We start from the raw sequence: 72,089 nt of genomic DNA, 5'->3' as shown, positions 1-72,089 counted from the left end.
TTGTTGGCATGATGAGCCTTATCTATGCCTATCTATCTTCATCAGAGATCTGGTTGCTTCTTGGTATCTCTGATCTCCAGCGGAGTTGTTGTTGTGGCGTGTATGCCTGTATTTTGGAACTCTTTCATCCGGTTGTGATTGATGATCCCTCCGGAAGCTTCAGGTGGCCGTTTCCCCAAGCAAGTGTGGAAGCTATCAGAGCTATGTTCCCCTGCAGAGGCGTCTGTGGATATTGCCTTTTATTCCCCAGCAGGCATATATTTGCCGTTTTCCCCAGTTGAGTTCTCAGCTGAGTTTGAAGATGGGTTATACCCACTGAGTTGGAAGGATGTTGTATCCCCCAGCGGAGGTATCAGTGGAGTAGTTTATCCCCCAGCAGTCTGGTTTGAAGTACTGCTATCCCCAGCGTGGTCTGATGTTATCCCCACCAGAGTTATGCTTTCCTCAGTAGAGTGGTGGATGCCTGTCCGCGTCGGGATTGTGAAGTTGTTCCCTAGCAGATCTCCTGAGCAGAGATTGGTGTTGATAATTTTCCTCAGCAAGTCCCCGAGTGGAGCGGGTTCAATGAAATTTATCTCCAGCAGAGTTTATCCTACATGTGGATTGGTTGGGTCTTCCCCAGTGAAGTCGTCCTGTTGATTCCCCAGCGGAGTCGTATTGATTGTTTCCCCAAGTGGAGTCCCCGAGTGGATTGGGTCCTATGAAGGATGTCCCCAGTGGAGTCTATCCTTTCCCCAGCAACAGTGTTATTTCTCCAGCACGAGTGAGAAGTCGGTGCTCTCCCCGCAGAGTATTCCCCAGCGGAGTCTATCCTTTCCCCAGCAACAGTGTTATTTCTCTAGCACGAGTGAGAAGTCGGTGCTCTCCCCGCAAAGTATTCCTCAGCAGAGTCTCCCCGTGGAATTGGAGTATTTGATCAGTTGGCTCGCCAGCCAGTTTTCATCATTTTGCATTTGGCATATAGTAACCATTGCATCCTCAAAATCGCGTAGCATTTCCATTTCATAATGGAGCATTACGCCATAGAAAAATTCAAACATATGCATTCATGTGTTGGAAACCAATCAGACCATATCCCCGGCAGAGGCGGATCTTTGTTCAAATAGCTGTACAACACGTTTGCTACAGTTGCTCCTGACAGCATTCAGGATTGATTTCCCCCCGGAGAGGTTTATTTCCTCATCCGTTGGTGAAAGGAAAGCCTGATGCTCCCCAGTGAGATCCCCAGCAAGTGTTCAGCCTTGCCCTGACATATGTAGATGTCATCTTGTGATACCGGTCAGTGTCATGTCAGCACCCGCGTGTGTTCTTTCTTTGGTGTCGGTCAACACCATCTTTCGGTGTAAACATCGAGTCTTTCCCAGTCATTCGTTGATGTCTGGTCTTCTTTTGATGTCGGTCAACATCATCTTTCGATGTTCGTAATACCCTTATTCTTCCCCTCAGAGTTACCTCTCTGTTGGTGTCGATAAACGTTGAGTTTTTCCTAGTTGTCCGTTGACATCTAGATGTATTTCTTTCTCCCTTTCGTCCGTTGGCGTCTGGTCGAGCTTCTCCTCTCCGTTGGTGTCGATAAACGTCGAGTTTTTCCTAGTTGTCCGTTGGCATCTAGTTGTATTTTTCCCACAGGTCATCCGTTGATGTCTGTTCACCTCTCCGTTGGTTTCGATAAACGTTGAGTTTTTCCCAATCGTCCGTTGACGTTTGGTTGTGGTTAGTTGTTCCCCAGTAGCTTCTCCTTCTTCGTTGGTGTCAATAAACGTCGAGCTTCTCCTTCTCCGTTGGTGTCGATAAACTTCGAGCTTCTCCTTCTCCGTTGGTGTCGATAAACGTCGAGCTTCTCCTTCTCCGTTGGTGTCGATAAACGTCAAGCTTCTCCTTCTCCGTTGGTGTCGATAAACGTCGAGCTTCTCCTTCTCCGTTGGTGTCGATAAACGTCAAGCTTCTCCTTCTCCGTTGGTGTCGATAAACCTCGAGCTTCTCCCGTTCGTCCGTTGACGTCTGGTCGAGTCCTTCCCATTCATTCATTAATGTCTGGTTACCTCTCCGTTGGTTTCGATAAACGTCGAGTTTTTCCTATGCGTCCGTTGATGTCTAGTGGTATTCCCTTTTCCCAGTTCATTCATTAATGTCTGGTTACCTCTCCGTTGGTTTCGATAAACGTCGAGTTTTTCCTAGTTGTCCGTTGACATCTAGATGTATTTTTCCCCAGTCATCCGTTGATGTTTGTTACCTCTCCGTTGGTTTCGATAAACGCTGAGTTTTTCCTAGTTGTCCGTTGGCATCTAGATGTATCTTCCGCTGTCATCCGTTGATGTCTGGTTACCTCTCCGTTGGTTTCGGTAAACGTCGAGTTTTTCCTGGTCGTCCGTTGGCGTCTAGTTGTGATTTCTGCTCCCATTCATCGTCTTTTGATGTCTGGATGTGGCTGTACCTTTGAGAGAGAAAATCAAAATCCCCAGTAATAAATATCAGATCCTAGTTGAAGTTACTGTTGGATCCCCGCAGTGTGCAAATTTCTACGGTTCTTTGGTATTCAATCCCTATTTACCCTGAAAGTCTGACAGCCGTTGCTCTCATCCGTTCGGGTTCCCAGTTGATTGAATAGGGGCAGCTGTAGCACCTCAAATTTGAACCTTCCATTTTGTATATACATTTTCATGTTTAGGTCATTAACATTACATTGTCCACTGCATAGCATTGCATTGTCCATTGCCTAGTGCAAGTCATCAGTCAAGACTGGTCAGGAGATCCAGTTGTGCAAGCAAGCAAGTGCAATTCATATTGAGGCAAAGCCCAAGGGTTGGTTCAATGAGTTCATGTGACCTAAGGATCATTTTGAAGTGGTTTGGCCAAAGGTTGGATGTTCAGAGATCATCAGTCAAGATGCAATTCATCTGAAACCCTAGAAAGTCAACCAAAGTCAACTGTGCATTCAATCATGGATTTGAAGGTGAGAGATGGTTAGAGAGGCCTTATTCATGTCCATACAAGTCTCATTTGACATTTAAAACATCAACAATGAAGAATTTGAGGTCGGATGAAAAGTTTCCAAAAATAGTAAGTGACCTATAATTTGAAATTGCCAAAAATGGAAAGGTTTTCTCCTCAAGTTTACATCATCAAGAAAGCTTCAAATGAAATTTTGTCCAACATGAAAGTTGAAGATCTTGCTCTCACCTTTCCAAAAAGTCACGGAACATGAATTTCTCATGTGTGGTTGAGAAGTTATGGATCAATCTTTGCCAAGAAAATTTGAAGTTCAAAAGGGGATAACTTTAACACCACAAGGCCAAATGAAGTGGGATTTTTTGCAACATTCTTGTTTTGATATGCTCTATCCAAATCATGCATTACATTTCATCAATTCTCATCACAAAAATATTGGCATTTTCCTTTGAATTTCATTTGAATTTTGGAGGGAAAAGTCTAATTTGAAAACTATGCATTGTCCACACATTCCATCATGTGCATTTGGCTCCAAATGGATTTTTCAAGTGAATTAAGCACAAACTCGTGCACTGTTACATTGATTTCATGCACATGAGGGTGAACTTCCAATTTGCACTTACACTTGCATTTCCACTAATCCTTGCATTTTGGTTAATTGTGATTAGGAGCATCATTAGCAGCTCATATATATATATCATAATCATAACAGAAACACAATTAACATTTTCATTTTTGGTTCAGATCTAGATCAAATTGCATAATCTTCATATCTTGCTCTCTCCATTTTTCTGCAAATTTCTCTAAAAACCTTGCATTGTTCTTGCTCGATACTTGATCTACCAGCATAATTGAAGACTTTGGAAGCTAGATCCATGAACTGTCGAGCTACTTTTGGAACTGTTGAAGGTTGCATCATTAATGGCAAGTGAAGATTCCAGCAAAATCGTGCAAGATTAACATCAAATCCTTCTTCCATTCACTCATTCAAGAGCATAGGATCATCTGTTGCTACCTTGCAAGGCTTGAAAACACTGATTTCAGTTCTGCATCTCTTTGAAGGTTAGGATTCGAATCTTGTAATTCTTGAAATCATGATATGCATTTTGTAGATCTTTGATCCCTGAGTATGCTGAGCTTTGTCTCGTTGATTTTCATCCAGAAATGAATAAGTTATGTTGAATATAAGTTTGATGTGTGAATCTTATTTTGTTCGATCCGTTCATGCTAGTGAGAATTAGGATAAATTGAGTTTAGATTGTTGATGTACGTGCAAAGACGAGTGCAATGGTGTATTGTTTGTGAATTTCTGTGACAAATGTTCTTGACCTGGAAATTTTGTGATGAATGTGTATGAACATGAAGAACATTTAGGGTTTTGAGTCCAGGAACGTGTTAGATCTTTGCCTCGCCCGTTTGCATGTGTTTTAGTGTTTCCGCTCATGTATTGGTACGCGTGGACATTACATGGCGTGATGATTGGTTCAGACTGATTGGCGCTGCCACATCAGCTTTAATGAAACGGTGAGTTTCATTGGAAGCGCGCCTTGGTTCAAATTGTTGGCCAGTTCGATACTTGGCTGAAGCAATTTCACATAAGCGCTTTGCATTTTATTCTTTGACCACCATGCCATTTCATGTACATGCTCTCATGTTTTTTTATTTTTTCCATTCATTCAAAAATCCATATCTCCATGAATAATTGTCCAATCGACCTGAGATTTTTTGCCTGATGTTCCTCATGATGTCTACTATTTTTTGATGATTTTTCCAGAAATTGTGCACGTATGGATTTTAATTTTGGCTAGGGATCGTGTGTACATGTGTTTTCTTGACATGCCTTGCCATTTTGCTTGTGAAATGATGGATTTTAATCCAATGACTTTGAGATTTTGTGTGCTTAAACTAGACATATTCATGGTCATTTTGGTATAGAGTTTGTATTTTTAGCATTTCTGGATGTTGAGATATGATCTGTTTAATGGAGGTGTGACAATGTGTGTCACACCATTGCTTGCTGGACTTGTGGATTTTATTTGCCATGCCAATTCAATACCAATTAATGAGATTTGTTGCATGATATTTCTTCTGGATGTTAGGATTGATCATGATTTTTTGTGGAATTTTTAGATTCATTTCTGTTTCGTTTGGGACTTTCTTTGCTGGTTAGTCATTTGTGGACTTTTTGATAGTCATGAACTTAGATGATTTGTGAAATGCTGGTTGTGTACCCTATGAACTTGAAACTTTGCACATTGATTCTAGACACTTTGAAGTTAATTGTGGCTTTGATTGGATGCATTTATCATGCATGGATTCTGTTTTATGCTTGTGTGAAGTTGATACATCTATTTGTGCCCTAATTGAGCTTGTTTGTGCATACCTTGCCTTATGGAATTTATTTGCCATGCTTCCAATTGTCCAAATGCCTTGAATTTTGATGTGATGATCATTTGATGTGTGCTGTTTAGCCATGATTTTTCTTGAGATTTATTGAATCATTTTTGAGTTGATGTGAATTGGTTCATTCTGTTTGCTTCTATGAGCTTTGAACTTGCATGCCTTGCCATGATTGCTTTGTGAAATGATTTTGGTGAATGTTATGGATATGAGACCACTTGGATTTTGTTCTTAATTGGTTTAATTTGATTCATGCCAATTTTCATGTTCTGTTTTGAATTATTTCTCCCTCTTTGACCCTAGGCCATGTCCTAGTGGTTAGTGCTTATGTTTGAGTTGTGTTTTCAGGACAAGAAGCATATGGCCTTGAGGAGTGTGATTCATTTGCTCATTTGGATTGATATTTGATTGATTTTGATTAACATTAAGTTGTTTTGTAGGTGGATTAGCTCCTTTGAGTTGAGCTTATGCTTTGCTTGATGCATTGCTTGTTGTCTGTTTGTACAGTTAACTGTTGACTTTTAGTATGTCTGTTTGACTTTTTGAGTTGAGTATTGACTGAGTTAGATTGTTTTCAGGTACATTAGTTGCTATAGTTCATTGTGAACTTGCTTTTGCTGTTGCTTGGTTGCTTAACCAATTTGAGGTATAATGTCTCTCACTCCATGTAGTCTGGAAGACCTGGCCTGTTATTTGGTCAGGCACCTGTCTGAAGTCCTCCTTAAGAGGCAATGCTTGTGTTTGTTTATGTTTGTGCCAAGCAGGAAAAGACCTTTGATAAGGCAATTGGCAGATAAAAGAGATGTGCAATCCATCTCATGCTATTCAGTATGTCATCCCTCTGCTCACACACCTTGTGTTGATGCATTGTGGATATTAACCCAAGATCTATGTTGAGTCAGTCATAAGTGTAGAAGGGTTCCAACTTTTTGAACCCACACTTTCATCTGTCTAAAGCTCTCCCAGGCCAGGGATAAGAGCTGTGAGGCACACCCCTCACTTCCTATTTCATCTGCTTCACCCTAACTCTCAATGTTAGGGTTAAGAGCTAACATCACCCGATTCCAGTTGGCTTGTGTTTCACAGCCTAACCCTTGTGTGAGCCCACTTTGTGTATATAGTGTGTGCTATTTGTGTGATTGCTTTGCTTGTACTGTATAGGATAGCTTGCTCCCTGTGCAAGTTAGATAGCAACCTTTACTTAGGGATGATATGCATGATAACATCTAGGCTCGAGTCGTAGTCTCCCTAGTTGTGTCTCCCTTTGTATCTGGTTAGGCTAGTCCTTTGTCCCTGCGTAGGGGAACTACGTCGCCCTGATCTTCATACCAGATGAGGTACGTAGGCAAGAGATGAGCTGATCTCTCAGGGCGCCCTTTTTGTTTTGTCTTGTGTGTGTTAGGAGATGGATGTAAGCCCAGCGATTGGCATTCCGTATCCTCTTGTTGTGTGTTTGGAGTCCGATGTAAGTCCAGCGATTGACATTTGGTTTCCTGTGTGTGTTTGTTGGTTCGGAGTCTGATGTAAGTCCAGCGATTGCCCTTCGGTTTCCATGTTTTCCTGTTTGTGTGGAGTCTGACATAAGTCCAGCGATTGGCAGTCGGTTTCCTGTGTGGTTTTGTTTGGCGTGCGTTAGCCGAGCTACGAGTGCTCTGATTCTTCTTTAGTCCGAGAAGATACGTATGCATAGGATGCGATATCCTAGCGAGCATGTTTCCCCCTGTCTCGAACTACGTCGACTCTGATGTCTGTGCCTGACAAACTACGTAGGCCCAGGATGCGATATCCTGCCGAGTTAGTTTCTTCTGTCTTTCCTGTGTCTCTTTCAGCCAGTGTTTGATGTTTGAGCAGCGTTTAGCAACCTTTATCCTTCCTTTTGTGCATGGATCCCGTCGAGTACGACGGATGCGTAGGGGTGCTAATACCTTCCCTTCGCATAACCGACTCCCGATCCCATCTCTCTCTGGTCGCGAGACCATGTCTTTTCCAGGTTTACTTCGAGCGTTTCCTTTCCCTCTTTTGGGATAAATAATGCACGGTGGCGGCTCTGTTGTTTTGTTTTCCCGCCGGTTTTTCGCGTAATGCGACAGTATTCTATCCAGTAACTGATAGATGTAATTCCTATCTTTTCCTCGCAGAGTCAATCCTTGATATGTTCACCCTAACCGGTGATGGATTTTCTCTCTGATAGTATTCTATCCAGCATTCGATAGATGTAATTCCTACTTTTTGTTCAGTTGGTTTATCCTTGATATGTTCATCTTAACCGATGACGGATATCCTCCTTAACATTCCCAAGCAAGTCTATCCTTGATATCTTTATCCTAACCGATGACGTATTTTCTTTCCTTTGAGTCTATCCTTGATATGTTCACCCTAATCGGTGATGGATATTCTCATATGTGGTCTTCTGCCCAGTAACTGGTAGTTGTAGATCTTATTTCTGTAGTTTTACTTCCAGCAAGGCTATTCTTACCCAGTAACCGGTAATGAATACACCCTCATGGAGATTCCCAGCGAGCCATCCTTGATATGTTCATCTTAACCGATGACGAATGTTCTCCTTGTCAGATCTTGATTATCTCCTTATCCAGTAACAGGTAGTGGATGAAGGATTTCTGCTCCTCCTGTGTTGAAGTTTATTTCTTCTCCAATTGAGTTAAGTGTGTATTTCCTTAGTGAAATCACTTTTCCTGCATGATCCAAGTACGTCAATTTTATCCTAATCTACTCGTTTCCTCTGCAGATGTTTTTGTTTCCCCGACTGAGTCTTTCCATTTTTTATGGAATTCCTCAAGTCCCCCAGCAGTTTAAGCTATAGCATGGCCTATGCATAACCCTTTTATCCCCTCAGAGTGTCTGTCTCACCAGTGAGCTTTCCTTACGGAATACATTATGCTCCTGCGGATAGTCGGTCCCCCTGATTTCTTTTCCTTTGTGGCAACATTTCCCCATAGAGAATTCGCTTTTACATTCATCTCATATGCATCATGAGGTCTATTAGGGACAAAGATTTGTTTCTATATGTTGTTATTTAAGCCCATTCTACTGAGTCGATACGAAGATTTTAACCTTCACCTCCTCAGTTAGAATGTCCTTAAATAGGGGCAGCTGTAAGACCCCAATTTTGACCCTAAGATCCCTCGTGCAATTTCATCATATGCATTAGCATTGGGATCATACCTTGGCATCCTCCTTACCCCTCTTTCATTGGGTTTTTTTTGGGAGAGATCACCAAGCACTATGTGATTGTATCATACTTGTATATTATCATTTTACTAACCAAAATACCAAAAATATGTCTTTGCATTTGCCTAACTCTTTTGTAGGAAGGGCATGATCACCATTGATCTATCAAGTTCATATTTAGGGTTTAAGACCCTCATGGCTAAGAGCACCACAACCAAGGATTGATCCACAATGGCTCTAAGCATCATATATGAGTCCCAATGAGCTCTACATGTTATTTTGATCAAGTATTCTTCAAGAGTTTGGAATTGGTTTGCCTTGGAAACCCTAGTTTGTCTGGGTATCTTGAGTAACTTCTTCAACAAGATTCCTCACCAATTTATAAAATTTCTCAAGGGACACTTCAAAATTCATCATATTATCTACCATGAGCCTAAAAAGTCAAGAGAATTGCAAGTTAGCAAGTTGGTTGATGGTGGTTGGCCAGATGAATTCATCTGATCAAAACTGGGTCTCCCTAGACCCTATCTCCTACAATTTTCATCATATGAAACTGATACCAATAGAAACCTTACTCTAAATTATATTCCAAACAACTTTCATGTTGAGACCTAGATCTAGTTTTTCTTAGAAAATCATTTTCTATGTTGAAACATTATAGGTCATTTTGTCTAAATCCTAATTTGAAAGTCAACTTCCCAAAGCCATAACTTGCTCAATTTTTATAAGATGAAATATTTCCAAGTTGCACAATCCAATTCAAGATGTCTACTTCAACTTTGATGTTTGGAGTGAAAGATAAATCAACTTTTATGAGCATGTGATATGAGGATACATTATAGGTCCTTTTTTACTAATACCGTTGAATAAGTGATTTTCCTCAACTTCAAAAATGCATAACTCACACATTATAAATCCAAATGATGTCACATTAGTTACCATTTTAAGGCCTTTGAAAGAGCTACAGATTTGATGAAGACAATTTTCTCATTTAGAGCTCACATAAAAAGTTAATCAAGGTGGAATAATGAAGTATATGGGTTGACACTTCGAAAAAATTTCAACATGTTGAAATTTCCAAACTTCCACCTCAAAATTCATCATGATCCAAGTTCTAAATGGAAAAGTGTTCAACATAAGAGTTGTTCCTCTTGATCTAAGCATTCCAAAGAGTCCTAGTTCATGCATTTTGGATGAGTTAGAGGGGTATGTGCATGGTGTTAACATGCCTGCATCAGTTGGCAAAATCAAATCTTCAAATGATCACATAACCTTACATTTCCATTCAAGCTTGATTCAAACCTCAGTACAGTTGATTTTGGACTTAATTGCATTGCTTCATGGGCATGTACACGCCCATGCAAGCATGAACATGGCAATGCTAAATTTGGACAAATTTTCAAGTGTGAAAATAACATTCCATTTTGCTATAAATAGAGACCTTTTGTGCTTATTTCAAAGGACCCTTGCGCGCCAACTTTGCCTCCACTCTTCAAACCCTCTCAATTCAAAGGAAAAACTGATAATTTTCATTTGAAAATTGAGTTTGAATCTCACTATTTGGAGATTCAAAAAATCCAGGATCCGAAGCTTTGTACCAATCTTAAACCACTTCTGCAAGCTTCCTGAGTGAGATCAAGCAAGAATTGAAGCAAGAGAGATCATGTTTTGCATAGCATTGAAGGTATTTTCTAGATTTTTTCATCTCTTCGATTCTCACTCAATTCTCATCAATTCTATTGGATCTTTGGTTGTCTTAAGTCCTACCAATGTAGGCAAGAAGATTGAGTTGCTTTTAGATCAAATCGAAGCAACTCAGTTGACACACCTCAAAATTCAACTCCACATATCTTTCTATATATTTGGAGTTAGTTAAAATTGAGGTCAGATTCGCGATCTACACCATTTTTTCTTTCAGATCATGTTCTCCTTTTTCATTTAAGTCATGGTGATGATTGAACCAGTCCGACCAGGGTCATCGAAGAAGATGACCGACATTTGGCTCCGACAGTGATGTGGCACGGTTCAGAACCATTGATTGGGTTTACAATGTTTTAATCATAAGCGTTGGTTTGGATGACCATTGTAGTTGCGCGCTGACTAAGGACCATCGTGGATTACGCGTTTGTGTCCATTTGATCTGCCACCTCAATTAATGAGGGAGATCAAGTGGTCCACGTTTTTTTGATTTTTTGATTTTCATTTTATTTCCTTTGATTTCCATTCATTTATATTAATTTTAATATTGATCCAAAAAATATGAGAAATTCACCAAAAAAATTTTAAATAAAATCCTCTTTCATATTTTGAATTAAAATTATTTTTTGGATCATTATTAATATTTTTCATGATTTAATTGATTTTGTGAATATTTTTAATTGTTTAAAAATACTTTTAAGTTTCCAAAAATTCTGAAATTTTTTCTCCAAGGTCCATTGACCTTGTTTGACCTATGATAAATCTCATGGCCATTTCCTTGGTGTTTTGATGAGGTTTTAGAAAATTGACCAACCATATTTAATTTAATGCATTATTTTTAGTATTTTTAAATTGAATAAATGCCAAATAATTGTGTAGAGCCATTTTGATTGACTTTGTAAGTTTGACTTGTGTTGTTGGGCCGCGGTCAAGGTTGATTTGGCTTTGTTAAGTTAAGATCATTAGATTTAGGGGATTGATGAAATATATATTTCATCTCCCAAAATGAATGAATGATCCTAATTTGGTAAAAGTCCTCATTTGTCCAATTTGAGTTTGATCCATTCCCCCCCCCCCCCCCCCCCCCCCCCCCCTCTTCATCCCATTCCCCTTCTTTATGCATTCATATCATGAACCTATTATATCTCTATAAGGCTAGTTGATTGCAAAATCAACATGAGTATGGATGAGATTAGGCCCCCACTTTTGCATATTATTTTTGTGTGTGGTATGTTTCATGGGCATAGTTCATCATACTATGTCTCTAACATGCACTATCACCAAATTTTATAGCCATGCCTCAAATAGTTGTGACTTCTACATAAGTTCAATTACGATTGCTTAACATAGCGCTAAATTTTGATACAAAAGGCATAGCATTCTAGTTAGTGAGATTGTAAGTCTCCCCTCTTTCATGGTATTATGTGGAAACTTGGCCTTTTTTCCTTCCTTTGGAAGATGTCTTGGTTCAAGGTTTCATGCTTGTGATAAGTGGGTTGCGTGTTCTCCAAAGAATGACTTAAAACAAAAACAAAAGAAAAAGCAAGACTAACTTCTAATTTATCAACAACTAACCTTTAATTTCACGCCATTTACTTTAATTCACTTTATTTTTGAAGCCTTATTCATTTACCATTATTCATACCATTCTAATTGTTTATGTTTATGTCATTTTCACTTTTTCCATTTGGACCATATTTGATGATATATTTTATTTGTGTATTTTGTGTTTTCTTGTATGGTCTTTGACCATTAATGTGCATAATAAGAACAAAAACCCTAAAAACCATCTTGTGTGGACTATTGGTTTGATCTGAGACAATTGGACTTAAAATTTATGCAACACTCCCTATGCAAAGGACTTTGCCAATGCCAACTTTTATGAAACCAAGTGCTTGTAATTTGAAACTTCATCTGATACATCATTGAAGATCCATTTTGAGTTCATCTGCAACATGATCTTTGTGAAGCTGTTACTTTGAACCTGTAACTTGTGTATTGTGGAATTCATCTACTACATGGGCAAATTTGAAGAAGATCATGGAGTTGCTAAGCTTGGATGTGGCTATCTTTATTTGATGCCTTTCTCTTCAAGTTGATATTTTGTGCATTGTTTGTTTCTTGATTCTAATGTCCGAGGGAATTTGGGTTTCTATATGACATTCTTGTCTATTGGATTGCAGCCCGTTGGTCAGATCTTTTCAACTCTCAACTTTGAAATTTATGCTTAGGATTAGTCTCTTCATCTCCTCTCCACTTATTTAATTTAAAAATCTCTCCCTCCTTTTAAAAAAAACTTCTTTTCTTTTGTCTATTTTTTCTAAACTTAGACCACTTTGCAAATTAGAAACTTTGGCCTTATGCCATTGAATTTTCAAACTTCTTTTCTCAATCAAACTTGTAAGTAAACTTAACTATACTTGACTTAAAATTTTCAAAAGCCAAAAAGAAATAACTCATTCAAACCATTTTAGACCTTGGTGCCTTTCAAACTAAATTTTTTGTTAAAAGCAATACATCCACTTTGAAATTTATACCAGGAACTACGAGATTTTGATCTCTCATTTTTATGTTGGTACGTAGGCACAAGTCCGAAGGTCTTGTCAAACACAAAAATATAATTAATGAATTCTTTTCTCATCCCCCCATTCTATTTCTTTGTAAACATCATTTGTACAAAAACACATATGCACATAAGAAAGGGCTCCCTATGAGTACCTAGGACACTTTTGGTGCTAACACCTTCCCTCTCTGTAACCAACCCCCTTACGTGTAATCTCTGACATTTTATTTGTTTTGACTTGAAAAATTCTTATTTTTTGGGTTTTTGTTCGTACTTTTCCCTTTTTCCTTGGAAACAATAAAAGCGCGTGGCGACTCTTATTATTTGATGTCTAGCTTACCCGTAGCTTGATGATCATGAATTTACCGCTACAGGCTCCACATATCGCATGTTATGAGAGCATACTTGCTATATTGGGTTGGTACTGTGATTTTTATGGACAAGAGTGTCACTTATACAAACGTCATCTACCTATGCTACTCTAGTATTTTGAGCAGATCCATGAGTACAAATGAGGGCCGCTTTTTTGGTTAACTTGTATTCAAATTTATCAAAGGGTTATACTTTGGATGGTTGTCATGTGGATCACGTCTCATTGCTCATCCTCTGCCCGAGCACGACATGCAGTAGTCTGGCTACAGTCATACCATTCCCAGACACCCTGTTGTATTTTCTCTTACTACTTTGACATGTAGGTAAATGGATGACATGTTTTATGATTATGAGAGTCAAATGGTACCAGAGAAGGCACGAAGTACCATAGCCTCGAGAAATTGGAGCTACGTGGACGGGTACATTAGGTGGTTCTTCAGGGTGTCACATATATATATGGTGCAGGCTGCTCTAGGAGACCTATCGAGGCCAGCTCATCGGAAGATACTAGAGGAAGAGCAGACACCATTAGATCATGATAAGAATATCTTTCCTAGATATCGTCACATTGTGGAGTTTTCACATACAGGCATTAACATAGGTATCTTCCCTGATGGGTCTGATGTGAGACAAGTCCTAGATACCATCATTATAGAGGAACTGAGGGAATTGATGTATTTGAGACAGTGCCGGAGGACGGGGGGATTGATGGTCTAGGAGCCCGAGGAGGAAGATGAGCCATAGAAGATGTAGTTCGACATACACAGTATTGCATTAGTATATAGTAGCAGAACTATGGATTATATTTTATTTTGACATCATGCTACTTTATCATTGTTCTCGACATTTTTTGACATTTATTGATAACTTATTTATATATGATTTTTTTGACCATCTGGATTTATGTACGTCATTGTTTGTATATCTATTGTATGGTTTAAATCTCGTCACATAACATAGAACATAGCGCTAATAAATCTTCATATGAAGACACGTAAATAAAATGTAACTTATGATTCATTCTATTATAATACGTTACGAAGATTTATCTCAGACATTAGTCTCTAGATGCATATCTAGAATATTTTAAAATTCAATTAGAATTTGGTGCGTTTGAAGATGCATCTCCGGAATCTGGAGGCATTTTAGAGTTTTCACGTGGTGGCTAAGAAACATATATGATGCATTAAGAAATTCCAAACAATTTTAGGTGATTTTATTTAAGAAATAGAGGTTCTGAAAAACTTTTAGTGAATTTTTTATGTGGCTATATTACGTTACAAAAATCCCCTCTTTTTACAAATATTTTGTATTCATTAAACTTAAGTCTTTGACTTCATTTGGAAGAAGAGTTTGATCAAACTATCTTATGCATCTTTGATCACTTGAAATAGTTTTAGAACTTGCTTATCTATGTATGTTGGTATCGTCAAAGTCACATTAAATATTCATGATTTGTCATCAAAGATAGGTTAAATTTTCATTTGTTGCCGTCATCAAAATAATGATAGGTATAGACATGACTTGCTTAGCTTTGATCACTTTCTTATTAGACCTGTGAGCACATAGTTCCAAAAAATTTATAGTATGAATTTGAAAATTTTGAATGTTATATGTTGTTGATTTTGTTTTTGTTTTTGTTGTTGTTGAGAATGTTAGGTGATGATTGAAAATTTTGAATGTTCCGACAAATTTGGTGCTTTGCAAAATAAACTAGTAGATAAGAAAGTGATGATTGAATAATTAGAAGTATTGAACTAATTTCTAATAGTTAGAGTTGCAGAAAACTCGAAAATATTTATTAGTGTGAGTTGTTCTTTAAATAACTTAATTATATGTTCAGAGGAGGTTGATGAAACAAGCATTCCATAAAGGATATAATAAACTCAATTGAATATATCCCCTCGGTTAAAATCCACAAATATGGTGATATATAGTGATAAGCCATTTTAAAATGCCAAAATGCTATCACTGGGTATCGAACCTATGACCAATCCACTTTTCACTATGATTGGACAAACCAACTTTGATGAAATTTGGTGCCTTATCTTGGTTTTTTACAATGATCACAAACTCGTGGTGGGAAGTAGATAACCTACTATCACATCCTTTTTTACCACAATCTTCCAACCATGATAAAATTCTTCTCCCAACCGTGATTATAAGTATTTTTCATAGTAATATATATGAGGAAACTAAAAAATCGAGCAACATAATCTCAAATAGATTGGATGAATACGTTAAAAAATCAAATTAATCACACATAAGAAATATACATTGTGGCAATTTTCTAACAAGAGATGTTGGAGAGGTTTTAAACTAGGACAAAAAGAAACTTTTTAAATGTGATATAAGTTATCACCAAAAAATCCTTGCAAATATAACACAAATATTTTAAAAACAACATAAATCCAATTAAACAACGTGTAGAGGTTTAGGGCATGTTTGAAACTGTTTTTAAAAACTATTTTATAATTTTTTAAAATTGAAAAACAATTTTTTTTTGACATATTTGTTTCTCAAAACTATTTTTAATTTTTTTTAAAAATTTCAGTGTTTTAAAATCTAAAAAACTAAAACTATCAAAATATATTTTGATTTTTAATTCTCAGTTTTATTTTTCAATTTCAATTGAGATAAGCGGGAAAAAATACAGATATATTTTCATTAATCTCGTTATAGAAATTACATGCAATATTTCTTAATTGTAATATTTCATAACACTATCGTTTTTTAATTATATGCAATTCAAATTTTCAATAATTTTAACTTTTATTTAATCTCATCAGTTTACACGTTACATGTATGTTAATAGAAATGGGAAATTAGTCATGCATAAATTATTCTTTTTTGTTAAATATTGGTTTGGAAAATTTGTTTAATAAAAAATTATTTTAACATTTCTAATATATAACTGCGATGTTGCTTACTATTTCTATACAACTATTAAGTGAGTTGATTTAACGAAATTATTTTAACTTTTTTAATATACAAATATTTAAAATTGATTTATTTTATTAATTATATTTTTGACTTAATTGTAATTTTGGTCTTCCCATTTTAATTTTTATCCTTTTTTAAGTTTTGAATTAGATTTTGGTCCCTTTTCGGGGATTTTTTTTTTAAATAACCAAGTTTTTCAAAAAAAAAACGAAAATAACCATCTTTTCAAAAAAATAGCAAAATAACCAACTTTTGGAGAGGATGCGCCAGGGGAGTTGGCGCACCCCCCATAAAATAAGAAGAGGCGCCAAATGCATTGGTGCACATGCATTGGGCCTCATGAAGAGGCGCCAATGCTTGTGGCGCCTGCATGGCCCTTCAAGAGGAGTCACCCATGCATCTGGCGCCTATGTGGCCTTTGTTTGGTGGGTGTATGCGCCACCACATCTGGCGCATACACCCCCTCCTAGTATTTTTATTTTTATTTATTTTTATTTTTATTTTTTTTAGTTATATATTTTTTTAAAAATATTTTTTGTTTTTAAAATTTAATATTTATTATTTAATACATAATAAATAAAAATGAAAATAAAATAACTTCATTAAATATATAATAATTGATTACATTGGAAAGATCAAAAACCTAATGACCCGCCCGATTATAACGTCCCCCCGTTCCATATCTCGGGGCGTTAGGTTGTCTCCGAGGTCTCCCACGATTTTCTTGAGGTGTTTGTGGTCTTTGGGTGCTAACCTGATCGAGCGATGACTGGTTGGAAGGTCCGGCAGAAGTTCCGGCGGTATTTGACATATGTGTCATCATTTGCTCCCAATATCCGGAGGGGCTCTAGCCAACGGCGCTTCCGTAATGGAGTTCGGTGCCCATGTCATCGTAGTTAGGGCGTTGGGGTTGGGTGAATTGGGGACGGTATAGTTGCCCAAATTGGGCCATTGAGTCGTTTTGAAAACGAAGCAATGGTTCTTGGGGCGTACTATATTTAAACAGTGGTTGGGTGTTAATTGGTAGGGGGCTACGATGACGTGACCCATATGAATCATCTGGGCTATAGACTGTTGTGGTTGCGGGGTTTGGTTCTTGGTTTTGTGTTTGGGTGGGTGGTATGAATGGATTGTGACGTTGGATGGTTCGTTGTTGGGTGGTTGTCATGAACGGGTTGCGATGTTGGGTGTGTGGTTGTTGTGTGTATGTGGTCGGTTGATGTTGTGTGGTTGGTTGTTGAGTTTGGGTGGGTTCACATTGGTGTTGGGTGGTGAATTGATGTGGGGCATACGATGACGAAGCAAGTTGGCGCGGATCCATCAAATACCGCGGCTCAGATAGAAATTGTTGAGTTGTTACAGACCTAAACCATGTCATATATTGTTGAGTCGGTCTTGCACCTTGGATGACTGGTTCGTTCAAGTTGTGTTGTCATCGATTCCTCCATTGATGACACATGTCTTTTGCAAAGTCTCTCCAGTCAGAATAATCCCATTGTGCATCGACCCTCTTTTGATGCCAATTCCCCAAACACGTGGGAGATTCTGGAATATGTTGTAGCATTCCGAACTGCAGTTTGACCCGGTCACTTTGGGGCATTTCAACTGTAGTGAATCGGATAATCAGTGTCTTCGCTGTCCAAACTGCAGCATCGTCATGGTTCACATCATGATTCAGACCCAGATATGGCCTCCAAACAAACTGGAAAAAAAACACCAAATCGTTAGATGGAAAATAATTTGAGAAGTATTTTTTAAATTAAAATATAGTTTGGTAGGAGTATTACATCATCATGTCCAATGTGGTCCAATAGATTTCGATAGACTACAATAGCGTGTTTCGGACACCTATTGTAGTTCATTCCCCTTACTGACCATCTAAGATAATAAGAAGAAGTGAAAAATATTATTTACTGTTCATTATAATAATAAATATAATTAACTAAATGGTGAATGGTAAAGTGTTAGACTTACTTGGTTGCAAAGGGGAACACGAATGGGCGCTCATTTATCGGGGCGAGCGACGGGATCCTAGACCACCCCCAAGATTGAAGCAAATAAGCACATGAAAAAAAAATACAAGTATTCTTTTTTGCAGTTCTACACATTGCACTATATAGATGGGCCAACACAGTTGAACCCCAACTATAACTGTTTACCTTATTGATGTTGCGTAATAAAGGTAAATACATTATATTCACAGAATTACCTGTACTTTCTGGAAACAAAAAGTTACCAAATAAAATCATAATATAACACCGAGCTTTTATTATTTTCTCATACTCGGTTGAATCTTCGGACAGTACTATACTGGCATAATATTGTTTAAGGTATTTTAAATGTATACCTTGCCCCCTTGCTTGACCGGATGTGTCTCCCTCAGTTTCGTCGTCTAACAAAGGGGCACCCAGTAATTCATTGCATATATTGTTGTCTTGGTTAACTTGCCCATTCACTGCCTTTCCATCTATATGAAGACCCAACAACATGTACACGTCCTCAAGTGTGACGGTACACTCACCAATCGAAAGGTGAAATGTGTGGGTCTCGGGTCTCCACCTCTCCAACAAAGCCAAAATGAACTTGTAGTCCACCGAGTACGAAACAATATTTAGTAGATTTCCAAATCCACATCCTCTAATATATTGTTCTATTAAAGGATCGTGGGGTACATATTCATGTACACGGCATCTAAACCGCTTCGGATCCTAATAACAAAAAAATAAGAAAATACAATTAGAAGAAGAAATACATACTCAAAAAAACACACATCTATAAGAAGTAATCCTAAAATAGAAACTAAAAAGAGAGAGATTACAAAGGTATAACACAAAGAAGATATGTATTAGATGTAATCCAGAAATAGAAACTAAAAAGAGAGAGATTAAAAAGGTATAACACAAAGAAGATATGTATTAGAAGTAATCCAGAAATAGTAACTAAAAGAGAGAGATAACATACAAATGTCGAGATATTCTCGATTGTGCCTCTGTGTTCATCGCCCATAGTTAACAAAGACATGATTCGATTTTGCAAAGCTTGAGTTTGTTATATGAAAGAAATGTGGTAGAAGAAAAGAGTGTGATGAAGATGATTTGATATTGTTGATATGAGAGACTATTTATAGATGAATGAGTGAGTAGGTTTGGAAACCTAAAAAGAGTGTGATTGGTTGCATGGAAAGGTAAGAGGAGACAAGAATGACAAAATTCAGCATGGAAGAGCATGTGAGGAATCTTCTTGGCGCATGTGAAGAAATCACATGCAAGGGAAGAGGAGCCCTTGAGTTTGGCGCCTACATGTGATTTCTCACATGCAAGGAAGAGGCGCCCTTCCTAGTGCCGCCTTAGTGTATGGCAATTGGAAGGGGCGCCCTTCCTAGTGGCGCCTTTGTTTTGTAGTGTGAAGGGGCGCCCAAGCCTTTGGCGCCTCAGTTACTTTATGGCGCCTAGGGAATGGGTGCCTAGGTTCGGAATCTTAGGGCACAGAACTCATAGATTCTTTGATTCCCTGGCTATTGTGTATTCTTTTCACTCTTTTCTCTGCGTGCTGGATTCCTTCAACTGCATGTATTCTTTTCACTCTTTTCTCTGCGTGCTGGATTCCTTCAACTGCATGCAAGGTCAAGTCTGTACAAACAATTATCAAGTTATCATGCATTGGCCAACTATTTATGTTGTGCAGTTGAACAACTTAGCAATGCATTCAGTTTCAATTCCATTCAACACAACGTCTTCCACACAACATTATATGATCAGTGCACATGTTGAAGGTGAAATATTTGATCATCAGTTGTTCGGTTTTTGTTTTCGAGACACAAAGGTGACTCGGTTTACAATAAATCGGCGATCAAATTTTTCACATCTAAAACAAAGAATAGAAAAGAAATTACAGTGCAATAATGTGGGTCAGATCATCTATAAAAATCCAGTTTATTTTGCAGAAAACCAGGTAAAATTTTATTAGAAGAAGATTCGAGATGATGATGATGTTCAACATATGTTTGGCAGTCACGAACAATCCGGTTACAAGGATATAGAGTTGTATATATTACCACATCAAAAACAGGAGTCTCAGTACATTGATCAGTCACAAGTGTTTTGTGAGACTGATGACGAACAAGCTGAGGTGAATGTTCCAGACGATGAAGAAGAGGAACTTGAGACCATGGTTGATTCGATGGTGAACGCTGAAGAGGAAGAGGAGCCAATACGAGCAAGTCATGTATATTGCCCACCCCAACACATGACAAGGTTAAATTTGGGTTCAGATGAACCTTCGGCAGATGTATGGTACAATCCTTACGTGCAAATGCAAGGATCTCTGAAACAAGGAGACACATTTCGCACAAAAGAGGAATGTGTAAAAGCCATTAAAAATTCCACATGCAACTATCACCAGATTTCAGAGTTGACAGAACTGACGCATTGAGGTATAAAGTTTATTGTCCGAATGAGCACTGCCTTTTTAAGTTGTCAGCTTCGTACCAGAAGAGGAGGGAGTCTTGGGAGATTGGATCAATGGGTCCAGATCACACATGCATGCTGACAAACCCAATGCAGGATCATCGTAAATTAAGCTCTCAACTAATATGCGATGAAATATTATCTGTCATTGGCGATAATCCATCTTTAAAGGTGAGTACAATAATCTCGCATATTAGGGCAGAGTACAAGTACACACCATCATATAGGAAGGCATGGATAGCTAGAACAAAAGTTGTTGAAAAAGTGTTTGGCAATTGGGAGGAATCTTACAAACAACTTCCAAAATACATGTTGGCTCTAAAACACTATGCTCCCGGTACAATTTTCAAGATGGAAACATTGCCCGCATATATACCAGATGGTACGTGTGCTGTTGGAAATAGAATATTTCACCGTCTATTTTGGGCGTATTAACCGTGCATCATAGGTTTTTCTTTCTGTAAACCAATTATACAAATTGATGGTACATGGTTGTATGGAAAATACAAAGGAACGTTACTGATGGCAATGGCACAAGATGGGAACAACAATATTTTTCCGATCGCCTTTGCCCTAGTTGAAGGGGAGACTGCTGAGGGATGGAGTTTTTTCCTAAGAAATCTCCGATTGCACGTTGCACCTCAGCCTAACTTGTGTTTGATCTCTGATAGACACCCCTCAATCATCATTGCATATAATAACATTGACAATGGCTGGCAAAATCCTCATTCGACGCATGTGTTTTGTATTAGACATATTGCTCAGAATTTCATGCGGGAAATCAAAGATAAGACGTTGCGTAAGAAGGTTGTCAATGCAAGTTACGCATTAACAGAACCTTCTTTCAAACACTACCGCGAGGAAATAAGATTGTCGAACGAAGATGCGGTTCGGTGGATCGATAGTATTCTGTTGGAGAAGTGGACTAGGGCATACGACAGCGGACAACGTTGGGGCCACATGACAACAAATCTTGTGGAATCAATGAACTCTGTCTTCAAAGGAATTCGTAACCTACCAATAACCGCTTTAGTGCAAGCTACATATTTCAGGCTAGGGGCGTTGTTTGAAACCAAACGCTCAAAATAGAGTTTCGTGTTGCAATCTGGACAGTTGTTCAATGATGCTTCAATGAAATTCATCAGACATGAAGCTGCCAAAGCAAACACACACGTGGTTACGGTATTTGACCGAACAAAAGGTTGGTTTAGTGTTGCCGAGTCCATGGATCACAATGAGGGCGTCCCAATGGGACAGTACAGAGTCGAATTAGATAGAGGTTGGTGCGACTGCGGAAGGTTCCAAGCCTTTCATACCCCCTGCTCCCATGTCATAGCGGTGTGCTCAAAGGTTCGAAGGGATCCATCCTACTTGCTATCTGAAGTTTACAAAGTCGCCAGCCTTTCAAATGTTTATAAAATTAGTTTTTCAGTAGTGGCAAAAGAGGATTATTGGCCAGAATATCAAGGGGACATCGTCTGGCACAACGAAGTTATCCGAAGGAAGAAAAAGGGTCTCCCTAATAGCACCCGGATTCAAACCGAAATGGATACGGCGAACAAAATGGTTAGACTATGTAGTTCATGCCGTCAACCAGGTCATAATCGTAATAACTGTCCTAGCGTTGGAATGAGCACAACCAGATAAATTCAGATGTACCTCTGTTGCTATATATGGAAAGTTAAATTTATTTCAAAGTACCTCTGTTGCAATATATGGAAAATTAATTTTACTTCATAGTAGACGTTTGTGACGAAAAGACAGTTGTTCATAAAAAATAACACAAACAATTAAAACAACTAGAATACAAAAACTATGCGATTACAACCATCAAAACAATTTTGAACATGTACTGCATCATCCTACGAGCGTCTTGGTCGGTCTTAATATCCACCCATTCACGCACTTCTCCGTTTTGGTTGAACGTGGACACAAGCCATTGTATTCTTCTAATCTGTTCACCCTCTCCAATTTCTCCCTCTAACCAACTATACAACATCCGATTAAGACGTTCAAACGTATCTGTGTTCCAAAGTCGAACCTGTATCGGAGCCGCAACGGCAGAAAATATTACATCAGCATTTCGTTTCTGAATGTATGCAGACATTGTTGAAACAAAGATAATTAAAATTGATGGTTGAACTAGACTAGGAGATGAATTTGGGTGAAAATAATTGTATGCAAGGGGATGGTATTTATAGAGACGGAAGATGAATTGGACAAAACACGTAGGCGCCAGTTGAATTGGCACCCACATGACACACACACAGGCGCCACAAAAAATGGCGCCTTGCATACACATACACACAGGCGCCATTGCCTTTGGCGCCTCCTTTTGGAGGGCCATGCAGGCGCCAGATGCATGGGCGCCTCCTCTTGGAGGGCCATGCAGGCGCCACAAGCATTGACGCCTCTTCATGAGGCCCAATGCATGTGCACCAATGCATCTGGCGCCTCCTCTTATTTTTTGGAGGGTGCGCCAACTCCCCCCGACGCATCCTCTCCCAAATTGGTTATTTTGGTATTTTTTTTGAAAAGATGGTTATTTTCGTTTTTTTTTGAAAAACCTGGTTATTTTAAAAAAAAAAATTCTTTTCGGGGATTAAGATCCAACACAAAAACATTAAAAAAGAAAAAAAATATGATTTTTAAAATAGATGGAAAAAAACAAGGGGGTAAGAGTTGCAATTAAATTTATATTTTTTTATATTTGATAATTACTTCGAAAATTATTTTTAAAAAAATAAACATGAATGTGTCCCAAAAAAATATTTAACAATGACTCATACATGTAAAAGACCTTATTTGAACATGATTTTTTTCATTCCAAGGTTTTTTTAAAACTAAGAGTTAGAATAAGCAAGTAATTTTTTTAAAATATATTATATTTAATTAATCATATTTAAAAATTATATTATTCAATCATTTTAAATATAACTGATATTTGCAGGAGTCTCGATTGTTAAGAGAAAATTGATATTTTAGATGTTATAATCAATTATCACGGGATATAACCGATTACAATTATGTGAAAAAGTAACAAAAAAATTCTCGAAGATGTAACAAATTACACATTTGTAATAACCGATTAAAATTTTTATAAAATTATTTTTTGTTTCAACTATAACCAATTACACGTTTTGTCTAATCGATTAGAAGTAGTTATTTTATGTTTTTGTATATAAATGTAAGTGGCATACTCACCCATTGTTAATGAAAATTAAAATTTTAACTCTCAATTATTCTCTCTCACACTGTTTCTCTAATTACAATTCTCTCTCCCTCTCAACATTCAATGTTTATAATGTTTCTGTAATTACAATTCTCTCTCCCTCTCCACATTCAATGTTTTAGAATTTTGTGGTTCCCAATTCTAACATTGACTAATTAATCAACGTATTAATATACTCACTTGTTTAAAATTTTATTATAACATATTATCAAATTGTAAGTGAAATATATATATATATTTCAAACCAACACTCAAATATAATTTTTATGCATTAAGAGAATTGCGTGTTTTATTATTAATTATTAAAAATATTTTAGTTAACTTAAATATATATTAGCTGAATTTTTTTATTTTCAAAAAATATATCACAATTATTTTTGTTTAGTAAAAGAGACTTTTCAAATAGTTCTATTTCAAAAAGAAAACAGTTTTTACAAATTATACTATCAAATTTAATTTTTTACTTTTTAATTTTTAATTTTTAAAACAATTTTTAAAAATTGAATTATTAAATGAATTCTTTTTATTTTTTTCTCAAAAATAGATTTGTAAAACAATAGTTAAAAATTGAATTACTAAATGAATTCTTTTTATTTTTTTCTCAAAAATAGATTTGTAAAACAGATTTTAAAAGCTAAAAATGAGAAGGGATTCAAACATGCCTTAAAATCTTCCCAAATGGATTTTGAAACTTTCTGTTCAAGTCAAAAGTTTTTTAGTATTTTTACATTCTTTTTTAAATATACTCTTTTATAAATTAATTAATTTTTAATTGAAACTTTAGTTTTTTTTCTTTTCAAATAATTTAATTGTTTAAATTCACTCTTTAAAAATTAAAAAAGTAAAAGATTGCGGATTCCAACATGCTTACATGCATCTAATACTGCATAACCACGGGCTGAACTTGCCTAATGGGCGAATGGCATTTTATACATTTTTGTGAATTGTTGTTATTACCTATTGTAGTTTTTTTTTTTGAGTGCTAATTTAAGATATAAAACATATTTATCTTTTGTTCCACGGAAAATAATTTAACACTCAAATGTAATGCATAAGTAAGAAAAAAAATAGGAGTGAATTTTGTTAGGTGAAAAAGAAAATTAATTAGTTAACGAGTAAATGAATTAGATATTTGTTAAATTTTCTAATTTTTTCATTGAAGATTAATTTTGATTTTTGTTTTACAAATTTATTTGGTTGTAATTTCGGGTGTATGGTTGTATGATCCAACAATAACAATTATAAGTCATTTATAACAAATCATTATGTATATTTTGCATGTAGTGAGATCAAGCATTAACAATAAGGCCATTCAAAATAATAGCATCAATAGTAAGACAATGACATGCAAATTAGTAATAAATGGTAAATGTTTCTTCTCTCACTAAAAATTAAAATGCCACACAGAAGAAAGCTACATGGCAGTATGACACCATTATCTTTATTTTTTACATTTAAAATTATTTGGACCATTGTTAAGTAGTTATCTTTAAATTTTCTTCTTCCTTATTTGTTTTAATTTTGAATCTAACATCCACTCATATGTTATATGTTATCAAGTAATGATTTCTTGACAAAGAAGCTGATCTGTCCTTTAGTGCCAAACACATGCCTCAATTTTTGGTGGTGCAACTTATGCTAACTTTGGAGTATTATATAATATCCATGTGTTACATGAGTGTGCCAATCTTTTACTCCTCAAATTCTTAATAAAACTAATTAAATTTCTAACTGTAACACACTTGCGCTTTTTTAAAATTTGTGCAGTTACGTAATATTCTTACGTCTAGTATTAGATTTAATAGAATTTTTTATATTAAACGGTTTTGTTATTTAGACAATAGGATGAAGAGAATAAAAAAAATGTTAGAATCATAAACATTAAAATTTTAATGTAAAATTAGTATATAAAATTGTTATTTTAATGTTAGAATAAAACTTTCTTGATTTCGTTTTTAAAACTTTTTCTTATTTTATCTAGTAGACATGCCTTAACTGTCACTAATGTTTTTCCATTTTTTGAATTATTTTGATTTGCTCAGATACACACGGTGACACTGTGTAGCGGTAAATTCATGATCATCAAATTATGGATAAACTACACATCAAATAACAAGAGTCGTCACCGCGCTTTTATTGTTTCCAATGAAAAGGGGAAAAAGTACGAACAAAACCCAAAAGTAAGAAGTTTTCAAATCAAAACTAATAAAATGTCAGAGATTACAGGTAAGGGGGTTGGTTACACAGAGAGAAGGTGTTAGCACCCAGAGTGTCCTAGGTACTCCTAGGGAGCCCTTTTTGTGTGCATATGTATTTGATACAAAAATGATGTTTACAAACAAATAGAATGGGGGGATGAGAAAAGAATTCAATTAATTATATTTTTGTGTTTGAAAAGACCTTCGGACTTGTGCTTACGTACCAACATAAAAATGAGGGATCAAAACCTCGTAGTTCGTGATACAAATTTCAAAGTGGATGCATTGTTTTTATTAAAAATTAAGTTTGAAAGGCACAAGGACTGAAAATGGTTTGAATGAGTTAGTTCTTTTTGGATTTTGAAAGTTTAAGTCAAGTATAATTAAGTTTATTTACAAGTTTGATTTAAGAAAAGAAGTTTGAAAATGCAATGGCATAAGGCCAAAGTTTCTAGTTTGCAAAGTGATCCTAGTTTAGAACAAAATAAGTTCAAACAAAGAAAATTTTAAAAGGAGGGAGAGATTTTGAAATTAAAGAAATGGGAAGAATATGAAGAGACTAATCCTATGCACAAAATTAAAAGTTAAGAGTTGAAAAGATCTGACCGATGGGTAGGAATCCAATAGGCAAGAATGCCATATAGAAACCCCAAATTCCTTTGGACATTTAGAATAAAGCAACTCACAAATGCATAATTATATCAATCTTGAAGAGAAAATGCGTCAAATAAATATAGCCACATCCAAGCTTTATCCACTCCATGATCTTCTTCAAATTAACCCATGTAACAGATGAACTCCACAAGTCACAGGCTCAAAATAACAGCTTCACAATGATCATGTTGCAGATGAGCTCAAAGGGATCTTGAATGATGTATCAGATAAAGTTTCAAATTGCAAGCACTTGGTTTCACAAAAAGTTGGCATTCGCCAAGTCCTCTAGCATAGGAATGTTGCCTAAGTTCTAAGTCCATTTGTCCAAGATCAAGCCAATAGTCCACATAGAAGTTTTTTAGGGGTTTTATTGTTATTATGTATATTAATGGTCAAAGACCACACAAACATGCAAAGTATACACAAACAAGATATATCACACAATATGGTCCAAATGGACAAAGGGAAAATGACATTAACACAAACAATTAGAATGGTATGAATAATGGCAAATGATTAGAGCTTAAAGATTAAAGTTCATTAAAATAAAAGACTTGAAATCAAATGTTAGTAATTAATGAGTTAGAAGTTAGTATTGTTTTGTTTTTGCTTTCATTTTTAAGTCATTCTTTGGAGAACACTCAACCCACTTATCACAAGCATGGATCCTTGAGCCAATACATCTTCCAAAGGAAGGAAAAAATGCCATGTTTCCACACAATACCATGAAAGAAGGGAGACTTACAATCTCACTAACTAGAATGCTATGCCTTTTGTGTAACAAATTTAGCGCTATGTTAAGCAATCGTAATTGGACTTATGTAGAAGTCAAAACTATTTGAGGTCGGGCAATAGAATTTTGGTGTTAATGCATGTTTGAGACATAGTATAATGGACTATGCTCATGCAACATACCACACACAAAAAGAATATGCAAAAGAGGTGGCCTAATCTCATCCATACTCATGTTGATTTTTCAATCAACTAGCCTTAGGACTTTGAGATATCATAGACCAAATGAGATGAATGCATAAAGAATGGGAATGAGATGAAAAGGGAGGGGAATGGATTAAAACTCAAATTGGTCAAAGGAGGACTTTTACCAAATTAATATCGTTCATTCATTTTGGGAGATGGAATGTACATTCCATAAATCCCCTAAATCCAATGATATTAACTTGACAAAGTCAAATCAACCTTGACCAAGGCCCAACAACAAGAGTCAAACTTATACAAGTCATCACAATTGGTCAAAACAATTAATTGACATTTATTCAAATTAAAAAGACTAAAATAATACATTTAAATTAAATATGGTTTGTCAAATTCCTAAAACCTCATCAAAACACCAAAGAAATGACCATGAGATTTATCATAGGTCAAACTAGGTCAAAGGACCTTGGAGAATTTTTTTTAGAATTTTTAAAGACTTAAAAGTATTTTTAAACAATTAAAAGTAATCACAAAATGAATTAAATCATGAAAAATATTAATAATGATCCAAAAAATAATTTTAATTCAGAATATGAAAGAGGAAGTTATTTGAAATTTTTTGGTGAAACTCTCATATTTTTTGGATCAATATTAAAATTAATATGAATTAATGAAAATAAAAGGATTAAAACAAAAATCAGAAAATATGAAAAAACGTGAGCCATCTGATCTCCCTCGTTAATTGAGGTGGCAGATCAAGTGGCCTAGAACGCGTGTTCCATGATGCACTGCAGTCAATGCGGCATAGGCTTGGTAATCACAATGGACGTATGAGATTAAAACATTTTAAAACAGATCAATGGCTCTAAACACTTCCAGCGCATCGCCGGAGTCCAAAGGTCGGTCATCTTCTTCGATGACCCTGGCCGGACTGGTTCACTCATCACCATCAAGAAAATGAAAAAGAATGGCATGATCTGAAAGAAAAAATGGCGTAGAGCACGAATCTGACCTCAATTTTAACTAACTCCACATATATAGAAAGATATGAGGAGTTGAATTTTAAGGTGTGTCAACATGTTGAAATTTCCAAACTTCCACCTCAAAATTCATCATGATCCAAGTTCCAAATGGAAAAGTGTTCAACATAAGAGTTGTTCCTCTTGATCTAAGCATTCCAAAGAGCCCTAATTCATGCATTTTGGATGAGTTAAAGGGGTATGTGCATGGTGTTAATAGGCCTGCATCAGTTGACAAAATCAAATCTTCAAATGATCACATAACCTTGCCTTGCCATTCAAGCTTGATTCAAACCTCAGTACAGTTAACTTTGGACTTAATTGCATTGCTTCATGGGCATGTACACGCCCATGCAAGCATGAACATGGCATTGCTAAATTTGGACAAATTTTCAAGTGTGAAAATAACATTCCATTTTTCTATAAATAAAGACCTTATGTGCTCATTTCAAAGGAACCTTGCGCGCCAGCTTTGCCTCCACTCTTCAAACCCTCTGAATTCAAAGGAAAACCTAATAATTTTCATTTGAAAATTTATTTTGAATCTCACTGTTTGGAGATTCAAAAACTCCAGGATCCGAAGCTTTGTACCAATCCTAAACCACTTTTGCAAGCTTCCTGAGTGAGATCAAGCAAGAATTGAAGCAAGAGAGATCAAGTTTTGCACAGCATTGAAGGTATTTTCTAGATTTTTTCATATATTTGATTCTCACTCAATTCTCTTGGATCTTTGGTTGTCTTAAGTCCTACCAATGTAGGCAAGAAGATTAAGTTGCTTTTAGGTCAAATCGAAGCAACTCAGTTGACACACCTCAAAATTCAACTCCACATATCTTTCTATATGTTTGGAGTTAGTTAAAATTGAGGTCAGATTCGTGATCTACACCATTTTTCTTTCAGATCATGTCCTCCTTTTTCATTTAAGTCATGGTGATGATTGAACCAGTCCGACCAGGGTCATCGAAGAAGATGACCGACATTTGGCTCCGGTAGTGATGTGGCACGGTTCAGAACCATTGATTTGGTTTATAATGTTTTAATCATAAGCGTTGGTTTGGATGACCATTGTAGTGGCACGCTGACTAAGGACCATTGTGGATTACACGTTTGTGTCTGTTTGATTTGCCACCTCAATTAATGAGGGAGATCAAGTGGTCCACGTTTTTTTGATTTTTTGATTTTCATTTTATTTCCTTTGATTTCCATTCATTTATATTAATTTTAATATTGATCCAAAAAATATGAGAGTTTCACAAAAAAAAAATTAAATAAAATCCTCTTTCATATTTTGAATTAAAATTATTTTTTTGATCATTATAATATTTTTCATGATTTAATTGATTTTTTTGAATATTTTTAATTGTTTAAAAATACTTTTAAGTTTCCAAAAATTCTGAATTTTTTTCTCCAAGGTCCTTTGACCTTGTTTGACCTATGATAGATCTCATGGACATTTCTTTGGTGTTTTGATTAGGTTTTAGAAAATTGACCAACCATATTTAATTTAATGCATTATTTTTAGTATTTTTAAATTGAGTAAATGCCAAATAATTGTGTAGAGCCATTTTGATTGACTTTGTAAGTTTGACTTGTGTTGTTGGGCATTGGTCAAGGTTGATTTGACTTTGTTAAGTTTAGATCATTGGATATAGGGGATTGATGAAATGTATATTTCATCTCCCAAAATGAATGAATGATCCTAATTTGGTAAAAGTCCTCCTTTGTCGAATTTGAGTTTGATCCATTTCCCCTCCCTCTTCATACCATTCCCCTTATTTATGCATTCATGTCATGGACCTATGATATCTCTATAAGGCTAGTTGATTGAAAAATCAACATGAGTATGGATGAGATTAGGCCCCCACTTTTGCATATTCTTTTTGTGTGTGGTATGTTTCATGGGCATAGTTCATCATACTATGTCTCTAACATGCATTAACACCAAAATTCTATAGCCATGCCTTAAATAGTTATGACTTCTACATAAGTTCAATTACGATTGATTAACATAGCGTTAAATTTTGATACAAAAGGCATAGCATTCTAGTTAGTGAGATTGTAAGTCTCCCATCTTTCATGGTATTATGTGGAAACTTGGCCTTTTTTCCTTCTTTTGGAAAATGTCTTGGTTCAAGGATTCATGCTTGTGATAAGTGGGTTGCGTGTTCTCCAAAGAATGACTTAAAACAAAAACAAAAGCAAAAACAATACTAACTTCTAATTTATTAACAACTAACCTTAAATTCCACATCATTTACTTTAATGCACTTTATTTTTTAAGCCTGGTTCATTTACCATTATTCATACCATTCTAATTGTTTATGTTTATGTCATTTTCACTTTGTCCATTTGGACCATATTTGGTGATATATTTTGTTTGTGTATTTTGTGTTTGCTTGTATGGTCTTTGACCATTAATGTACATAATAAGAACAAACACCCTAAAAAAACATCTTGTGTGGACTATTGGTTTGATCTGAGACAATTGGACTTAAAATTTATGCAACACTCCCTATGCAAAGCACTTTGCCAATGCCAACTTTTATGAAACCAAGTGCTTGTAATTTGAAACTTCATCTGATACATCATTGAAGATCCATTTTGAGTTCATCTGCAACATGATCATTGTGAAGCTGTTACTTTGAACCTGTAACTTATGTATTGTGGAATTCATCTGCTACATGGGCAAACTTGAAGAAGATCATGGAGTTTCTAAGCTTGGATGTGGCTATCTTTATTTGATGCCTTTCTCTTCAAGTTGATATTTTGTGCATTGTTTGTTTCTTGATTCTAATGTCCAAGGGAATTTGGGTTTCTATATGACATTCTTGTCTATTGGATTGCAGCCCGTTGGTCAGATCTTTTCAACTCTCAACTTTTAAATTTATGCTTAGGATTAGTCTCTTCATCTCCTCTCCACTTATTTAATTTAAAAATCTCTCCCTCCTTTTAAAAAACTTCTTTTCTTTTGTCTATTTTTTCTAAACTTAGACCATTTTGCAAATTAGAAACATTGACCTTATGCCATCGAATTTTCAAACTTCTTTTCTCAATCAAACTTGTAAGTAAACTTAACTATACTTGACTTAAAATTTTCAAAAGCCAAAAAAGAAATAACTCATTCAAACCATTTTAGGCCTTGGTGCCTTTCAAACTAAATTCTTTGTTAAAAGCAATACATCCACTTTGAAATTTATACTAGGAACTACGAGATTTTGATCTCTCATTTTTATGTTGGTACTGTCATACCCCGATTTTGGCCCTGGAGATTTTTCCCCATCAATCACTCGTTTGCATTCTTTCTTTATGATCATTCCATCTGGTCATGATACTATCCAAAAAGAAAACGTTTGTTGTTGGACTCGCTACCACGACCAGTCCATGTTTGTCTTTTGGGTTTTGTTTCTTGATTTTTGTTATAAGATGATTAATCTCCTTAGCCATGCGAGATTTGAACTCTTTCATTTGTTAGAATTAAGTGAACCTCATGTTTCATCTTTCGTTCCAATTTCATTGAGGTGATTATTCATCTGTCATTTGTCTTATTACCAGTTTTCACCCCCCTTTTCGAGTAAATCATGTGTCAAGTGAAAAATATTTTAGTTTTGGGTCATCATGCATATTCATTTTTTCATTCATTCATAATTCAAAGAAATTCCATACATACTCCTTCATTCATGTGTATATTTACTATTTCATATTTTTACATTTTTCACATTTTTAAATTTGCATTCATATTTTCTTCATTTCACATTGAGATTTTCCATTCATTCATGTTTAAAAATTCCCACATAATCATTCATATTCCAATCATTCGTTCATGACCAAGGACCTTCTCACATTCATTCAATCATTGTCATTCATTTGCACGGTATATGATTAGTTCATAATTTTAAAAGTACCTCACATATACACATGAGAATTCTAAGATACAAGGAAATAACTTTGTCTTGCTACAAAAGCACTTATTTTTTGTTCACATCACATGTACAAAACTGGAAATTAAGAGGGACTAGAACACAACAACACTGTTTGAGAGGGGTTTGTTTTGATTTTTTTTTAACGAGGGAAAATGTGAAAGGGGTCCAGATTTCCGCTTTAGGCATAGCTTGCGGGATGAAGGTGATAAGCATCCTTCCAAGAAGCCTGGATCAGAAAATACAAGATCAAGAGAATGTTGGTTTTGCTTGTCAAGCCCCAATGTGGGGTCATATTTAATCAACAGTCTAAAGAGATGTTTCAAGAACCAAGAAAAGGAAGTCATATTTTTTTGAGTGGGCTTCCATACGCGACACTCATGCCAGTCTTCAGCATGTCTGATGGAAGAAAGTTTTGAAGACACAAACTGATGGGAATTCAAGCTTGTTCTATGCTGAAGTCCCAGGAGGCACAATTCTACTGCACCTATCTCTCATATGCCTCCATCTTTTAGGAGACGGTTTTCTCAGAGAGTGAAGGAAAATGTCCACCCAAAATTTCCATCAGATTCCTTCCAACCTTCCGCTGTCCCATTTTTAGAGCCAAGCTTGAAGATATATTCCACATTGAGGTCTCTATGTTCCATCAGAAAACATCCCAATCTGAGCTGGTTTCAGAAGCACCCAACATTGAAGCATGTTCTACAATTAACTGTTCTTCAATATGCTCCACACCATCCAGTGTTATCCCAGCTACACCTTGTAAGACCATTGAGTGTACAGACGGAAAAGGTGAATCTGTCAAAAGCCTTGAACCTATGTCAACCCCATTGCGATATGTGTCAACTCCATCCAGGCTGATGTCTGCCACACCTGCCTTGAAGCCACCTAAAAGGCATTTAATGACCCCTGAAGACAATTCTGCAAGCTCACCGGACAAGTTGGTTAAGCGCCCACCTTCATCAAGGTCATCAAGGTCGTTGAAATTTTACACTCCAATGAAAAATGAAAATGGTGCTGGCAGTTTATCAAGATCATTGAAATCTGACACTCCAATGGAAAATGAAAATGGTGCTGGCAGTTTATCAAGATCATTGAAATCTGACACTCCAATGGAAAATGAAAATGATTCTAGCAGGTTATCAAGATCATTGAAGTTTGACACTCCAGTGAAAAATGTAAATGTTGCTAGCAGTTTGTCAACTGATAATGACATTTTTGATATCCTACCAGATACTCTTCTCCATTCGATTAGGGAAAAAGAAAGAATGGCAATAGAGGAAAGGGATCCAGCCATTTCACAAGCTAAGAAACGCAAGAAAATTATTGCCAGTCTTCCCAAGCTCTTCAACATAATTCACATGATGTTTCATTCTAGAAACCGTTCTGTTATCACAAAAGAGGAGTTGGTCAACACATTAATCTCAAGCCACTGTGATATTGTTGATAGAAGAGAAGTTGAAGAACAGCTCCATCTGTTGTTAGATTTAGTTCCTGAATGGATTTCTGAGAAATTGGCTTCCAGTGGAGATAAGTTGTTGGTCTCTGTAAATAAAATGTTGAGCCTGAATCCATAAGAGCATCACTTGAAGAAGCAAAATGAGCAGGAGAAACCCCTATCACTGAAGGATATCAGCAGCCTCATCATTCTGTTGAAGCAGGCTTTATGGAAGCTATTGTGGGTAAATCATACCTCATCTGCTAATTCGGCTAGATCTATTCCAGTTAGGACAAGCAGTAAAAAGCTGTCTATTGAAGCCATTCAATAAAGGGTTAGCATAGTCGTCTCTGAGCTCCTGTCCCAGCTTCAAGATTGGAAGAACAAACGCCAATTTACATCCCCTAGTGATTTCCATGTTGATGGGGTGAATGACTTTTTTTTATCTCTCAGGCTGTTATAGAAAATGCGCGAGCAAATGATATTTTAAAGCAGACCGCTTTCTTGATACCATTTACAAGCAGGGTTAAAATTTTCACTTCTCAACTAGCTGCTACTAGGCAAAGACATGGATCTCATGTTGTATTTACTAGAAACCAGTTCAGAATAAGACGTGATCATATTTTGGAAGACGCTTATAATCAAATGAGTCAGTTGTCAGAAGATGATCTCCGAGGACTGATTCATGTGACTTTTGTCAATGAGTTCGGAGTTGAAGAAGTTGGAATAGATGGAGGTGGAATATTCAAAGATTTCCTGGAAAACATCACACGGGCTTCCTTTGATGTGCAATATGGATTATTTAAGGAAACAACGGATCATCTGCTTTATCCAAATCCTGGATCTGGAATGATACATGAGCAACATCTCCAATTTTTCCACTTTCTTGGTACTCTTCTTGCAAAGGCTATGTTCGAAGGAATTCTTGTTGATTTACCATTTGCTACGTTCTTTTTGAGCAAATTGAAACAGAAGCACAACTATTTGAATGACTTGCCTTCCTTGGACCCTGAATTATATCGTCATCTTATCTTTCTAAATCGTTATGAGCGTGACATTTCGGAATTGGAACTATACTTTGTTATACTAAATAATGAATATGGAGAGTAAACAGAAGAGGAGCTGCTTCCAGGGGGAAAGAACTTGCGCGTCACGGATGAGAATGTCATTACTTTTATCCATCTTGTAGCCAATCATCGTTTGAATTCTCAGATACGCCAACAAAGTTCTCATTTCTTGAGAGGATTTCAGCAACTTATTCAGAAGGATTGGATTAATATGTTTAATGAGCATGAACTTCAACTTCTGATATCAGGATCACTCGACAGCTTGAACGTTGATGATTTGCGGCAACATACGAATTATGCAGGAAGCTACCATAGTGAGCATGATGTGATTGAGATGTTCTGGGAAGTACTCAAAGGCTTTTCAATGGAAAACCAGAAGAAATTCTTAAAGTTTGTGACAGGTTGCTCTCGGGGACTGTTGCTTGGATTCATATATCTTGAGCCTTTTTTCTGCATACAAAGGGCTGGTGGTAATGCTTCTGAAGATGCTCTGGAAAGATTACCAACAGCAGTTACCTGTATGAATCTGTTAAAACTTCTACCATATAGAAGTAAGGATCAACTCGAATCCAAATTACTGTATGCCATAAATGCTGATGCTGGCTTTGATTTGAGTTAAAAGGAGGCCGTGTAGTTTATGGAAATGACATGGGAGTGGAGGGTGTTATGGTCATGAAAGGTCTATTACTGACAATCAAGGATATTACAAGCTTGACCAGGTTACATCAATGCACTATACCATAGAAGCCCGAAAAGAGCATTACAAATTCAGGAAGTTGGAGAATTATATGGTATTGCCAAATATGGCTTCAATAGAAGACATTATTGCTGTTTCATATGATATTTGTGGTTTGGTTAGGATGGTTAGTAGCAGTCAGAAAGCAACGGTGGCTTTGACTCATGGACCTGATAATGTGAAGCCACAAAAGAAACAAACTGATGGAAATGGAAATTTCTGTTTTGAGGTTATTCCTGGTGAATATCGCTTATCAGCTATTGCTGCTACTCCTGATAATGCTGCTGGACACATGTTTGCTCCATCTTATATTGATGTTGCAATCAAAAGTCCGGCTCTGGTCAATGTCCGTGGTGCTGTGGTTTGCAAGGAAGAATGTGATCCATCTGTATCTGTGACTATTGTGAGACAGGTTGCTAAACATAATGAAGCTAGAAAAACAATTAGCTTGACCTCCGATTGTAGTGAATTTCTATTTTCTGATGTTATTCCTGGAAAATACAGACTTGAGGTGAAACATAGTTCCTCTGAATCAGTGACCAAGGATGATAATTGGTGTTGGGAGAAGAACTTCATAAATGTAAATTGGAGCCGAGGACTTGGATGGAATTGTTTTTGTTCAAAAGGGCTACTGGGTCAATGTGATCTCCACTCACGATGTTAATGGTTACATAACTCAACCAGATGGGTCAACTGTAAATTTGAAGATTCAGAAAGGTTCCCAACACATATGTGTTGAATTTCCCGGCATACATGAATTTAATTTTATTAACTCATGTATCTTCTTTGGGAGCTCATATGTGAAAATTGACACATCTAATCTATTACCCATTCATCTAAAAGGAGAAAAGCATCTTATTAAAGGACAAATAAATGTGCATTTCGGCTTACATGATGCACTGCCTGAGAAAATAGTGGCTGATATTTATCGTGATAGAGCCAACGTTGCTGATATTTGCCAAGTCATGAGCGTGTTGAATTATAGCCAGCCAAATAGAACAAATATCCCAGTAACTCAATTGTTGCCTTCTCATGGAAAGAAATCATTTGAAGCCAAGGCCCTGCAAACCGTAACAAATGCAACCAGCGCCCTGTGAATAACAAACCAAACTATACAACAGTCATGCCCAATTCAATAATTACACGCATTAAATTAGATGGTGATGCAGACGATACTCACTTTGAACTGCCTCAACCTGAATCAGTGCCTAATACTGAATCGCTGCACCTTCACCGCCATTTTCAATCCATGATCAAATCAACATAACACACAAAATCAGTGTAATTTCAAAGAAAGAACATCATGCCGCCCAAAATCTGAAACTCCTTGTGTTCTGTAGCACGAAGATAGAAGCCTAACGTAATTGCTTGCCGAAGTAGTAGACATGATGCCCATTTTGTATCAATATTACGCACATTCCATTTTTTCAAGTATGTCGAGAAAATTCACTACAGTAAAAATCACAATACTCAGTAAGGCAGTAAAAGTTCACAAGCAACAAAATTGAAACGTTTTCACAGAAGAATTACAAGGTACATGTTACCTTTTTCAGAATAAGCACCAAAACAGGGTAGACAAACTGGCAGCACCAAAAGCACTTCCAAGTCCGACACCCCTTTGATCTCAGAGGCCAATTCAAAAGACCCTAGCAGTGTGACTATAAAAGAGAGGCCACTGTTCATAAAGAAGAGAGCTGAAAAACCCTAATTTTTGAGAAGAGCCGCTACTGTTCACTAACAAGGAAGGAAGAGCTCGGCGAAATCAAAAAGCATAGGACGAACGGGAGCTCACAACAGACGAACAAGAAGAAAGAAAACGTCGGGCGAAACGCTTACCTACATCCGTCGGTCAATCTCGCCGCAACTGGTTAGCTTCCTTTTCGAGTTTCTATTTTCATTTCTCCGTTTTAGCTTCCTTGAAGCTTCCATTTGTTTGGTTATCTTGCTGTAAATTTTGATGTTCAAAATGGAAAGGAAAAGGATCTCTGGTTATCCGTCGCTACTGTTTTCAACTTTGTGTTTTATTTAAAAGGTTTGGTGCGTCTTTTTTTTTATGTTATGTATTAGCGTTTGAAACCATATGACAAGGATGCCTATCCGGAGGAGTTGGTAAAAGGGAAGCTTTGGCAAGCTCCTAGTCCTGAGTTTAATACCCGTGTGCGCCATTTTTGATTTTTTGCAACACTTTAATTTCTATTTCAGATTTCTTTTTAATCCCCTCATAATGTTTACCCCTTTTATTTATTTTAATTGTTAAACATCAATTTTAATTTATGGATTCAACAATTCCCATGTTGTTTATCCATGATTATTTTTATCGATACATTGATGGTATTTCGCCGCGTTTTGATTAATCACATATGACATTTCAATTATTGTCAATATGTGCAAACCGGCTTTGAGCACATTATCTAGATTTCTTGTTTGCTTTCCAATTTCCATCTGTCTTGCACGTCATTGCGTTATGTGACTTTGATTCACATCCTCGCATCCCGACTTTTATCCGTGCAAATCCCGATTTTACCTTTTTTTTATTTAATTTTTAAGTGTGTTGTAAATATAACTTGTTGTGTTATTTTCTTCACATGGCTTACTCTTGGGCCTTCTTACAATGAGACAGTTCTCTTGCACCTACACTCATGCATTGTTTATTCATTGATTGATCCGATTTAATTATTTCATTACTTTGAATCCCCATTCGACAAAATGTACCCCCACTCCCCTGGCATGTAATAATTTTACTGTTTTATTTCTTTATTGCTTGACTGTTTAGTTAGCTACTAACACAAGAATAAAATCAACCATTTCCAAAAGATCAAAAGAATAAGACTCGATCCAATGTCGAGTATTTTCTCAATAAACAAATCAATCCATTTCTTCCTCCCATTCTATCCCGTTTCTTTCAAACCTTCATCAAATGCTTGATCCAACGTCAAGCCATTTTTCATAATAAAAACTCAAAAAATATTAATTCATATTTAAGACCTTTTTCAATAAAGATGGAAATGGAACATGGTGGATATCGTGCACTCCTGAGATTAAGATTCGAGGTGGATACCTCGCCTATCTTAGCTCTCGCCATCATCCAAATTTATCTATTCTGTTTCTCTCAAACACTCATTCAAATCTTTCTCAATCGCTCATCAAATGCTTGATCCAATATCAATTCATTTTCATAACAAAATTCAAAATACTTAATTCCTATCTAAACATTTTTCAATAAAGATGGAAATGGAACATGGTGGATACCGTGTGTCGCGGCGGGATTTTTCACGAGATTAAGTATTGATTGAACTTAACCCGTTTGAAAAATATTTTAAATGCAAGAGTCGCCACCGTCTTTTATTTTATCCAAAAAGAGGAAGGGAAAATAACGATAAATCCCTTTAGAGTTACGGCTTCGGGGGTTGATTATGCAAAGGGAAGGTATTAGCACCCTCTACATCTGTGGTACTCCACAGGAACCTTTTTGCTTATGTTTATGTGAATGCTTTTCTTTTTTCACTTTGATCGTTTGATTGGGGAGATGAGAAAAGAACTTGATTTTATTGCTTTTGGACTCGATAAAGTCGTAGACTTCATGCCTACGTATCTCCAAGGCGCAATGGAGAAATCAGAATCCACGTAGTTCTCCCAAAAGAAAAGGGGAAAGTCTGTTTTGTTGATTTTAGATTGGCGTGTCTTGCCATCTCTTGCTCGACCTAGGCGGGAGGCTTCGAGACTGACACGTCCTTTTGAAAATGTTTTTAAACTGAAAAGCCAAAGCTGGCAAAAGATTTGAATGAGCCTAAACCCTGAAACAATACATAAATGGGCTCATTATAAGGAAGCCCAAGAGTAAGCTTGTGAGTGTTTGAAAAGGGTTTCTTAAACGGCGACCGTTGGAATCGTATCGGGTTTCTCTTTTTTGGATTTTTCGATTTTTTAACATAAAACGTGAACAATACGATTAAACACACAATACAGAACATAAAAAATGCGAGAAAGTAAATTATTACAACACAGTTAGCTATGAATAGTTAGTATTACGAATAGTTAGTGGAGTTAATCGAGCTGAAACTTGTGTGAAGAGGATGAACTTCTGATCGTCCAAATGATCGACCGAAAGCTGGAAACCGTCACCGACGCAGTGCTGACTGCCTTCGTGAGTACCTGACTTCAACGTCGCTTTTGATAGGTGAAACGACGCCGGAATGAAATGAACCTTGGATATTTGTGACCTGGACTCAACGAACTTCAAAGATATGAAATCGGTTTTGTGTTTCGGTGAATAATCGGGACGATTTTGGGTTACCGAAAATGAAGAACAAGTGAAATACGGTAATGCTTTTGGAAAAATATTTCTTTTCAATTCTCTGTTTCTTTCCTTACTGATCCACCTCCTCTTTTTCTCTTTTCTAACCACATCTATATATATATATATATATATATATATATATATATATATATATATATATATATATAGATATATATATATATATATATATAGATATTATATATATATATATCTAGATATATATATATATATATATATATATATATATTATATATATATATATATATATATATATAGATATATATATATATATATATATATATATAATATATATATATATATTAGATTACTTAAACAATAAGAAACCTAAAAAATATCTAACATAAATTAATAATATATATTTAGATTACTTAAACAATAAGAAACCTAAAAAATATCTAACATAAATTAATAATATATATTTAGATTACTTAAACAATAAGAAACCTAAAAAATATCTAACATAAATTAATAATATATATTTAGATTACTTAAACAATAAGAAACCTAAAAAATATCTAACATAAATTAATAATATATATTTAGATTACTTAAACAATAAGAAACCTAAAAAATATCTAACATAAATTAATAATATATATTATATATTATATAATAATAATAATAAACTAATATAATATTAATCCTAATTAAATAAACTAATTAACAACTAAACACAATTAATATTAAGCACAAATAATATTAACGGCACACGATTAAAATACGATAAAATCGAGCGACACGAACGCGATAAAAACGATGACAATTTGCACAGCAAAACAGACAAATTGATAAAACCAATAAACCAGTAAACCGGTAAACCAGTAAAATCAACAACACGACTCAAACAGACTCGATTAAATCACACGGCACAACACGTAATTAAATAAACAACCCTAGGCAATAATAAAATCAACACGACATCACGAAAACGCTGACAAACACAATCACAAATAATCGGACAATACGAAAACTCTAATATATTCGAAATACAGTCAAAATACCGACAAACAAACAATTAAATAGATGAAAACGCACAAAACCTAATCGAAGCGATGCCACGCACAAAAGAGATAAGCGAGATAAATACGAGGCAACGATATCGGTCAGGTTTTGCTAAAACAACGAAATACAACACGGTAAGCAACGAAAACACACAAAACCTAATCAAACCAGTTGTCACGCGAAGTTTAAGAAATTGAGATGAATACGAGAGAACGAGATTAATCAAGATGTGGTCAACAAAGCCAAAGTCAAATTTTGGGGTGCGACAGATGCCCCTATTTAATTAACTTAGGCCAGATAGCCGGAGGCTATCGAATGGCGTAAGGTAATTAAATATGACAAACGCCATAAAATTTGACCGCAAATGCATGTATGCATGATGCAAAAGACAGACAGACACAGAGACACAGGAGTGCAAACTCTACTGGGGAAGGACATACACCGACTCAATGCATGAAGGTAAACACTGAGAATACTCAGCTGGGGAAGATTCACTACCTATTCATAGATGGAAAATAGGAGGAAAAGAGATATCGACTCAATGTTGACGATACATCACTATCTCATAGATAAAAGTGGGAAAAGATCAATATAACAAGAGTACTGATGTGACAGTACATTACCAACTCAAAGATGGAGGTAACAGAAAAGATGAATACCAACTCAAGGATGAAGGTATAACAAGGGCATAATAAGAATCGAACTGCGTTAACTCATGGTTGACAGCTCACTACCCACTCATTGATGAGGTAAACAGGACATGCCAACTCAAAGTTGAAGGCAAGCTTCAAAAGATTGATAATAACACTTCTAGGGAAATCAAATTCCAACTCATTGATGATGGTGTAGATGAAGAATCAGATCTAAGGATCATTGTGCAGACTTACAGTTGAATTCACACTACCAACTCATTGATGAGGTAGACAGAGAAACGCCGACTCAAAGTTGAAGGCAACCACCGATTCATTGACAAAGGTGTTTAAAAGAATTTAGAACATATTCTCCTGGAGATGTTTATCATTACCGACTCAAAGATGACGGTGGAAGGAAAAAATGTACCTAACTCATAGATGAAGGTACTCCATCAACTCAAAGACGAAGATGGAATCAGAAGTTATATGTGCAGACTCAAAGATGAAAGCACACTATCAGTTCAACAAGGATCAAACATACCCTACTCATAGATGAAGGTACTCCATCAACTCAAAGACGAAGATGGAATCACAGGAAAATGTGCGAACTCAAAGATGAATGCATATTACCAGCTCAAAGTTGCAGGTACTTCACCAACTCAAAGACGAAGGTGGAATCAAAAGGAATCTGTGCTAAACTCAAAGACGAAAGCACGCTACCAGCTCAAAGTTGCAGGTAGAACCATGGAACTTTCTGTGAGGATGTTATCAACTCATAGATGGAGATAGTAATTAATTTATCCGAGGGATAACAAAGGTTACCACTCATGGATGTAGGTAACTCAAGTTTGTAACGGGTACCAACTCAAAGATGAAGGTATAAAGGACTTGGACACAATATCTGTCATGTCTGTTTTACTGAATGAGAGTCACAAAGACTATATTGTTGCCTTCTTTTACTGGCAATTTCTGAGCTTTATCTGGAGACACGAGGTTCAAACTAGGATAGAACTAGAATGAAACGGTCAAACAAGACTTCAATTGAAGAGGAATGAACTCATCAGGATTTACAACTGAAACAACCATCTTCCACGAGGCATAGATCTCTGTGGGGAACATGACCAATAAAAGGTATTTTGCTACTTATCAGGATACTCTATATGGAGAGATTGACTCAACCCACAATATAAACAAGGAAACAAGGTGCATATGAATGCAAGCATGATATGTCATAGATATGCATGAATATTTAGTAATGAATGCATGATGGACAGACAAAACTAGGAATAACTAAATATGTTAACAGCTGCATAAGGACTTGCTGGAGATTTGCACTGAGACTCGCTAGGGAGTAGTACAAAGACTTGCTGGGGAATTGGTACAAGAGCACCATATCCAGGTTTCTTTAAAAGTCTGTCTCTGCTGAGGATTCCGTAGAAGAATGGAGATGCCTTCTACTTCAAAAATGCAGGAGATTCCCTGTGGTTCTTGAATTTGTGAGGTATATGAGGATTGGACCTTTCTGAGGACTCCGCTGGGGATACAAGGTGTTATCCTCTGGAAATAAGATGATATTGTAAGAGAAGTCCTGCAATTCTTGAATTTGCTGATAATGCAGAAGGGATTATTCTTCTGGAAGACTCCGCTGGGGATAAAGTCCGCTGGGGATAGGTGGTATCTTTCCAGGGAATAAGAATATAGGGGAAATCTATCCTTGATTTTTTTGCTTTAATTAGCATGGAGACTTTCTGTATCTGAAGACTCTGCAGGGGATTATGGTGTCTGATATCTGGTTACGAGATCTTTCCTCTAGGGGACTCTGCCGGGGAACAGTGATGTCTGACCTTTGAATATAAATGAGAATTCAGGAGAAATCCTGCAATTCTTGAATTTGCTTAAAATGCATAACACACTCTTCTTTTACTACAAAACATTATTGAGGAGGAGACATATCCTTCTATTGAATGGACAGAGAACAACAGGAGATTCCCTGTAGTTTCTGAATATCAACTTTCTTCACTCGCTGAGGGATGGAGACCTCTGTATTACTCCTGCTCAGGGAAATCAAATCTTCCTTCTCATCCTCTGTTGGGGACATTGCTGATCCCGCCTTAATAAATTACTGGGGAAATACCTGTAGTAATCCCATAGGCCAAATCTGTAACTTAAAACCTGGATCAAAGTCTTCATGATCAATTAGCCGGGGAGTCTTCATGATCAATTAAACTGGGGAGTCTTCATGCCCCAAGTGAAGGGAATAAACTTCTTGAAATATTTCTTGCATGATCTCTTGAGGAAAACTAGGAAGCATAGTTAGGGATATCCAGAATCACAACCTCTGCTGGAGAAATATTACTGCCAAGACACCTGTGGAGATTTTTTCATCATATACATATAAGGATAGTAATATGAACATGTCTAGTTGGAATCACATGATTTCAGAATTACTGGGACCACATGTCTCAATCCTTTTATTGATGTCCACAAATCAAAATAAATAATCTTTATATTTTTCAAAAACTGTTTTTAATTCAAAACTTTTGTTTCAAAACATATCTGTCAAAGTAAAAGAACTTTCGTAAATTGAAATGAAAATTAAGAGTGCCAAGAAATATAGAAAGGCTCAAATTGATTTGATAGGATGGTAATCAGCCAACAGCGTGATTCCATAGATCTTTACAAATTGGAAAATGGTAATTTCGTGGAAAAAGGGTACGTTAAACTACAATGACATCATTCTCTCTTCCACTTTTGACCTGTATTGCAGCCTTGAGAAAGTTGGAGAACTGTTGAAAATATTCTGATACTTCAATGATCTTATCTCTGTTATGCAGTTACTTTCCTGAAATCCCTAACTTTTGCCTAGATTGCCCTTTCGGGTTTTCAATCTACCGGGATAATATTCTCTTTGTTTTTTTATGTCTCTAATTTCTGCTTGGACCGCCCTTTCAGGTTTTCAGTCCACCGAGACGCTCATTTTTGCCTAAGTCGCCCTTTCGGGTTTTCAACTTAGCGAGCTGTTCTTTTCATTTTTTAGGCGAAGTATTTCTTGACTGCATCTGTATTCACGGGACGTGGAAGCTCTTCACCATCCATGTTTGTAAGAATTAAAGCACCACTTGAGAAGGCTTTCTTGACAACATAGGGTCCTTCATAGTTAGGAGTCCACTTGCCCCTAGAATCATTGTGAAATAGTATCATCTTCTTGAGCACAAGGTCACCCTCTTTGAATTCTCTCGGCTTAACCTTCCTATCAAATGCCTGCTTCATTCTCTTTTGATATAACTGTCCATGGCATAAGGCAGTCATTCTTTTTTCTTCAATCAAATTCAACTGATCGTATCTGCTTTGACACCATTCAGCCTCTGACAACTGAGTTTCCATTAGTATCCTCATTGATGGAATTTTAACCTCTATCGGTAACACAGCTTCCATACCGTATACAAGTGAAAATGGGGTTGCCCCAGTTGAAGTACGGACTGATGTTCTATATCCGTGTAGTGCAAAAGGCAGCATTTCATGCCAATCTTTGTAGGTAACAACCATCTTTTGAATGATCTTCTTGATATTCTTATTTGCAGCTTCAACTGCCCCATTCATCTTGGGACGGTAAGGAGAAGAGTTGTGATGCTCGATCCTGAAACTTTCACATAACTCATCCATCATTTTGTTGTTCAGATTGGAGCCATTGTCAGTGATGATCTTGTTTGGAATGCCATATCGCCAAATGAGATTATTTTTGATGAATCTGACCACCACTTGCTTTGTCACCTTTGCATACGAAGCTGCTTCCACCCATTTGGTGAAGTAATCAATTGCCACGAGAATGAAACGGTGTCCGTTGGAAGCTTTGGGTTCAATCATACCGATCATGTCAATGCCCCACATTGAGAATGGCCAAGGAGCAGAAATCACATTCAAAAAGGTTGGTGGTACATGAACCTTATCAGCGTAGATCTGACATTTGTGACACTTCTTTACAAATTTGCAGCAATCTGATTCCATGGTCAACCAGTAGTAACCAGCTCTCAACATCTTTCTTGACATAGAGTGGCCGTTTGCATGAGTACCAAAGGACCCTTCGTGAACTTCTTTCATCAACATTTCTGCTTCCTTTTTGTCAACACATCTGAGTAAGACCATGTCATAATTCCTCTTATAGAGCACATTCTGATTAAGGAAGAAACTGCCTGACAATCTTCTCAAAGTCTTTTTATCTTTTTCTGTTGCTCCAAGAGGATACTCCTGAGTCTGAAGGAAATGCTTGATATCGTGGTACCATGGTTTATCATCAAAACTGGCCTCAGCTGTAAACACATGTGCTGGTCTATCAAGTCGCTTGATCACAATTCTGGGTACTTCGTTTGAAAACCCACTTGATACATTGAAGACAACGTAGCTAGAGCATCCGCCATATGATTCTCATCCCGAGGAATGTGATGCAATTCAACCTTGGTGAAGAAAGTCAACAATCTTCTTGCATAGTCTTTGTATGGGATCAAGCCAGGGTGGCGTGTTTCCCATTCTCCTTTGATCTGATTGATAACTAACGCTGAGTCACCATAAACAGTAAGATTTTTGATGCGGAGGTCAATGGCTTCTTCAAGACCCATGATACAGGCTTCATATTCAGCAATGTTGTTTGTACATTCAAAGCAAATTCTTGCCGTGAAAGGAATATGAGAACCTTCTGGAGTGATAATGACTGCACCTACTCCGTGTCCATAAACGTTGGAAGCTCCATCAAATACTAAACCCCATTGAGAATCTGGTTCAGGTCCTTCTTCAGGAAGTGGCTCTTTACAATCTCTGGATTTTAGGAACATGACATCTTCATCAGGAAACTCATCCTCATTATCATCGTGATCTTCAACGGGTTGGTGAGCAAGGTACTCAGCCAACACACTGCTCTTGATAGCTTTCTGGGTATGATACTCAATGTCGTATTCTGATAACAGCATCTGCCATCTTGCAATCTTACCAGTGAGTGCAGGCTTCTCAAAAATGTACTTGATTGGATCCATTTTGGATATCAACCAGTGGTGTGACTTAACATATACTGCCTCAATCTCTTAGCAGCCCAAGCCAATGCATAACATGTCTTCTCGAGTAAGGAGTATCGTGATTCACAGTCAGTAAATTTCTTGCTTAAGTAGTAAATGGCATGCTCTTTCTTTCCAGTTTCGTCTTGTTGACCCAGAATACAGCCCATAGAATTCTCAAGCACTGTCAAATACATAACCAACGGTCTTCCAGCAACAGGTGGTAACAAGATAGGAGGCTCCATGAGGTACTCTTTGATACTGTCAAATGCTTTCTGACAATCCTCTGTCCAAACACAATTCTGACTCTTTCTCAGCAATTTGAAGATAGGTTCACAAGTGGCAGTCATGTGAGAAATAGACCGGGATATGTAATTCAATCGTCCTAGAAAACCTCTCACTTGCCTTTCTGTTTTTGGTGCGGGCATCTCTTGGATAGCTTTTACTTTATCTAGATCAACTTCAATGCCTTTTTGGCTGACAATGAAGCCCAAGAGTTTACCTGACCTGACGCCAAATGTGCATTTGTTCGGATTGAGGCGAAGACGGAACTTCCTCAATCGTTGAAACAGCTTCAATAGATCTACTAAGTGACCTTCTTCTGAACGAGACTTCGCGATCATGTCATCCACATAAACCTCAATCTCTTTGTGCATCATGTCGTGAAAGAGCGTTGTCATGGCTCGCTGGTAAGTAGCACCTGCGTTCTTCAACCCAAACGGCATCACTTGATAACAGAATGTTCCCCATGGTGTTATGAATGTAGTTTTTTCCATGTCTTCGGGAGCCATTTTGATCTGGTTATACCCGGAGAATCCGTCCATGAAGGAGAATATGTCAAACTTTGCTGTATTGTCTACCAACATGTCAATGTGAGGCAGGGGGAAATCATCCTTTAGGCTTGCTCTATTTAAGTCATGATAGTCGACACACATTCGTACCTTCCCGTCCTTCTTAGGAACTGGCACAATATTTGCTATCCACTCTGGATACACTGAAGTGGCAAGAAAACCAGCATCTATTTGCTTCAGAACTTCTTCTTTAATTTTGACGGCCATATCTGGATGTGTTCTTCTTAATTTCTGTTTGACCGGTGGACATTCTGGCTTCAAAGGTAGCTTGTGCTCTACGATGTCAGTGTCGAGACCAGGCATATCTTGATAAGACCAAGCAAACACATCTACATACTCTTTCAACAGGCTGATCAATTGCTCCTTGACCTGTGGGGATAACAATGCTCCAATTTTGACTTCTTTCACATTTTCTTCCGAACCCAAGTCGACTGTTTCCAAAGGCTCCTTGTATGGCTGAATAGTGTCTTCTTCATTTTCAAGCTGGCGGGCGACCTCTTCTGGAATCTCATCCCACTCTTCCTCTTCAGCTTCGAATACAGAATGTTCAAAGTTGGGAGAGGGCATGATGTCATTGTGTTCAACGGGTTTAAGTAACCTGTACAAACAATTGTTTTTAGAGGACTGACCATGTCATGCAAAATTGTGTTCTTTTTAAGGTTTTTTGTGTTACCATTTTCCGAAAAAGCTGAAAAGATAAAAGGACACAAGTGTATAGGAACACAAAAGATCTTTTTCATGGATAGTACGTTTTTGACAAAAGTGCCCATTTTACAAAATTAATGCTTCGCGCTTTGGGCTAAAGCGGAAGATTTTTGAAAACTGAAAAGCTTAATTACTTTGATATGTGGACACAATATGGGATGTCAACTGCGGTCCAGTTCTTCATAACTACTCCAGTCGCCATTCTGTCTTTCCCTCGAAGAGCTTTTATCTCTTTTTGTAATTATGCGTCAGCTTGAAATGGATCTGCTGGCGGGAAGCAACTGTTAGAAGACTGGACCAAGACAGACAACCTGTATGCACGTGATGCATGGATATGCAAAATGAATGATTTTCCAAGGAACTCTAAGTGAAGGAAAAGATAGAATTGCAAACATTTTTGATAACAAAACAAAGTTATCAACCCAAAATACAACCAAGAAAACCATTTAAGGACATGTGTCATCAGGACGAGCATAAACAAGTAGGAGTTGTCCTTCAAGTCTCTCAATTCTTTCTTCATAGGCCTTCTGCACAAAAGCTTTCTCCTTCACCAAACTGTCTACAAGACCTTTCCATGCACCTGAGGACTGTGGAATCTAGGAGTAATCTGTTGTGCCTGAGGAAAATAAATCCTCTTGCACCCTTGGACGTTTACCTGCACGATCTTCTCCACTCTGCTCCTTTAACTATCTCTGAAGTTCTTCATTTTCCATTTCGAGCACCTGGGCCTTATCCTTCCAAGCGTCTCTCTCTTTCTCGACCCTCTCCAAGGTGGCTTGGAGTTCTTCTTTGTCATCTAGCGGAAGGTAGGGGGTCTTCAACGGAGCGGGTTTGATAGGATCATGATGTGGGTATGGCATTTTCAACTGTATAGCTCTGGCTCTGATCCACTGGAGGTACGGCTCATAGGAGGTACAATCTTTCTTACCCAATTCAAGTCTCCCTTTGCGACAAACACGATGCCAAGCTCTTACTACTCTCTCTTTCATGGTAGGGTCCTCCTCGTTATCCCTCAAGAAAATACCTTCTAAAAGAATGTTAGGAGGCTTGTCCTTCATAAGGTAACCGAGTTGTCTCCTAGCAAGTACTGGATTATAAGAAATGATTCCCTTTGTGCCCATGAGGGGCACATTGGGGAACTCCCCGCAACTATCAATGATCTTCACATCGTCTAAAACTCTACTATACCATGCAATATCTGACTGGGTAAGAGACATAATCCTCTGTGACCACTGAAGTCCTGACTTGCGATCCCAAAAAGTAGCTGACTTAGGAAGATGAGAGACAAACCATTTGTAGAGTAACGGTATACAGCAGACTATGGTTCCTCCTCCTTTCAAAGTACGGTAATGGATGGAATGATAGGTGTCTCCGAGCAAAGTTGGAACAGGATTACCACTTAGGAAGATGCGTATAGCATATGAATCCACAAAACCTTCAATATTAGGAAATAGTAACAAACCGTAGATCAACAAGGCGAACAGATGCTCCACAATAATATCACAACCTTGACTGGAAAAATAGGAAACCTTCCCCATTAAGAACTTGGCAGTGAAACCTGGAAGTCCTCCTTTGGTGGTGAAGTTATTCTTGAATTCTGACTTCTTCATGTACAACACTTTTGCAAGAGAACTGTGCTTGGGTAACTTTTCTGAACCAGAGAAAGGTACTGTATCAGCAACTGGGATGTGAAGCAATTGGGCATACTCTTCCAATGTAGGCATGAGTTGATAGTCTGGGAATGTGAAACAGTGATAGACTGGATCATAGAACTGTACTAATGTCTGCAATAACCCTTCTTCCATCCTAAGTGTCAATAAAGATATAAGTGCCCCATATCTGTCTCTGAAACCAATAGGATCTGCGATCGAAGAAACCAGTTTCTTTAGTTCATCTATCTTTGGATTGATGAGATTGTACTTTTTCACACTTCTCCGTCCAAAATCCATGTTTCCTGCAATATTTGCAATCCTCACTTTAAGTTCCTTGGAAAAAGGTTGAAATGATGGGAATGAATGCATGTCATGCATGAATGCAACAAACACAAACATGGTCAAACAATACAAGGCTCAAAGTTCATCACCAGCATGGAGTTTAGGACAAAGCCCCAAGATAAGTTCTAAGTTTCACCTGCCAAACGGGTTCTAAAAGTTCCCAAGGTTATGGATCCTTCTTCGGATAATACCGGGTAAAGCAATTGCTCGCTTTCCAATATTATTCTCAAAAGAATCTCGCTTGAGTGTGATATCGCGTATCAACCAAACCAGACTTTTGGTCCGAAGTGGTCACCGCATCACATCCTAAGTAAGGCCAAGATGGGGTAAAGGTAAACTAAGGTCCTTGGCTTCACGGGCCCGTCGAAAGCAACAATGCCTCACAAATGACTTGTTTAGCACTATCACCCTCAAAGAGGCCTCCACCAAGCGGACAAAGGCTCAAGTCAACTCGGTAAGGATTGTCTCCTATCAAGTCAACCTGAATTATCATCCATCCTATCTCAAATGTGCCCCAAATCCGGGTATAGGATTTATCACAAGTATCCCCCAAAATCCAAAATAACAAACATTACAAACAATACAATTTAGAAAATATTCACAAAGCAAACATATAAACAAGCAAAGATAGGCTAAACCCTCAAATAAGTTTAATCATGTATCCCTAGCAGAGTCGCCATTCTGTCGTGGCGGGATTTTTCACGAGATTAAGTATTGATTGAACTTAACCCGTTTGAAAAATATTTTAAATGCAAGAGTCGCCACCGTCTTTTATTTTATCCAAAAAGAGGAAGGGAAAAATAACGATAAATCCCTTTAGAGTTACGGCTTCGGGGGTTGGTTATGCAAAGGGAAGGTATTAGCACCCTCTACATCTGTGGTACTCCACAGGAACCTTTTTGCTTATGTTTATGTGAATGCTTTGCTTTTTTCACTTTGATCGTTTGATTGGGGAGATGAGAAAAGAACTTGATTTTATTGCTTTTTGACTCGATAAAGTCGTAGACTTCATGCCTACGTATCTCCAAGGCGCAATGGAGAAATCAGAATCCACGTAGTTCTCCCAAAAGAAAAGGGGAAAGTCTGTTTTGTTGATTTTAGATTGGCGTGTCTTGCCATCTCTTGCTCGACCTAGGCGGGAGGCTTCGAGACTGACACGTCCTTTTGAAAATGTTTTTAAACTGAAAAGCCAAAGCTGGCAAAAGATTTGAATGAGCCTAAACCCTGAAACAATACATAAATGGGCTCATTATAAGGAAGCCCAAGAGTAAGCTTGTGAGTGTGTGAAAAGGGTTTCTTAAACGGCGACCGTTGGAATCGTATCGGGTTTCTCTTTTTTGGATTTTTCGATTTTTTAACCTAAAACGTGAACAATACGATTAAACACACAATACAGAACATAAAAAATGCGAGAAAGTAAATTATTACAACACAGTTAGCTATGAATAGTTAGTATTACGAATAGTTAGTGGAGTTAATCGAGCTGAAACTTGTGTGAAGAGGATGAACTTCTGATCGTCCAAATGATCGACCGAAAGCTGGAAACCGTCACCGACGCAGTGCTGGCTGCCTTCGTGAGTACCTGACTTCAACGTCGCTTTTGATCGGTGAAACGACGCCGGAATGAAATGAACCTTGGATATTTGTGACCTGTACTCAACGAACTTCAAAGATATGAAATCGGTTTTGTGTTTCGGTGAATAATCGGGACGATTTTGGGTTACCGAAAATGAAGAACAAGTGAAATACGGTAATGCTTTTGGAAAAATATTTCTTTTCAATTCTCTGTTTCTTTCCTTACTGATCCACCTCCTCTTTTTCTCTTTTCTAACCACATCTATATATATATATATATATTTAGATTACTTAAACAATAAGAAACCTAAAAAATATCTAACATAAATTAATAATATATATTTAGATTACTTAAACAATAAGAAACCTAAAAAATATCTAACATAAATTAATAATATATATTTAGATTACTTAAACAATAAGAAACCTAAAAAATATCTAACATAAATTAATAATATATATTTAGATTACTTAAACAATAAGAAACCTAAAAAATATCTAACATAAATTAATAATATATATTTAGATTACTTAAACAATAAGAAACCTAAAAATATCTAACATTAATTAATAATATATTTATATATTATATAATAATAATAATAATAAACTAATATAATATTAATCCTAATTAAATAAACTAATTAACAACTAAACACAATTAATATTAAGCACAAATAATATTAACGGCACACGATTAAAATACGATAAAATCGAGCGACACGAACGCGATAAAAACGATGATAATTTGCACAGCAAAACAGACAAATTGATAAAACCAATAAACCAGTAAACCGGTAAACCAGTAAAATCAACAACACGACTCAAACAGACTCGATTAAATCACACGGCATAACACGTAATTAAATAAACAACCCTAGGCAATAATAAAATCAACACGACATCACGAAAACGCTGACAAACACAATCACAAATAATCGGACAATACGAAAACTCTAATATATTCGAAATACAGTCAAAATACCGACAAACAAACAATTAAATAGATAAAAGCGCACAAAACCTAATCGAAGCGATGCCACGCACAAAAGAGATAAGCGAGATAAATACGAGGCAACGATATCGGCCAGGTTTTGCTAAAACAACGAAATACAACACGGTAAGCAACGAAAACACACAAAACCTAATCAAACCAGTTGTCACGCGAAGTTTAAGAAATTGAGATGAATACGAGACAACGAGATTAATCAAGATGTGGTCAACAAAGCCAAAGTCAAATTTTGGGGTGCGACACCGTGCACTCTTGAGATTAAGATTCGAGGTGGATGCCTCGCCTATCTTAGCTTTCGCCGTCATCCAAAATTGTCAATGCGGTTTCTTCAAACCATTTTCTCAATCAAATTCAAAACACTTAATCTTTATTAAACACTTTTGCCAGTAAGATGGAAATGGAACGTGGTGGATACCACGCACTCCTGAGGCTAGGATTCGAGATGGATATCTCGCTCATCCAAGTTCTCACCATTATTCAAAACATATCAAACCAATCAATTTCTTTTTCTCGCCGCCGTGCGATTGACCCTTCAAACCATTTCTCAAACGAAAGGTACTTTGTTTCAAAACAATGCAAGACAATGTTTCTCCACCTGTTTTGGGTAGTCCAATAATGTTTTCGTCGATTTGACACAAAGTAGCTTTTGCTAAAATCGACCAACAAACAAACATTTTCTACCCAGAACTACATAAGCCTTGATTTCTCTGTTGAGATGTGTAGGAGCAGGATTTGTAAATCTTGTCAGGCCCACTAATAAAAAACTTAGGTTTAGTCCTTCGTTGAAAATCCTAAAATATTTTCCTCTCCTCCTTTCTTTCTTTCCCACCTAATAACTTAAAGTCTAACATTTCAAACTAACACTAATGCGCACAACTAACCTAACGGTTCCCATTGAGTACAACAGACGTGAGGGGTGCTAATACCTTCCCCTTGCGTAATCGACTCCCGAACCCTGATTTGGTTGCGACGACCAATATCATTGCCGTTCTTTCTTGGGTTTTATCGATATTTCCCCTTTCCTTTTTAGGAATAAATAAAGTTCGGTGGCGACTTTGTTCAGTCCATCATTGCGAGCGTGCAAATGCGCTTCGCTAGGTCGTGTTCTCATTTTCCGAGGTACGACAGATGGCGACTCTGCTGGGGACTGTCGTTCCCTAAGCGAGTCAAGCCTAGTTAGGACGTTTGTGTGCCTTTGCTTGTTTAATTGTGTGGCTTTTCCTTATTTATCGCTTTTATTATCTTTATTATTTTTGATATATTTGTTGTATATTTGGTTCCACTGTGTTGGGTACTTGGATTTTGATTACAAACCATGTGGGAAAGACTCTACACTCGAGTCTAGAGTGAAAAAACATAAGATAGGATGATGGTTGAGTAGCACAGACTCCCGAGGTGAATACTTCGTAAGAGTCGGTACGAGAACCTCACTTAGAGTAGATCCTTTTGCAAATATTATCGCCCGAGGCGTATACCTCGTAAGCTTCAATGTTTCAAAGGGGTCCATGACTCTAAGAACTTTTAGAACATTAAACCTTTGGCCAACTAGAAATGATGGTTGCGTAGTATGGATTCCCGAGGTGAATACTTCGTAAGAATCGATACGAGAACCTCGCTCAGAATAGATTCTCTAGATGGAGTTGACGATCGGAAAGTATTTTCCGTAAGTGTCAAACATTCTTTTGAATCCATGACTCTGAGTACCCTGTCTAGAACCAAGTCGATGGTTGCGTAGTGCGGACTCCCGAGGTGAATACTTCATAAGAGTTGGTACAAGAACCTCACCCAGAATAGATTCCCTTGATGGAGTTGACGACCGGAAAGTATTTTCCGTAAGCGTCAAACATTCTTGTGAATCAATGACTCTAGGTATCCTTTGTAACAAAGCCCTAGATCATACCCGGTGAGAACCCCATTTTGGAAAGAAATCAGATTTATCCATACCTCGGACCTTTGAACCTGTACCCAAAAAAAATATTGCATCCAACCATTCATTGCATACGCATAAAAAGCAAAACTCTTAGTTTGAACCAAGAGTTGTGCAAATAAGATGCATCCATACATGCATTCATACATTTTCAAAATAGAGTCTCATTCCGTCCTTTCTTCCTCCAGTTTCACGCTGAATCTTCAACACTGGTACAATACTCGCGCCCGAGCAAGATAGAGTATGGCTGAACAAGAGCAAGAGAGTGCCCGAGTTAGAGCTGAACTGGACGAGATCAAGGGAGGCATGTCCCAGATGAGAGAGATGTTGCAAGCTTTAGCCTTCAGGTTTGAGGTTCCGCAAGCGACCGTGATTTCAGAGACCACGGGCCCAGCAGTGGAAGTCCAACCTCAGAGGACGTTACCCTTAACCTTTCCTCCATATGGGCTACCTTATGACTTTGTCCCCCGAGCGGAAGTAATGCATGAAATGGGGCAATCTGTCCAACAAGTTGTGCCATTACCGGTTTACATCAACACACGTCTAGTCATCCATAATGTGGTCCCACCAGCTGCCTATGCTAGGCATATTCCTCCCTATGAAGATCAAAATCACATGTATCAGACTGTCGACTCAACAGTTGCTGGTGACGAAGTAAGGTTTGAGGATTTCAGAGAAGTAAAGGAGAACATGCAGCTCCTTGAGAAGAAGTTTCGAGATTTAGAAGGAGACCACGTCTTTGGATCTACTGCCAAAGAAATGTGCCTTGTATCCGGGTTGGTGATTCCGGACAAATTCAAAACTCCAGACTTCGACAAATACAAGGGGCATACTTGTCCAAAGAGCCATCTCATCATGTATTATCGAAAAATGGCTGCATACGTGGCAGACGGAAAGCTGATGATCCATTATTTTCAAGATAGCTTGAGTAGGGCTCCTTCCAAATGGTAACTAAGTCTGGATCAGAATAGGATCAGGTGTTTCCAAGACCTGTCAGACGCGTTCATAAAACATTACAAATACAATATGGACATGGCGCCTAACAGAAGACAGTTGCAGAGCATGTTCCAGCATGACAATGAGTCCTTCAAAGAATACGCTCAGAGATGGAGGGAGCTGGCTTCTCAAGTTGAACCACCTCTGGCTGAAAAGGAATCGGCTGAACTGTTTATCGACACTGTCCAACCCCAATTCTACGAGAAGATGGTTGGAAGTGCTTCCCTGGGATTCTCCGAGCTTGTTGCTATAGGAACTCTCGTTTAATATGGTGTAAGGAATGGAAAACTGGCAACTGTAGCTGGAACATCAAATTCCAATCAAAAGAAGTTCTCTGGAGGGTTTCCCAGAAAGAAGGAAGGGGGAAAAATGATGTGGCTGTTGGTCAAGGAAGAGCTCCTCCAAGAAGGAGTCCACAATAATATCCACCACAGCAGTATGGTCAACAACCCTTTCCATATCAGCAACCCATGTATCCCATCCAGTACACTCCGTAACCGTACGTAGCTGTTGTGACGCCTGCATTCAATCAACAACTTGCTCAGGATTATCAAGCGCCTCCAGTTTATCGACCAGCTCCAGTTTAACAACATGCTGCGGCTCCTCCAGCTTACCAACAAGCACCAGCAGCTCCTGTTTACCAACAACCGAGAGCTCAAGCGCCAAGGCAAAATGCTCAACACCAGAATAGGAGGCAAGGGGATAGGGAGACCTTCAATCCAATCCCAACGTCATACACTGAGATGTATCCCTCCCTATTGCAAAAGGGTTTGGTGGTTCCCAGACCCATGGGACCTCCACTTGATCGTCTTCCTCCATGGTACAACCCCAATGCACACTGTCCTTTTCATGAAGGTGCCCCCGGGCATGACCTAGAGGGTTGCTACGCTCTGAAGCATAGGGTTCGTGAACTGATTGAGAGCAAGATCTTGTCTTTTAAGGACATGGTACCGAATGTGAAGAACAATCCTCTTCCTCCCCATGGAAATCCTGCGGTAAATGAAATTGAAGACAACACCGAAAGTGAAGATGAGCCATGTTTGGTTTACCGGTGTGAGATAGCTTTGAACAACTGGAAGGCGGTTGAGATCCCCAAAATTTTTCCTTTGTCAAAGTAATAATTGTATTTTTCCTTTCAAATCCTTAGCTCTACCCAAGGCTAATGGATCATGTTGTAGGGCCCCTTTTCATTTTCAAATAATCATTATCAATGAATGAAAGGCATTTTGTTAAATTCTTATTATTCATTTATTTTGCTTTCTCTTAAGAAAATGGCAATCTTTTCAAAAACAAAAAAAAACTTTTCATTTATGCATCTTTTAGTTTTACTTTTCTAAAAGAAATCAATCATTCAAACATGCAGAATAAATGATAACCCCGTTGAATCCAATGACTTTACCCCCTCTCATAACTTTGACTCCCCTATCTACCAAGCGGAAGAAGAGGGTGAGGAAGATTGTTACATCCTCGACGAATTGGCAAGGCTGCTCGAGCATGAGTCCAAAGCCCTTCAGCCGCATGAAGAACCGGTGGAAACAATCAACCTTGGCACAGAGGAAGAGAAGAAAGAAGTCAAAATCGGCACCACGCTTGAAGCAAGTATCAAAGAGAGATTAGTCAAGCTGCTACAAGCATATGTGGATGTATTTGAATGGTCATACCAGGATATGCCAGGTCTAGACACCGACATCGTTGAGCACAAGCTGCCGCTTCAGCCAGACTGCCCGCCAGTAAAATAGAAACTCCGAAGGACAAGACCAGATATGGCTTTGAAGATTCGTGAAGAAGTCAAACGACAATTTGACGCTGGTTTTCTCGCAGTGGCGAAGTACCCACAATGGGTAGCTAATATTGTACCGGTGCCTAAAAAGGATGGAAAGGTGAGGATGTGTGTTGACTATAGGGATCTAAACAAAGCTAGTCCAAAGGATGACTTCCCTTTACCACACATTGATACACTGGTAGACAACACTGCGAGTTTTGTTGTATTCTCCTTTATGGATGGTTTTTCGGGATACAACCAAATCAAGATGGCTCCAGATGACATGGAGAAGACCACTTTTATTACCCCTTGGGGCACGCTTTGCTACAAGGTAATGCCTTTCAGTCTCAAAAATGCCGAGACAACTTACCAAAGAGCTATGGTCACTCTTTTCCATGATATAATGCACAAGGAGATAGAGGTCTATGTTGACGACATGATCGCTAAGTCTCAGAATGAAGAAGATCATATGAACCATCTGAAGAAGTTATTTGAATGCCTCAGAAAGTTTAGATTGTGATTAAACCCTGCCAAATTACTGTATGCCATAAATGCTGATGCTGGCTTTGATTTGGGTTAAAAGGAGGACGTGTAGTTGATGGAAATGACATGGGAGTGGAGGGTGTTATGGTCATGAAAGGTCTATTATTGACAATCAAGGATATTACAAGCTTGACCAGGTTACATCAACACACTATACCAAAGAAGCCCGAAAAGAGCATTACAAATTAATGAAGTTGGAGAATTATATGTATTTCCAAATATGGCTTCAATAGAAGACATTGTTGCTGTTTCATATGATATTTGTGGTTTGGTTAGGATGGTTAGTAGCAGTCAGAAAGCAATGGTGGCTTTGACTCATGGACCTGATAATGTGAAGCCATAAAAGAAACAAACTGATGGAAATAGAAATTTCTATTTTGAGGTTATTCCTGGTGAATATCGCTTATCAGCTATTGCTGCTACTCCTGATAATGCCGTTGGACTCATGTTTGCTCCATCTTATATTGATGTTGAGATCAAAAGTCCATTGTTGAATGTTGAATTTTCGCAGGCTCTGGTCAATGTCCGTGGTGTTGTGGTCTGCAAGGAAGAATGCGATCCATCTGTATCTGTGACTATTGTGAGGCAGGTTGCTAAACATAATGAAGCTAGAAAGACAATTAGCTTGACCTCCGATAATAGTGAATTTCTGTTTTCTGATGTTATTTCTGGAAAATACAGACTTGAGGTGAAACACAATTCCTCTGAATCAGTGACCAAGGAGGATAATTGGTGCTGGGAGAAGAGCTTCATAGATGTAAGTATTGGAGCTGAGGACTTGGATGGGATTGTTTTTGTTCAAAAGGGCTACTGGGTCAATGTGATCTCCACTCACGATGTTAATGGTTACATAAATCAACCAGATGGGTCAACTGTAAATTTGAAGATTCAGAAAGGTTCCCAGCATATATGTGTTGAATTTCCCGACATACATGAATTTAATTTTATTGACTCATGTATCTTCTTTGGGAGCTCATCTGTGAAAATTGACACATCTAATCTATTACCCATTCATCTAAAAGGAGAAAAGCATCTTATTAAAGGACAAATAAATGTGCATTCCGGCTTACATGATGCACTGCCTGAGAAAATAGTGGCTGATATTTATCGTGATAGAGCCAACGTTGCTGATATTGGCCAAGTCATGAGCGTGTTGAATTATAGCCAGCCAAATAGAACAAATATCCCAGTAACTCAATTGTTGCCTTCTCATGGAAAGAAATCATTTGAAGCCAAGGCCATGCAAACCGTAACAAATGCAACCAGCACCCTGTGAATAAGAACCAAACTGTACAACAGTCATGCCCAATTCAATAATTACATGCATTAAATCAGATGGCGATGCGGACAATACTCACTTTGAATTGCCTCAACCTGAATCATTGCCTAATACTGAATCGCCGCACCTTCACCGCCATTTTCAATCCATGATCAAATCAACATAACACGCAAAATTAGTGTAATTTCAAAGAAAGAACAACATGCCGCCCAAAATCTGAAACTCCGTGCATTCTGTAGCACGAAGATAGAAGCCTGACGTAATTGCTTGCCGAAGTAGTAGACAGGATGCCCATTTTGTATCAATATTACGCACATTCCATTTCTTCAAGTGTGTCGAGAAAATTCACTGCAGTAAAAATCACAATACTCGGTAAGGCAGTAAAAGTTCACAAGCAACAAAATTGAAACGTTTTCACAGAAGAAGTACAAGGTACATGTTACCTTTTTAAAAATAAGCACCAAAACAGGGTAGACAAACTGGCAGCACCAAAAGCACTTCCAAGTCCGACACCCCTTTGATCTCAGAGGCCAATTCAAAAGACCCTAGCAGTGTGACTATAAAAGAGAGGCCACTGTTCATAAAGAAGAGAGCCGAAAAACCCTAATTTTTAAGAAGAGCCGCTACTGTTCACTAACAAGGAAGGAAGAACTCGGCGAAATCAAAAAGCATAGGACGAACGGGAGCTCACAACAGACGAACAAGAAGAAAGAAAACGACGGGCGAAACGCTTACCTACATCCATCGGTCAATCTCGCCGCAACTGGTTAGCTTCCTTTTCGAGTTTCTATTTTCATTTCTCTGTTTTAGCTTCCTTGAAGCTTCCATTTGTTTGGTTATCTTGCTGTAAAATTTTGATGTTCAAAATGGAAAGAAAAAGGATCTCTGGTTATCCGTCGCTACTGTTTTCAACTTTCTGTTTTATTTAAAAGGTTTGGTGCGTCTTTTTTTTATGTTATGTATTAGCGTTTGAAACCATATGACAAGGATGCCTATCCGACGGAGTTTGTAAAAGGGAAGCTTTGGCAAGCTCCTAGTTCTGGGTTCAATACCCGTGTGCGCCATTTTTATTTTTTGCAACACTTTAATTTCTATTTCACATATTTTTTTAATCCCCTCATAATGTTTACCCCTTTTATTTATTTTAATTGTTAAACATCGATTTTAATTTATGGATTCAACAATTCCCATGTTGTTTATCCATGATTATTTTTATCGATACATTGATGGTATTTCGCCGCGTTTTGATTAATCACATATGACATTTCAATTATTGTCAATATGTGCAAACCGGCTTTGAGCACATTATCTATATTTCTTGTTTGCTTTCCAATTTCCATCTGTCTTGCACGTCATTACGTTATGCGACTTTGATTCGCATCCTCGCATCCCGACTTTTATCCGTGCAAATCCCGATTTTACCTTTTTCGATTTAATTTTGAAGTGTGTTGTAAATATAACTTGTTGTGTTATTTTCTTCACATGGCTTACTCTTGGGCCTTCTTACAATGAGACAGTTCCCTTGCACCTACACTCATGCATTGTTTATTCATTGATTGATCCGATTTAATTATTTCATTACTTTGAATCCCCATTCGACAAAATGTACCCCCACTCCCCTGTCGCTGTAGCACCTCAAATTTGCACCCTACCATTGTGTACATTCATTGCATACTAGGTCATAGCATTAACAATGTCCACTGCATAACATTGCATTGTCCATGTGCCCAAGTGCAAGCTCAGTTGATGAACCGGGACAAACTGATCAGGAGAATCAGTCAATCAAGCAAGCAAGTGCCATTTTCATTGAGACAAAGTTCTGGGGTTGATTTTTCAAGCTCATGTGGTCCAAGGATCATTTTGAAGTGGTTTGGCCAAAGATTGGATGCTCAGGAGTCACCAGTCATTGTTCAGTCAACCAGAGACCCTAGAAAGTCAACTGTGGTCAACTGTGCCTGATTTTATGGATTGGAAGGTGGGAAATGGTTTGAAAGGCCTCATTCATGTCCATATAAGTCTCATTTGACATGCCAAAGACCAAGGTTGAAGATTTGGAGGTCAGACAGAAAGTTTCCAAAAATAGCAGGCGACCTGTAATTTCAGCTGCCCAAAATGGAAACTTTTTCTCCTCAAAATAACTTCATCATACAAGCTTCAAATGGAATTTTGTCCAACATGAAAGTTGAAGATCTTGTTCTCACCATTCCAAAAAGTCCAAGAACTTGAAAATCCAATGTGTGGTTGACAAGATATGGCTCAGTGAATTTCAGAAAAGACCCGTAATCAGGAGGCCATAATTACCACATGGTTGGTCCAAATTGCAAGTTCTTTATATGCACAAACTCCATTTGACATGTACTTCAAGGGTGCATCATTGGATTTTTCCAAAAATGGCCAAGGCAAAAAGTCACTTTTCAACTGGACAACTGAATTGGACCAGGGGCAAAATCGTCCAAGTGTCAAAATATTTGGGATTTTGGAATGGGACCTTTTGTAACACCTCAGGAATGACATTTGGAGTGTGTTTGAATCTTCATTTCATGGCTAGGCCTCATATTTTGAGTTTTGACTTGAAAAGTGGAAATGCAAAATTGGACTCTTTTCTACCACATAGTGAAATTCAAGAATAGGCATCCAATTGAAGTGAAATTTGTTTCTACACATTGCATATGATATTTTGGACATGTTGGAACCAAAATTAGGCTGCAATTTGGACTGTTTTGAAGGAAGGGCATTTTTGGCCATTTTGAAGAAAAGTGCATTTGCTTAACATTGCCAATTTGGATTAAGGGATTGTTAATCATGATTAAAGGCATGGTATAAAAGCTTAATGATCTCCTAAACATAACAGAATTCTCATTCACAAAATTTTCAGATCAAAATCACAAATCTTCTCCAAGAATCACCAAGAACTCATCATTGCAAAATTGACCAAATCTCCTTCATTCCTTCACCAATTCGCACGATTTTAGTTGCATTGGATTCATAGCATCATCAACAACAACTGTTTGTGGCATTTGGATTGCAAAGATCACAAAATCGTGACTGTCCAACCTCACCTCATCCATGGCAAATTGGAATTGTGGACAATAGGAGTGGAAGCAATTGAAACTGAGCATCACATCATCGTTCCTATAGCTGGTACTGTTACTGTTTATGCAAATCGCGCGCCATTTCCATCGATTACACCGCTGCCATAGCAGGTTCGTCCCGAATTCGATTCGTCCGTTTCATTGAATTGTTGTGTGCGTGGTGTAGGCCTTGTTGCGTAGAGCATCGTGCTGGTTTCGGAATTAAAAACGATTGAGCGTAGGCTTAGATATCTTAACTCGAAGGTTCGACGTAAAACCCTAACTCATATGATTCTTGAGATTTAGGAAGTTTTAGTTTGATTAGAGTTAGGATTTGTGTTCTACGCGTTCATACGATTCCAACGGTTATAATTTTGTTAATTTTGGTGAAGATTTGGTTGGAACGTGTTCTTGAGCTTCATAATATTTTCTGGAAAATTTCTTGTTAGGAAGATGATAATTTCATGCGTTTGATCCATAAACTGATTTGAAAATTCAAATTGGGCGTTTACCGCCCCCGCCCCAATAATTACGAGAATGCCATTCTAATTTAATTAATTAATTTCAATATTAATTCTAAAAATCATAAAAAATATCATAACACCTTAGAAAAATCATAGAAAATTATAGAAAAATCACAAAAATGCAAAAATAATTTTGTTGACTTTGCCTTTGACTGTAGATGATTTTTGACCTATTGGTCAAATTTGTGCTTGGACTTTTTTTGCATTTGACCTAGGGTTTATTCCACATGTACATAATTTGATACCTTTGAATGATTTGATCATGAAATCCTCATTTTGTATGATAAATAGCTGAAAATTTTTGTGTTGAATCTTGACTGGCTGAGGTTTTTTTCCATGTAAATATCTTGAATTTATGATACTTGATCATTGAGTTACAATTTTTCAAACTTAGGTGTGACAATTGGTGTCACACCTCTTGATGCCAATTTGATGGATTTTTTAGCATGACTTATCCTTGTTAGAATTGTGTGAAATTTGGTATGGTTGATCATTAACATGTTAGGATCCCCTGGTAATTTTTGTGGAATTTTTCCTTGTGTTTTCTAATTGATCATGATTTTTCTTTTCTGATGTTCATTTGTACATGCTCATATGACCTAGGTTGGTAGAATCATTGTAAAATGCTCATAGTGTATTGGAAATTCATGAAATTTGATATGCTTGTAGTAGACACATGATAGGACACCCCTGTTTTGGTCTCATTCATTTCTTTTTTGTCTACATTGAGATATAAATTTTTGAAGTGAGTACATGCATTGATGCCATGATTTGAAGCACATAATTGCATCTGTTTTTGTTGATTTTCATTGACATAGCTCCTTTCATCCAATTGAGCTAAGATTTTGCATGCTTGACCTTGAACATGTCCTGTTTATGTACAAATTATTTGAGGATTTTTAGAATTGGTTTGGTATGGATTTGAGTGAAATAATTCTGTTTGCATGTTTGATGTTTCTTTTGAACTAGTTTGCCTTATTTTGTGCATAGAAGGAGCATGATGAATGATATGACCATGAAATTTGATAGGGTAGTTCCTAACACATTAATGTAGCATTTAGCTTTGGTCCTACTAATTTCCCATGTACCATTGCTGTTTACCATCTAATTGAAGTTGGTGCATATTTTTGGGCTTCATTTGATGTTGTTTTTGCATGCTTTGTCATGTTGAATTAATTCCCATAGTTCCACTAGTCCAAATGGCTTAAAATTTGACATGTAGCTTGTTGAATGTCCTATGTGTAGGATATAATTTTTGTGGAATTTACTGTGTTGTTTTGGCATTTATTTGGATTTGATCTTGCTGGCCATTCATATGTGACTTAACATTGCCTCTTTTGCTTTGTATGTTGCATAAATTGAAATGAGTACATAGTTTGGATATGGGACCAATTGGTATCCCTTTGTGATTGAAATAGCTTGACTTTGATCATGAATTGGTTGCTGTTTTAAGATTTTTCCATCTTTTTGACCCTAGGCTAGTCCTAGTGGTCATGTTACTTACATTTGAATGTGATTGTGGCTTTTCAGGTTAAGAAGTTAAGGATTAAGGCATTTGTTTCACATTTGGGATTGTGTTGCTTGGCCTATAAACTAATGTGTTTGTTTTGTAGGGTGTTTGAGCCTTGAGCTTTGTGCTATGCACATCATTGTGATTGTTAATTGATCATTATATTGTTGTCTGTTTGTGGAAGTAGATACTGATTCTGCTTGACTTTTGTACAGGTACCCTTAGTTGCTCAGTTCTCTTAAGAACTTGCTTTGCATTGCTTTGCTTATAAGCAATTGGCATTGAGGTATAGAACCTTCTTCTTCATGTAGTCTGGAGACCCGGCTGTTACCGAGCCGGGCACATTGTCTGAAGTCCTCCTTAAGAGGCAATGCTTGTGTATGTTTATATTTGTCCTAAGCAGGGAAAGTCCTCATTTGAGGCAATTGGTGGAAGGTAGGGATAAGCAATCTATCCCCCACTATTCTGTGAGTCTTCTCCTTGCTCCCATTACATGGTTGTAGAATTGAGATCCAAGCCCAAGATCTTGTACGTTGTACAGTCGAGTCTATGTCCTGAGCGTAGAAGGGTCCCCCCATTCTGGACCCACGCTCCCTTGTCTGATGCTCTCTCTGACCAGAGATAGAAGCAATGAGGCACACCCCTCATCACCTTTCATCTGGCTTCACCTTAGCCCCTCAATGGCAAGGTTAAGAGCTAACCTGACCCCGATACAGAGGCTTGTTTGTTGAGGTTGATATGACCCCTCGACTAAAGCCTAACCCTGATGTTTGAGCCCCTTGTTGGTGTGTTTATTTCATGCTGTATATGTTTGTGTGGTGTGATTGTATCCCCTAGGTTTGCTAGACTCCGCGTAGTCTCGTTTGCATGACAATTAAGGTAGCACGGTTCCTTCGTATAGGACTTCCTTTCTTGCTTGAGCTTTCCTAAAACACAAACAAACATTATCCCCTCTTAAGGATACGTCTACTCCTTCTACTACAGGTGAGTAAGTCTCCAAAGGTCGAGCATCAGGTAGATTGCGTAGTGACGTTGTCCACTTAAAAAACACAAACCAACAGGAATAGTTTAGCCGAACTACGGCAACTCTGATTCTCATGTCCAGATGAGATACGTAGGCACGAGATGCGATGTCTTGTCGAGTTTGACTAACGACTAACACTAATGCTTTTCTCTTGCCCTCGTTGCGATTGAGACCTCCCCTTTCTCTTGCCCTAGTTGCAATCGAGACCCTTCTTCTTCCTGTGTTGGTGTTAGGAGATGGGTGTAAGCCCAGCGATTGGCATTCCGTATCCTATTGTTTGTTGTGTGCTTGGAAGCTGATGTAAGTCCATCGAGTGGCATTCGGGTTCCAGTGTGCGTGTGTTTGGTTCGGATGCTGATGTAAGCCCAGTGATTGGCATTCAGGCTCCACGTTTGCCTTTTTGTGTGTGTTTTGGTTCGGATGCTGATGTAAGTCCAGTGATTGGCATTCAGGCTCCACGTTTGCCTTTGCCTGTGTCTGCTTGTGAGCGTGTTAGCCGAGCTACGAATGCTCTGATTCTCCTTCGTCCAAAGGAGATACGTATGCATAGGATGCGACATCCTAGCGAGCATGTGTCGTTTCCCATGTCCGAACTACTTTGACTCTGATGTCTATGCTAGATAGACTAAGTAGGCCCAGGATGCGATATCCTGCCGAGTCTGTCTTGTTTGTTTCTTGTGTCTCTTTCAGCCAGTATGTGTGTGTGAGCAGTGTTTTAGCAACCATTTTCCTTCTTATTGTGCGTGGATCCCGTCGAGTACGACGGATGCGTAGGGGTGCTGATACCTTCCCTTCGCATAACCGACTCCCGATCCCATTCTCTTTGGTCGCGAGACCACGTCTTTTCCAGGTTTACTCTGAGCGTTTCCTTTCCCTCTTTTGGGATAAATAACGCACGGTGGCGGCTCTGTTGTTCTTGTTTTCCCGCCGGTTTTTCGCGTAATGCGACAGCTGGCGACTCTGCTGGGGAGTGCGAGAAGTTGACCTGTGCTGGTCCTTCTTCCCTAAGCGAGTCTCTCCTAGCGCTCTCTAGGTTAGGGCTTTGGTTGCTATCTGCTGTTATTTATTGCATTCATTTCATTTACTGTTTGCATTCAATGTGTGCATTAATGTTTGCATTTATTCATTCCATCTGCCGTGCTGGCTGTGTTTTCTCTGATTGGGGGTGGGTGACACTTGAGGTAAAAGGCCCAATACCCAGGCTATGAGTGAAATCTAGGAAACCTAGGAATAGAGTGATTCATGGGAAGCGGGTGGTATGGCGCCACTTAGCGGAACATTGATATCACGAGCAGTTCAGACCCTGGTGGGATATTATCGGTGCATACATCGGGTGTGCACAGGATGATATTCTGCGAAAGGTTATTTATGCTGCGTTTCTCTCGACCTTACCCTGGCCTAGATGACACCCGTGAGTGGGAGGGAATGATTATTACAGGTACAGTTGCTGACTGGTTGGTGACTTGTTGGTGACTCTTGGTACTGATGGTGACTGTGAATTGTGGACATTTATTTCTGGGACGCCGGAGTTCTGTCCGTGGTTTATCAGCAGGTTCCGTTTATTTCGGATCCCCGGGTTGAATTTGAAAGTACTGGTTCAGAGAATCCGATTGTCATCCGTTCAGTGGATGTTCCTGTGATAGTGATGTAGTCTCCGGTTCCGTTTATTTCGGAACTCCCCAAGTTGGATTTATAGTGACCTAGTCCTTCAGATAACTGTGACTGGTTCAGAGACTTAATGGGTCTACAGATGACTTGGTGGCACAGTGACCTGCATTCATGCATTCGCATTGGTCTCATTTCGCATTCATCTGCATTCAACTCATGTCTGTCCGTACTCAGGGTCCATTATTTTTAACAGAGACTCAGGTTGAGAGGCACCAGATGTCAGAATATTGTTCATAAAATTTTATCTGTCTCGATGAAACCGAAATCAAAGGACAGAATATTCCTGATACGGGTAGACATTGCATGTGTGAGTCATACTAACCCATTTGCTGTTTTGTAGGTGTCAACCGGTGCGCATAGCTCGTTTGCTCAGATATCCTGCTAGGGGCCACAAATCCAAACTGATGGATCCACTCAACACCGATAAAGGCAGACATGTTTGGGATCGGTTATCGGCCAGATCAAGAGTCGTCTAGACCAAACAGAGGACGTTGTCCATCGTACACCTTTGTCAGTGCAGGAATGCTGGATCCTGGTCATGTTTGTTCAGTGAGTGAAGAGATCGACCGCGACCGCGAGCTCGAGCTGTGGATGAAGTCGTGCGTACCAGGCAATTGGAAGGCCTCCAAAAGCATCATTGTCGCTCATCCGGAAGAGTAGTTTTTCTATGTTAATTTTGTTTGCATGAAAGCCATACGTTTTGCCCGAAATGTACTGGTCCATTGTAAGGGTCATCTCATGTGTTTCATTTTGCAACATTTTGCATCAGTAATAAATGGATGTTTTTGCGATCAAAAGCGGTGTTCCTTGTTTTTCATTTTTTGCAGTTTTAAAAAAAATAAAAATGGCAATGTTTTTCGTTTTTCTTTTGAACTTGTCTTGTTCCAACCACAAAAGTGATTACCCTCCTGATCTCATCGATAACAATTTGGTTACACCTCTATATGGCTTCGACAATCCAAGCTATCATGCCGAAGAAGAAGGCGAAGAAGATTGTGATCTGTTGGAAGATTAGCCAGGTTGTTGAAACAAGAGGAGAAGGTGATTCAACCGCACGAGAAGCGGGTCAAGATTGTCATCCCAAGTACCGCCGAGGTCAGAAGGGAAACGAAAGTGAGGCCGCTTCATCGGCAAGTCAAGAACAGAATGGTAGCCCTGTTGAAAGAGCAGGTTGATATCTTCACCTGGTTGAATCAAGGTACACCAGGGTGGAATACCCATGTTGTGGGGCACGAGCTACCATCGAGAGAAGACTATCCTCTAGTGAAGAAGAAGGCCGGTGCCACGAATCAAAGGGCTACGGTGACTTTGTTTCATGATATGACTCATCGTGAAAGCGAATGCCATGTTGATGACATGATGACAAGGTCCCAAGCAGAACAGGGGCATCCGGTAGGCTGGGGCAAATTGTGTGACCAGTTAAGACAACTCAGACCGAGGTTGAGTCCAATTGAGTGCACTTATGGAGTGCTGTCCGTCAAGCTGCCGAGGCTTTTTGTGGGCGAATAAGAGGAATCAAGTTTAAACCTGCTGTAAAAAAAAAAAAAAAAAAAAAAAAAAAAAAAAAAAAAGAAAAATACAAGAAATGCCTGAGCCGAAAAAAGAAGAGATCACATGGTCAGGTAGGATGATGATTGCCAAGGGGCACTGAAAAAAGATAAGTTACAGGAACCTCTGATTCCGATGCTTCAGTGAAAGAAATGACCATTAATCTGGTACTTGACAGCCCTCAGGGGATCTATGAGGTGCGTATTGGGTCAGCATGACTAGTCTTGTCGAAAAGAGCATGCAATTTACCTAAGCAAAAAGTTTATCGACTGTGAAACAATACACTCACTGCTCGAGAAAACTTGATGTACTTTGGCATAGGCTGTTCGCCGACGGAGACAGTGTGCTGATTCATACCACCTTGTGGATGTCCAAAAGGGATCTGATCAAGTATGTGCTTGAGAAGTCAGCATGGACCGGACGAGTTGCGAGAGGGCAAATGGCGTCAACTAAATACGATATTCGGTATACCTCCCAGAAAGCAATCAAGAAGAGGGTATTGTATGGTTATCTCGCCCAACAATCCGTTGATGATTCTCAACCAAGGAAGTTTGAAGTCCCTGATGAGGACATCTCGAGGTACTCAAATCGAAAGATTGAGAGTGACCGATCCCGGAGGAGGGGCCTGACCCTAAATCCGAACGGATTCCGATGTCTGATGGGGAGAGTTTAAAGTGAATGAGCTAGTGCTTCCCCGATAACAGTTGAAAGCACCAACGATGGTGGCTGAGTACGAAGTTGGTATCCTGAGTGTCGTACTTCGATACGTACATCTACTGGGGCAACACCTTCCTCATTCAGTATGGGATGGAAGTGATATTGCCTGCTGAAGGCTAGATCTCATTGTGGAGAGTCCATATGGATGAGAAGTTAGAAAAGGGCGAGTGGATAAGGACCCGGTATAACGTGTTGAGCCTGATTGAGAAAAGAGTTCGACAGTTACTTGTCATGAGGCAGTTGTACCCAGTAAATGAAGCGTGTTGTTAACCAAGAAGTGCGACCTCGTGCGTACCACGTGGAAGAGTTATTGTTGAAAAGGATCCTTCCTCCTCAACGATCGTGGGGCAAATGGATAAACAGTTATGAATGTCCATTCATGGTCAAGAAGGTTGTCTCTAAACAGAGCCTTGCGATTGATGACCATGAATGATGAAGATTTTCCATCCCCTGTGAATGCGGACGCAGTTAGAAAATACTTCGTAAAAAGAGACCCGCTGGACGAATAGAATAAAGAGTCCAGGCAAAAAAGGGGCATCCCGGCGAACCAAGGAAAAAGAGAAAAGGTTCGGGCAAAAGTTAGGGATAATGAAAAGAATCTGTACACCCGGCAAGTCGAAAACCCCACAAGGGCGACTTGGGCAAAAAAGGGTATCCCGGTGGACTGAAACCCGAAAGGGCGGTCCAGGCAAAAGAGGGATTAAAACGAACAACTGCGTCTAGCAGGATCGTTTGAGCTTTAGATGACTCGGCTAGTCTCCGACAGAAATCGATTGGAAGCGTCTTGTTCAGAAGGCCGAAAGTGCGGAAAGTCTTGAGGACATATGAGGTGTAACCGAGTTGGAACCCGATGAGGTCACGGTTCCGCATTGCCAATAGGATAGTTTTTTTCCTTTGTGCGCAATCACCTCTTTCCAGGGTTTGCTTCCTGTGTGTTGCTCGATTCTGAGCCATCCTTTGTGTTTCAGTCAATAAAATGCGCGTTCAGTCAAATAGTTTTGTTTTTGTTTTCATTACCGCTTTGATTACGAAAACATCCGTTCGTTTTGATAAGAATATTTGCATTTTGAAACATAGAGGTCCCTTCCGATGCATGCTTATAAGATTGAAATCTGGAAATCTTATTCGGAAGTTTGAGTGACCTAGATGTTGAAGTGTTGGCACGCCTGGGGCACGCTTTCATCTAACAATCTCTTGTGCAGGTGCTGTTAAATATCTTCATTCGCTGACAGGTGGTGATATGAAGCCTTTTGAAAAAAAAAAAGATCCCCACAGAGTCCAACCAGGGGCAAGGGATAGACGAACAATGAAAGGACGGTGAAGGATTACGACGACGATCCTGGAAAGTTGACCAAGAAGACTCTTCAAAGTCTATGGACTGGAAAGTTTGTATAAATCCCAGGAATTCGATCTTCGTGGGATGGATCAGAAAAGTCCAGGCGATTCTGGGAGCTCTCAAAAGAGGAAAGCCGACACTGTGGGTGGACGATGAATGTCGCTGTTCGACGACTCGACAGGTGTTCTGTGTCCAATAAGTTGTATCTCCCTAGTGGGTGTGAGAGGGTTATCTCCCTAACAGATTTGAGATCAGTGTCTCCTCAGCAAGTCTGAAGGTCACCGCCTTCCCGACAGAGTTTGTGTTAATGGTGTTCCCTCAGAGAGGTCCTCAAGCGGATTGGGTTCGGAGAATCCTCCCCAGTAGAGATAAGCATGGGTTGCCTCCCCTAGCAGGGTAATCTCCAAGCAGTCCGGGTCGATGGAGGTCATCCCCAGCGAGGTTTGTCTTCCCCCAGCAGGGTGGAAATTGACGTGATAACGAAATCTTCAGCACAGTTCCTGGAGTTCCCCGGTGTTGTCTCTGGAGGGGACGTATTTTTATGCATCCATCATTTAGACAAGCATAGCATATTGCATCATTAGTGCATAGCATTTCCATGATCATGGGGCATTGTGTAAAACAAAAAAAAAACTCATGCATCTGCATTGCAAGCATATCCATTAGCCCGAGGCCGTGGTGAATTGACCAAGAATGGGTTGTTGGAAAGAGTTTAGCATCGCTCGGATCGGCTTCAGAGTTGGGTTCCCCAGCATGGTTGAGAGGTTGGTGTTTTCTCAGCAAGCGACTCCTTAGTCGAGCGAGTATCCCCAGCGGTACAATTCCCCTAGCAGATGTGGGTGTGTCTGATCTCTCCATGTAGAGTCTACCCCTTAAGCAGAAAGTGTCTACCATTTCCTTCTGCACTCCCCACTGAGTTAGATCCTCGTGGATGACGGTTGTTTCCGTTCCCTCCCTAACGGGATGGGTTTTCCCTATCGAGTTTTTTCCTCGTTAGGATGAGTCTTGATTCAGTCTGCCTTTTTGGATCGATCCTAAATTGGCTCCCCGTTGACTGTTTCTTGTACTTCCCTGGGGCATAAATGAATAGTTGCTCACTAACCGGCACTCATTCATCTTATCCTCAGCGGAATTTTTTGGGCCTCTACCTACAACCCGGTAGTTGTAAGTCCTATCGTCGTGGTTTTCTACCTACTCCTGGTAGTTGTAAAATCCCACTTTCACCCCCTAGCAGAGGTAACCTTTGTGGTTCATTCTGATTGTGGGCGGATTTTCCGGT

General features: G+C 38.2%; 1 protein-coding gene and 2 pseudogenes across 1 annotated transcript; all 3 read left to right on the top strand.

Annotated features, from left to right (window-relative positions):
* Window positions 1-33,156: 33,156 nt before the first annotated feature.
* LOC127100817 (CDT1-like protein a, chloroplastic) lies at window positions 33,157-34,136 on the top strand (annotated as a pseudogene).
* A 1-nt stretch (window position 34,137) lies between these two features.
* LOC127103578 (E3 ubiquitin-protein ligase UPL6-like) lies at window positions 34,138-35,670 on the top strand (annotated as a pseudogene).
* A 40-nt stretch (window positions 35,671-35,710) lies between these two features.
* LOC127103576 (uncharacterized) lies at window positions 35,711-59,409 on the top strand. Its single transcript, XM_051040825.1, has 2 exons — window positions 35,711-36,003; window positions 58,516-59,409. The coding sequence occupies exons 1-2, from the start codon at window positions 35,767-35,769 to the stop codon at window positions 59,407-59,409; spliced, it is 1,131 nt and encodes a 376-aa protein (XP_050896782.1). The 5' UTR covers window positions 35,711-35,766.
* Window positions 59,410-72,089: the final 12,680 nt, after the last annotated feature.

Source organism: Lathyrus oleraceus, chromosome 7, assembly GCF_024323335.1.
Source record: "Lathyrus oleraceus cultivar Zhongwan6 chromosome 7, CAAS_Psat_ZW6_1.0, whole genome shotgun sequence".
Classification (NCBI taxonomy): domain Eukaryota; kingdom Viridiplantae; phylum Streptophyta; class Magnoliopsida; order Fabales; family Fabaceae; genus Lathyrus; species Lathyrus oleraceus.
This window is presented reverse-complemented; position numbering and strand designations above follow the sequence as displayed.

Bases quoted from the DNA above. Each gene is read 5' to 3' on its own strand.
- LOC127103576 (XM_051040825.1), top strand. From the start codon at position 35,767: ATGCACTATACCATAGAAGCCCGAAAAGAGCATTACAAATTCAGGAAG. The intron at 36,004-58,515 runs GTTATTCCTGGT...TTCTATTTTGAG, and splicing joins ATGGAAATTTCTGTTTTGAG to GTTATTCCTGGTGAATATCG.